This window comes from Peromyscus maniculatus, chromosome 10, assembly GCF_049852395.1.
Source record: "Peromyscus maniculatus bairdii isolate BWxNUB_F1_BW_parent chromosome 10, HU_Pman_BW_mat_3.1, whole genome shotgun sequence".
Taxonomy (NCBI): domain Eukaryota; kingdom Metazoa; phylum Chordata; class Mammalia; order Rodentia; family Cricetidae; genus Peromyscus; species Peromyscus maniculatus.
The window spans coordinates 43392255-43464343 of NC_134861.1; the positions used below are offsets into that span (position 1 = coordinate 43392255).

At 37.8% G+C, this 72089-nt stretch overlaps 1 pseudogene; it reads right to left on the reverse strand.

The window, feature by feature from the left end:
* Positions 1–36860: 36860 nt before the first annotated feature.
* Positions 36861–37568, reverse strand: LOC107401128 (ferritin light chain 1-like; annotated as a pseudogene).
* Positions 37569–72089: the final 34521 nt, after the last annotated feature.

A 72089-nucleotide genomic window follows, 5' to 3' on the forward strand; every position in this document is an offset into this window, starting at 1 on the left:
ATACACTCCTCTGAAACTAGGCCACATGGCTCTCAACAGTTATCCTTTACTTTATGGCTTATAAGTGAGTACATAACATGTTTATCTTTCTGGGTCTGGGTTGCCTCACTTATGACATTTTCTAGTTCCATTTATTTGCCAGCACATTTTATAATTCTTTTTTTTTAAACAGCTGAGTAATACCCATCTGTGTAAATGTATCACATTTTCTTTATCCATTCTTCAGCTGAGGGACATCTAGGTTGTTTCCAGTTTCTAACTATTACAGATAAAGTTGCTATTAACATAAGTTGAACAAGTGTCCTGGTGGTGTGGTGGAATGTCCTTTAGGCATATGCCCAGAAGTAGTATTGCTGGGTCTTGAGGCAGATAGATTGACAATTTTCTGAGAAACCACCATATTGATTTCTAGAGTGGCTGTACAGTTTGTACTCCTACCACCAACAGAGGAGTGTTCCCTTTGCTCTACATCCTCTCCAGCTTGAGCTGTCACTTAAGTTTTTTATCTTAGCCATTCTGACAGGTATAAGATAGAGTCCCAGATTCATTTTGATTTACATTTCCCTGATGGTTAAGTATGTTGAATATTAAATGTTTCTTATCCACTTGAGATTCCTCTGTTGAGATCTGTACCCCATTATTTAATAGAATTGTGTGGGTTTTTTTTTTTTGATGTCTAGTTTCTTGATTTCTTTATATATTTTGGATTATTAGTCCTCTGTCAGATGTAAGATGTGGGAGTTGGTCAAGATCTTTTTCCATTCTGTAGGTTGTCACTTGGTGTTCTGCTCAGGAAGTTATCTCCTGTGACAATGTGTTCAAGGCTATTCCTCATTTTCTCTTCTGTCAGGTTCAGGGAAACTGGTATTTGTTGAGGTCTTTGATTCACTTGGACTTGAGTTTTGTGCAGGGTTAGAGATATGGATGTATTTGCAGTCTTCTACATGCAGACATCCTGTTAGACCAGCACCATTTATTGAAGTTGCTTTCTTTTTTCCATTGAATAATTTTGGCTTCTTTGTAAAAAATCAAGTGTCTATAGGTATATGAATTTACATTTGTGTCTCTTATTTGATTCTATTGATCAACCTGTCTGTTTTTATGACAATACCATGCTGTTTTTATTACTATAGCTCTGTAGTAGAGCTTGAAATCAGGGATAGTGATACATCAGGAAGTTCTTTTATTATACAGGATTGTTTTAGCTATCTTGGGTTTTTTGTTTTTCAATATGAAGTTGAATATTGTTCTTTCCAGTTTTGTAAAGAATTGTGTTGGAATCTTGATGGGGATTGTGTTTAATCTGTAGACTGCTTTTGGTAGGATGGCCATTTTTACTATGTTAACCCTACAGCTCCATCAGTATGGGAGATCTTTCCATCTTCTGATATTTCCCCCAATTTCTTCAAAGACTTGAAGTTCCTGTCATACAAGTCTTTCACTTCCTTAGATAGAGTTGCACCAAGATTTTTCATATTATTTGTGGCTGTTGTGAAGTGTGTTGTTTCCCTAATTTCTTTCTCAGGCTGTTTGTTGTTTACATAGGAGGGCTACTGATTTTTTGAGTTAATTTTGTATTCAACCACTTCACTGTTTATCAGTTGTAGAAATTCCCTGGTAGAATTTTTGGGGTCACTTATGTATACTACCATATTATCTGTAAATAGTGAGAGTTTGATTTCTTCCTTTTCAGTTTATATCCCCTTAATCTTTTTTTGTTGTCTTATTGCTCTAGCTAGAAGAGTACTATATTGAATACATATGGAGAGAGTGGGCAGCCTTGTCTTGTCCTTGATTTTAGCAGAATTGCTTTAAATTTCTCTCTATTTAATTTGATATTGACTATCAGCTTGCTGTAAATTGCCTTTACTATGTTTAGTATATCCTTCGTACTCCTGCTATCTCCAAGACTTTTTATCATGAAGGGATGTTGGATTTTGTCAAAGGCTTTTTCAGCATCGAAGAAGATAATCTTGTTTTTTTTTCTTTTAGTTTGTTTATATAGTGGTAATACATTGACAGATTTTTTTGTTGTGTGTATTGAACCATCTCTCCATCTCTGGGATGAAGCCTACTTGATCATAGTGTTGTGTTCTTGGATTAGGTTTGTGAGTATTTCATTGAATATTTTTGCACCAATGTTCATGAGAGATATTGGTCTGTAATTCTCTTTCTTTGTTCAGTCTTTGTTTGGTTTGAATATTGTGCTGACTGTGGCCTCATAAAAAAGAATTTGGTAACGTTCCTTCTGCTTCTATTTTGTGGAATATTTTGAGGAGTATTGGTGTTAGCTCTTCTTTGAAAGTCTTGTAGATTTTTGTCCTAAAACCATCTGGTCTTGGGCTTTTTTTGGTTGTGAGATTTTAATGACTGTTTCTATTTCCTTATTGATTATAGGTCTATTTAAATTGTTTATCTGATCTTGATCTAACTTTCCTGACTGGTATCTATTGAGAATATTGTCTATTTCTTTGGATTTTCTAATTTTGTGGAATCCAAGTTTTTGAAATATGACCAAATGGTTGTCTGGATTTCCTCACTGTCTTTTGTTATGTCCCTTTTATAGTTTCTGATTTTGTTAATTTGGTTATTCTCTTTCTGACTTTCTGTTAGTTTTGGTAAAGGTCTGTGTATCTTGTTGATTTTCTCAAAGAACTAACTCTTTGTTTCATTGATCCTTTGTATTGTTCTCTTCATTTCTATTTTATCGATTTCAGGCCTGTTTGATTATTTCTTGCTGTCTACTCCTCTTTGGTATGTTTGCTTCTTTTTGTTCTAGAGCTTTCAGGTGTTCTGTTAAGTTGCTAGTGTGAGATCTCTTCTTCTTCTTCTTCTTCTTCTTCTTCTTCTTCTTCTTCTTCTTCTTCTTCTTCTTCTGCAGTGCTATGAATCTTTTTTTTTGGCACTGAATGTATAACATAAGTTTGGGTATGTTATACATTCATTTTCATTGAATTCTAGAAAGTCTTTAATTTCTTTTCTCATTGCTCCCTTGACCCAGTGGTAGTTCAGCAGAGAATTGTTTAGTTTCCATAACTTTGTAGGCTTTCTGTTATTTCTGTTTTTGAGATCCAGCTTAATCCATGGTAGTCTGATAGGATACAGGGGTTTATTTCAATTTTCTTTTATCTGTTGAGACTTGCTTTATGGCCTAGAATGTGGTCAATTTGGAGAAGATTCCATCAGATGCTGAGAAGAAGGTATATTATTTTGTGTTTGGGTAAAATGTTATATAGATATCTGCAAGGTCCATTTGAGTAACGATGTCTGTTAGTTCCCTTATTTCTATGTTTAATTTCTGTCTGAATAATACATCTATTGGTGAGCATGGGATTTTGAAGTTTCTCCACTATTACTGTGTAGGGTTTGATGTGTGACTTAAACTCTAGTAATGTTTCTTTTACAAATGTGCATGCCCTTGCATTTGGGGCACAGATGTTCATAACTGAGATGTCACCTTGGTTGATTTTTCCTTTGATGAGTATAAAGTGCCCTTTACCATCTCTTTTGATTAATATTCATTGAAAGTCTATTTTATTAGATATTAGAATGGCTACACCAGCTTTCTTCTTGAGTCCATTTGATTGGAAATTCTCTTTCCAACCCTTTATTCTGAGGTAATGTCTTTGATTGGTGTTGAGATGTGTTTTTATATGCAACAGAATGATGAATTCTATTTTCAAATCCATTCTGTTGACCTGTGACTCTTTACTAGGGAAATGAGTCCATTGACATTGAGAGATATTAATGAACAATGATTATTAATCCCTGTTATTTTAATGTTGTTGTTGATAGTGTGTGTGTGTGTGTGTGTGTGTGTGTGTGTGTGTGTGTGTGCTTGTACTTCCCTTCTTTTGGTTTTGCTGGTGTGAAATTATTTATTTTCTGTGTTTTCTTGGGTGTAGATAACCTCCTTGGGTTGGATTTTTCCTTCTAGTATCTCCTGTAAGGCTGGATTTGTAGATAGATATTATTTAAATGTGGTTTTGTCACAAAATATCTTATTTTCTCCATCTATGGTGATTGAAAGTTTTGCTGGGTATAGTAGTCTGAACTGGCATCTTTGGTCTCTTCAAACCTTCAAGACATCTGTCTAGGCCCTTCTGGCTTTTAGAGTCTCCATTGAGAATTAGGGTGTAATTCTAATAGGTCTACTTTTATTTGTTACTTGGCCCTTTTCCCTTGCTGCTTTTAATATTCTTTCTTTGTTCTGTACATTTCATGTTTTGATTATTATGTGGTAATGGGGACTTCCTTTCCTGGTCCAATCTATTTGGTATTCTCTAAGTTTATTGTATATTTATAAGCACCACTTTTATTAGGCTATGGAAATTTCCTCCTATGATTTTGTTGAAAATATTTTCTGGGTCTTTGAAATGGGAATCTTCTTCTTCTATTCCTATTAGTCTTAGGTTTGGTCTTTTCATAGTGTCCCAGATTTCCTGGATGTTTTGTGTTAGGAGCTTCTTATATTTAACTTTCTTTTTGAACCTTGTATCAATTTTTTTCTATTGTATCTTCTGTGCCTGTGATTCTCTCTTCCATCTCTTGTATTTGATTAGTGATGCTTCTGTTTGTAGTTCCTGTTTCCTTACCTAGATATTCCATCCCCAGGATTCCCTTAGTTTGTGTTTACTTGAAGTGCTTCTATTTCCACATTTTCAAGTCTTGAATAGATTGCTTCATTTTCCACTTTGGAGGTTCAAAGTCTTAGCATTGATAAATGCTATTTTGAAAAAAACGATAGAGTACTGACAACAAACAGTTTTCAGGAGTCCTTACATTTCTATGAATTTTTAACCCAAAGCCATAGCATTTTGCTATGACACCAAAATATAAATGTATTCCATTTGTTTTATAGATACTTGCAGACTTGTGCCAAGGCCAACCTGCAGAGCCCCTGCCCCAACCAAGGACACCAACTGTGTGAGTGCAATGAAGGCATGTATTTAGACTACCTGCTTCCCTGGCTGTAGTGGCTTGAATGTTCCCACAGAATGCTTGCTGGTGTTGGAGGCTGGGATGAGTGTGGAGGAAGGATCATGGGAAGAGAAGGTCTACATGTTCCATTGGATGTAAGGGCCAGAGAAAATGGGGAGACCACAGTAGGTATTCTGCTACCAAGCCTGAGTGGTCTAAGTGTTCCCAGGGAAATGGCTGATGGAGTCGGGGGTGGGGTGGTGGGTGCTGGGATAAAGCTATGGGGAAGAGAGGCAGCAGTAGGTATTATTCTGCAGCAGAGCTAGGGAGGAGACCAGGGTGTTAGATTTGGAGGGAGAATTGAATATTTGCAGTTAGTCTACCAGTATCCCTGGTGGGAGTGACTCACAGGCTCCCAGGAATGTCTGCTGGAGTTACAGGCTGGGATAAAGTAATGAGTGGAGAAAAGGAAATTTGGAGGGGAAGATCTGGGTGACCCACTGGAGGTGAGGGCCATTTGGAAGGGTGGCAGCAGCAGGTCATCTGTTCCAGAACTGGGGATGAGAGTAATGATAGAATTTGGAGGAATGGAATGAGAGGTAAATATCTGCAATTAGCCTTCCTGCTGCCATGGTCAGAGTGCAAAATCGATAGTTATTTTTGCTACAAAATTTCACTATGTTGTCTAGGCTATCCTGGAACTCATAATTTCCCAGTCTCTGCTTGCAAGATGCTGTACTTTCAGGTGTACTTTACTATATCAGGCTTTTTTTCCTGCTTTGAAACATTTAATAGACGTTACTGCCTCCATTTTTACGCATGAAGAAATCAGAGTTTTAAACTTAAATAATTTAAGGAAGGTCTGCACACTTTCAATAGAAAACGGAAATTTTCTAAGCTGGTTTCATTTGACCTGTGGTGACTTCAGCTTTAATGCTGTAATGCTTCAACACTATAGATTCATGTATGTTTTCTTCTGGTGTAATTTTATCAAAACAGGAACCTAGTTTTATTCATTTTTTCATTATTACAAGTTAGTACCCCTTTCCTGAGATTGCTACAAAACAAATTATATACTGAATAAATAAAAGCAAACATGAACTACGCGGTACCCTAGGTGTCCAAGAGGGGTTGATTCCAGTACCTCCAGGGATACCCAAATCTGCAAGTGTATAAGCTCTTGTATAAAATGCTGCATTTTTTTTTTAATTTTAGCTCTATCTGTCCTCCGTGTACTTTAAATAATCTGCAGATTACTTCTAATACCTATCCAGCTGTAAATGCTGTGGAAATACTTTTTATGTTGCATTGCTTAGGGGATAATCCTAAGGAAACAGAATCATTTTTGCAATAATATTTTTGAACTCAGGTGAGTTCAATCAACCTATGTGGAGTCCATAGATACAGAGAAAAGGTGGTCAATATACACACATATATACACACATTGCATACATGCACACACATTTGTTTTTTAATACATGGATGTATATAGATACATGTGTAAGAAATGGGTTGCTATGATCCATTTCAATATGATGTATGCTTAGAATTACAGGAGCTGCTAGGTCCCTCATTGAATAGCTGGCAGCGGGCACTTGTTTGTCCTAAGACTCTGAGAGTTAGGCAGTTGCCAGTTGTCTGCTACGGAACTGAGTCCAGGCTTAGAAAGAGGCAGGGACTGGGCGGTGGTGGCGCACGCTTTTAATCCCAGCACTCGGGAGGCAGAGCCAGGTGGATCTCTGTGAGTTCGAGGCCAGCCTGGGCTACCAAATGAGTTCCAGGAAAGGCACAAAGCTACACAGAGAAACCCTGTCTTGAAAAACAAAAAACAAAAAACAACAACAACAAAAAAAAGAGGCAGGGAAGTCTGAAACTCTGAATTGTTCACTGGATAAGGCTTTGAGTCCTGGGTCAATAGGATGAGGACTTTGAGAGGGATGCATGTTGTGGGGTATTTGTACACTGTGATGATACATTGCTGTGATTGTTGTAATAAGCAGCTGAATGGCCAATAGCTAGGCAGGAGAGATAGGCAGGACTTCCGGGCAGAGAAAGAATGCTAGGAAGAAGAAAGGTGGAGTCACCATCCAGAAGGGAGGAAACAGGATGGGCAGTACAGAGAAATGAAGTAAGGAGTCACGTGACAGAATGTAGATTTAAAAATATGAGTTAAAAGACTGCTGGCAATGGTCGAGAGACAGCCAGGACTGACCTACTTTGGTGATGGAATGGCCAAACACCCTAATAGTTGTTCCAGAAACCCCATCCAAGTACTGAGGAATCTGGATGCAGACATCCACAGCTAGGCCCCCGGGTGGAGCGCTGGGAGTCTAATTAGCGAGAAAGAGGAGGGTTTATATGAGCGAGAATTGTTGAAACCAAGGTTGGATAAAGCACAGGGACAAATAGCCAAACGAATGGAAACACATGAACTATGAACCAAAGGCTGAGGGGCCCCCAACTGGATCAGGCCCTCTGAATAGGTGAGACAGTTGATTGGCTTGATCTGTTTGGGAGGCATCTAGGCCGTGGTACCAGGTCTTGGGCTCGCTGCATGAGATAGCTGTTTGAAACCTGGGACTTATACAGGGACACTTGGCTCAATCTGGGAGGAGGGGACTGGACCTGCCTGGACTGAGTCTATCAGGTCGATCTCAGTCCTCAGGGGTGGCCTTGATCTGGAGGTGGTGGGAATGGGGGGTGGGCTGAGGGGAAGGGGAGGGGGGCAGGAAGGGAGAGAACAAGGGAATCTGTGGCTGTTATGTAGAACTGAATAGTATTGTAAAATAGAAGAAAAAAAATGTGGGTTATGTTAGAAGAACTAGTTAGGAACAAGCCTAAACTAAGGCTGAGCTTTCATAATTAATAAGTCTCTGTGTTGTTACTTGTGAGCTGGCAGCCCAAAGATCAGTACTACTACAGATATAAGTCCCAATTTATAGAATAGGACAGCGGTTTCTCACAATGGGAAGACTAAAAAGCCCTACATTGTCTTGCTCAGATCAGCATGCCAGAGGCCGTTTTTATGTTTTTGTGTTTCTCTGTTCTGGAGACCCTTTCTCAGAATTATGTATTAAAAATGCCTTGTTTTCATTAGTCTTTTGAATTTGTTATTTCTTATTAACAACATATGTATGTGTGTGCAAACACACATATAGACAGGGGAATATAATAGGCACACACACACACACACACACACACACACACACACACACTTACTTCTCACTCATACACACAGTGGGTCAACTGATAGTCCCTTGTAAAATAGCTTGGAGCTTGATAAAAACAAAACTAGAAACAGAAACAAACCAACAGACACATAGGCAAAGAAAAAAAAAATCCTGGAATTAAGAAGCCCAGGATTGGGAGACACACCAGATGGGGTTAAATTAGAAGTCTATTCCTGATGTATCTGGAAACATTACCTTGTGTGTCAGAATTCATGCCCTCTAGGGTTTCCTGCAGGCTAACCCTATACATGTTATTTCATTTTCTTCCTGTTGTAAAAATGAGAGAAAGTGTTTACTTTTTGCCTTTTGAATAATTTCCTGGGGAAAACTGGTCTCTGTTTATGGGGGAGGGATGGAAAACTCCAAAATTGGCATTACCATGCAGAACATTTTGCAAGGGCTGTAAATACATCATAAAATGCCTTTCTTCAGTGGTCGTGGTTCTAAGTCCAGCATGATAATTACTAACATAACCCACCCCCCAGGCACTCTTGTCATCTACACCTGAGTATTCTCTCTTGTTTTATCTGTGATTTCTCTTCAGCTTTATTAGTTTAAAGGGCCCATGGCTACCCTCTAATGAGATACAACTAGGCTTCTGGAGCCTAGGTCACCCTCTACGGCTTGACTGTAGATAGAAGAAAGTTTGCTAGGAGGTAACAAGACAAAGAAAACAGAAAACTACCACCAACAATAAGCCAGTATACAGAAATCACAACTTTTGTAACTGCCACAAAAATCTACATTAATACTGAATTTTATGTTTCTTTTTCCCTTGACCAATATTTTAAAAAAAATATCAAAAAAAAAAATACAGCCATGCAATATTTCCCCTCAGGGCATTAGCCTCCCCTTAGTGTGCTCCATCTCCCCTGTGATCTCTAAACGCTAACAAATCTGCTGAACAACAGACCCTGGTGTTAGCTTCTGAACGCCCAGCTTCTCTGCTCAGAGCAGTTGGCCTGGGGCGAGGTTTCTCAATCAGTGTCAGCTTCAAGCCAGCGGTTTGCATCCTACTGCAAAATTTATGGAGCATGCTGATGAGAACAGTGTGGCTCCCTGGGAGGACAACTGGGCTTTGGCAGAGCAGTTCTGTAGGTCTGAGCTCTCAGCTGGGCCACTGATTATTCCTTCGTCTGGTTGGGACTTCAAAAGCTTGCATGCCTTGTTATCCATTTTGCACCCCTCATGCCCCTTCTTATAATACTTTAGAGTATTTCCCACAAGCCATCTCCTCTTTACAGACACTAATCTGCATCCAAGCTTCAAGTGTCTAGGGTGATAAAAGAGGGAAGTAATGTGTTGGAGTTCTAAATCACCTGGTGTGGCTCAAATATATAAATAGCCAGAGGGTGAAAGGGAGAATAAGTTGGTGGATGGTAGGGATCACATTTGGCACAGTACTTTCTAGGGCACACCTCACGATGGGTAATCTTAGATGTCAACCTGAGTGGCTCTAGGATAAACTAAGTGATGCGCCTCTGTGAAGGTCCCTAAGGGTGTTTCCTAGAAGGATGAACTGAAGGGGAAGACCTCCCTCAGAGTGAGCAGGGCCTTCTGGCTGCAGCCCAGAAGTACAGAGATGGCAGGGAAAGGCAGGCCTGCTGCCAGTTTGCCCTGGTTTGTAAATCCATATATTCTCTGCTGTCATCTTTTGCAAACATCAGGACTATCGCTCTCTGCTTTCTCTCTTATTTTCAAGCCTGCTTATGATGTTGCTGATACATTTGAACTCAGTAGTAAGTTTGCAGAAGAGAGAATGCTTTATTTGAAGTGTGACTATGGAGACTTTATTTTGTTGAACTTCCTATTCACTGGGGGCAAAGTAGTCTCACAGAAGCACTTTCTTAGCTACTGCTCCAGCATGAAGGTGGAAACAGTCAGCACTTGAATATAAGATGGAAGGCTGGAATTGTCAGGTCCTCTAAAAACCTGGGGAAAATGGCTAACTGTGCTGCCTGTTGGCATACCAAGGTGCATGCTGGCCTCTAGGCTCTCTCGTCATTTGCAATGATGAGAGACTAACTCTTTCAGTATTCCTTACCATGAGTCCCTAAACCTTTCCAGCCCAGAGGCTTCCCTTCCCCCAGCATCTCATTCCTGTATAACTCAGCTATTTCAGCCTTGTGCCCTTTTGGATCTCTCTCTCTTTCCTCTCTGTCTCTCTGTCTCTCTGTCTCTCTCTGTGTGTCTGTCTCTCTCTTACTCTATACACTCTTGGTTCCCTTGGCTCTCTCAGTGCCCTGTTAAACCCTGAAGAATTTCAGGGAGAAAGACCAAATCCACAATTCTCCAACTGAAGCAAACTTTATCTTGGGGTGCACCAAGGACTGGCCAATCTGCCTGCCTCTCCTCACGTCTGGATTTTAGAGAGGAGCCCCTGACAGCCTCTTGAGGTCCCTTTTGTAGGAGAGAGAAGGTGTTCACAGGGATGAGAGCGGTGGCTGTATACATTGTTAGAAAAATATGATGAAAGGGAAGAAACACGAGAAGGAATCTGCATCCTGTGAATGGGTGTTCCAAGTTTAGTGTAGGTGGTAAAACATGTTTTACAGTTTTTGTCAGATCTAAGAAAAAGGAACTTGTTCTTAATTACAAATAGAAAACTTAGCTTGCAAGGACTTAACACAGGACAAACTGGAATGTATTATTTAATCATAGACTCTTAACCTGCACAGGACAGACTGGGACTATTCTGAGCTGTCTTAATGGAAAACAGAAATCTTAACTTGCAAGGTATATTGCTCCTGTTTTGGTCTCACACCCCTCCTCTGCTTCATCTCTCTTCCACACTCACTCTCTCCCACCCTCCTCACAGGACCCAGTTCAATTTGGGCTCTTCCAGATGTAGTCTGGATGTACTCTCCCTCACATCTGCAATAAAAATGTTTTCCTCATTTCATTCAGTAATGTTGAAGCACTTTAATATGTACCTTTGTGGCTCATGGTATCTCTTGATGTGTGGTGGAAACAGGAGGCTGTAAGGGCCAGTTTGTGTTTAAAGGACATGGCACTGGTAAGGATGTTCTGTACAAATCAGCAGAAAAGTGCTGACATTGCATGTCCAGGAAGCCCCAAAGCAAACAGTGACGTCATCTCTCATCTAACTAGTTCCTGCAGAATTCCACTTTTGTGTGTGCTCTGTACATATATAGCCTTGAGTCAGGGACCTAAGTCCTTCATGCCACCTTTGCTAGACTACTTGTATATGTTTGTGTATAGGCTTGTAGGCTGGTCTACATGTGTGTCTCTGTCTGCTGTGTGTCAGCAGGTGCTTATATGCTTGTCAGCCAATGTACTTATACATAGTCTCCCATATCTGCCCAAAGTTTCATGATCTCTTCAACATCTGAGCATCCTGTGATCCAAACTCCATTCCTGGCCTTGGAGGGCCGACCTCACAGTGTGCACCTGTGGCACCATTTTGGATTAGAATGAAAAATAAGTTTCTTATAAAGAAGGGGATGAAAAGTTTCAGATGTATTACATCCTACAAAAAGAGCTCAAGGAATCCTAGATGTGTTTAGATTCAGTCACTTGTAATTAGGGACAGCATTTGACTGTATTGATTGTAGGTATGGTGGAGAAAGAGGGTTTAGAATCCAATCGCATTGGGTTTAATTCTTCCATGAAGGGTCTACACTCCTGGCAATGTTGTGGGTGAAAATTGCTAACCCTGGACATGGTGGTGTAAGGAATCGGAGGTTTTGAGAGGTGAGTAGATTATAAGAGCAAAACATCTTTATATATTCTGGATATCAGTCCTCTGTCTGATGTGAGGCTACCTGGAAAACAGGACTCCAAGAAAGACACAAGGATCGCCCAATGACGGAGAAATGACTGAGATCTACATGAACAGCCTGGACATGAGAGGAGCAGTGAAGGGTGAGGGTCGAGGGAAAGAGAGCGGGAGATCTTAGCTAGATCAAGAAAAGAGAGGGAGAACAAGGAATAGGAGACCATGGTAAATGAAGACCACATGAGAAAAAGGAAGAAACAAAGTGTTAAAGAGGCCCACAGAAATCCACAAAGATACCCCCACAAAAGACTGCTGGCAATGGTCGAGAGACAGCCAGGACTGACCTACTCTGGTGATGGGATGGCCAAACACCCTAAATAGTCATTCCAGAAACCCCATCCAAGGACTGAGGAATCTGGATGCAGAGATCCACAGCTAGGCCTCGGGCGGAGCTCCGGGAGTCTAATTAGCGAGAAAGAGGAGGGTTTATATGAGCGAGAATTGTTGAAACCAAGGTTGGATAAAGCACAGGGACAAATAGCCAAATGAATGGAAACACATGAACTATGAACCAAAGGCTGAGGGGCCGCCAACTGTATCAGGCCCTCTGAATAGGTGAGACAGTTGATTGGCTTGATCTGTTTGGGAGGCATCTAGGTAGTGGTACCAGGTCCTGTGCTCATTGCATGAGTTAGCTGTTTGAAACCTGGGACTTATGCAGGGACACTTGGCTCAATCTGGGAGGAGGGGACTGGACCTGCCTGGACTGAGTCTATCAGGTCGATCTCAGTCCTCGGGGGAGGCTTTGCCCTGGAGGAGGTGGGAATGGGGGGTGGACTCGGGGGGAAGGGGAGGGGGGCAGGAAGGGAGAGAACAAGGGAATCTGTGGCTGTTATGTAGAACTGAATGGTATTGTAAAATAAAATAAAAAAATTGCAAAAAAAATATACAAAACGCTCTCATTTTCTCATTTCCCCTTTGGTAATCAGAGTATAATATGTTAGGGTTTACTGAAAGCAGCAAAAATTTTGGGCTATGTCTTGTATGGCTCTGAGACATCTACTTTTTTTTCCTCCTGCCTAGGATTTTATTTTTTTCCCTTCTATCTAGATAACTTCTATTTTTCATACAGGCCCAACTTGAATATTACATTTCTAGATTATCCATATCTCTTATTAATATAATAATTTAAGGACCAGTATTTCTTAAGCTATAATAAACCACATCTTATTTCAGCCATTTGAATGAACTTTTTTTTTTTTTTTAATACTTATACAACCCTGTGGTTTTATTACCTCCATAAGACTGGAAAAGATTATACCACTCAGGCTTGAGATAGTTCAGGGATAAAGGTGTAGAAGGAATCTTAAAAGTTCTTATTAATCAAATCAAACCGGAGGCCAGTTATTGGGGTGAATACTGGAAGGTCAGAGAACAAGCCACAGCTAACCTCACCTGGTCAACTTCTCAGCTGGTCTTATTTCCTCAGACTGGAAGCCTCTGAGTCCTCATCCAGAATGAATCTCAGCTGAACTGTTGCTAGAAGCCTGAAAGCTTAACCAGCCAAATGCTTAACCAGCCACATGCTTAACCAGGCAAATGCCTCTAGTTTCTGGTCCTCACACCTTATATACCTTTCTGCTTTCTACCATCACTCCCTTGGATTAAAGGCTTGCTTTCTGAAATTAAAGGCATGAGTCACCATGCCTGGCTGTTTCCAATGTGGCCTTGAACTCACAGAGATCCCAGATGGATTTCTGCCTCTGGAATGCTAGGATTAAAGGCATGTGCTATCACTGCCTAACTAGTGGCTTTTCTGTTCTCTGACCCCAGATAAGTTTATTAAGGTACACAATATTTTGGGGAACACAATACCACCACATTAAGTTATGGAATCTACTTTTAAAAAGGAACTACTTGTTTTAAATAAGATAAGTAATGAAAAATTTTTGGTCTGAGTTTATCACATGTTACTGGACTGGACATTGTTAATATATATAATGGAGTTTTTATCTGAATCTGTCAAATGTTAATGGACTAGACATCATTAATGTAATTTTTGGCTGTATATATTGTATATACTTATTGGATAGTTTTTCTTGTATTAGTTATAAGCGTTCTTTAATTTTAGGCAAAAAGAGAGGAAATGTGGTGGTATTGTGTACCTTAATAAACTTATCCAGGGTCAGAGAACAGAAAAGCCACTAGTTGGGCAGTGATAGCACACGCCTTTAATCCTAGCATTCCAGAGGCAGAAATCCATCTGGATCTCTGTGAGTTCAAGGCCACATTGGAAACAGCCAGGCATGGTGACTCACGCCTTTAATCCCAGGAAGCAAGCCTTTAATCCTAGGGAGTGATGGTAGAAAGCAGAAAGGTATATAAGGTGTGAGGACCAGAAACTAGAGGCATTTGGCTGGTTAAGCATTTGGCTGGTTAAGCTTTCAGACTTTGGAGCAGCAGTTCAGCTGAGACCCATTCTGGATGAGGACTCAGAGGCCTCCAGTCTGAGGAGACAAGACCAGCTGAGGATCCGGTGAGGTGAGGTAGCTAAGGCTTTTTCTGTCTCTCTGACCTTCCAGTATTCACCCCAATAACTGGCCTCGGGTTTGATTTTATTAATAAGAACTTTTAAGATTCCTTCTACATAAAGGCATTTGCCATACAAGTTTAGGGAACTTAAGATTGATCCTGAGAACCCTGTAAAGGTGGAAGAAGAGAATCAATTCCACCACATTGCCCTGTGGCTTCCAAACAAAGGCCATGGTGTACAGGGTTATTTAAACACATCATATACACAAACTCTGTAATAAGTAAGTTTTTTTTTTTTTTTTAAAGATCCTAATGCTCTGGTGTTGGAGACCTAGTGGATCTGAGATTCTGTGCTCTATTTACATATCCTTGGATTCTCATGACAACTTGTTTCCTTGCTTCTCTCAGAGGACCATGCACCCTCTTTCTTTCAAGAGTTATACAACATCAGTTGATCACATCTGGCCTTATAAACTTTCCTGCTCTATGCTGTTTCAAAGCCAGGGCCTTTTGGTTGAACCTCCAATTCCCAATACCACCCTGTCCAGGGTTAGCAATTTTTACCCACAACATTGCCAGGAGTGTAGAAGGCTACATATATAGAAGACTTAAACCCAATTCGATTGGATTCTAAACCCTCTTTCTCCACCATACCTGCAATCAATACAGTCAAATGCTGTCCCTAATTACAAGTGACTAAATCTAGACACATCTAGGATCCCTTGAGCTCTTTTTGTAGGACATAATACATCTGAAACTTTTCATCCCCTTTATTGGGAAGTGTTAAGGCAACTCCACATAGTTAAAAGGGAGGTGCATTTTGTGGAGTAACTTACAAGTAAAGGGATAGGTTACAGGGTCTTGGAGAGGTGAAGTGTGGTCTATCCTGGTTCACTGGAGAACTCTGCTTGGTCTACATTCAGCATCCAGGATCCAGAAACCAAGAGTGCTGGCACATCTGGATCTTGGGTCTTAAGGGCTCCTGTCTCAGCCTTGCCAGTGACAGTTACCGGAAGTCTCAATGGGGGTAGTACTTCCAGGTCAAAGATGGAACAACTACCCACTACACTCCTTCTTTATAAGAAACTTATTTTTCATTCTAACCCAAAACTGAGTCACAAGTGCACACTGTGAGGTCGGCCCTCTGAGGCTAGGAATGGAGCTGAGTTACAGGATGCGTGGATGTTGAAGAGATCATGGAGCTTTGGGCGGATAAGGTAGACTTTATTTACAAGTATATATTATGAGTACATCTTACAGTACTCTCTGAAAGATAAGGGGACAATTTAGTTGGTTCTGGGGTTGACATATTCACCAAACATTGACATCTATTTTTCAAACAATCAGTTTGTCATTTAAGAGTTTATTAGCAAAATCTTGCTTAGCATCATGCTTTCTTTGCCTCATCAGTCAGAAGATTCCACAGGACAAAGCTATGCTTCCAGAGAAACTCGCTATAAATATCAGTTATATTCAACAATCAGTGAACATCAAGTCACATTTGCCTGAAGCAGTGCCTTTGTCTGTGTGTTTTCCATTTGCTGTCAAGTAATAGTCACATTTCCTGACAGCTGTTGGTGTTTAGACTGTGCCTGGACCACACCGATTTAACACATTATTCATGAGTTTTCCCAACACAGTATTTATAGAGACATTTAAAAGGGGCACCATTTGGGGGATTTACATAGATAAACCAAAGTTAAAAAGACTCTCCGTATTCTAGTATCTTACTGTTCCAGAGAAAATTAATGAAGTGAAATTAATAAGGGAGCCAGATTTTTGCCCCATTAATGTGAGGGATTTAAAACTTTAAAAATAGCATATCTCTAACCATATATAGAAGCAAAATTCACTGACCTTCTTTGATTGGTTATCTATTTTTGTATGTCCCCAAAGTAGCAAACAATTACTCTTGTCGGTTTTTGTTACAATGTTCGTAAGATCTAGGGCAACTCTTTTTCATTTTTTTCTTCTTCATCATGTATAAATGCAGACAACAAGGGCATTTCACAGGCTTATGTCAGAGACATCAATCGTTTTTTAATGAGGCCATAACCCTGAGTAGGTCATGGAATATTAAAAATAAATGAACATATTGCTGTCGCTGGGGATTGCACTTTCTCGGCTGAAGGGTATCGATGAGGAAACACAATACCGGGACACAATACCTCAAACTGCCTTATTTCAAAAGGCAGTTAATTAGCAGACGCTGTTTGAACGGCCCTTGCCCATGTCCTTGGAGCACTCGAGTTATGTCTGTGTCAGTGAGAGAACCATGCTCTGCTTTTCTCAATAGAGGCCAATTGGCTGAGACACATGACCAGGCTTTATCTACACAGTCAATTGGGAGAATTAAAAGGTCAGTCATTCAATAGGAAAGATTTCCCTTTAGTGGCCCTGTCTAGCAGGGAGATTATCCTCATGAATGAGCAAGAATGAGAACAATAGTTTGTGAGGACCTGGACCCAGTCAATGAGAGTAAGAGGGAAGTAGGGAGAGGGAGAAGGCACAGGGGGTTACCACCGTGGCATTTAAGTTCTTCATCTTCTTCCCCTTATCGCCCCTGCTAACTTCCTTCTCCATCACTGTCACACACTTGCTGCAGAGGTGAGATGGAACGTTTTTTCCCTCATGTTTATACCTGCTCTCTTTAACCTTTGGGTTATTGCACACATTGTTCACTTTACTCGTGACTCCTTCTTGCTTCTCCTCCTGGCTAATGCCTGGTTATGAATGAAGTATCATCATTTCTTCCCCTGCTTCTGTGAAACCTCTCCTCACTCTTCCTGCCACGTGGAGTTGGCCTGCTGGGGACACCTGTGGCCAAACCAGTTACCAGTGTGTTCTGCATTTCCATAGTTCCCCAGACAGAGAGTACAATTTAAATGTTGTATGCTATTTAGGTCAAGTCCTTTTACCAGCTTGTTGCTGGGGCCTGTGGACAAAAATGAGGCTTATTACTTTAAGGTTAGGGTGCTTTATAGTAGCTGTATGCTGCATTATCCCCATATCCTCCAACTGAGTACAGAGACAGAAAGAGCCCAGAGGAAGTCTGAGGAAGCAGATGGCTGAATAATACATAGAAGGAAACCATCTTTCTGCTATCTGGGAACACCTGCACTCAAAGCTATTGAAATTTTGAATTCATTAGCTTTACCAAATAAGGTTTCCCCTAATAATGCAATATCCATGACTTAATTTAATGCATTGACTCAGTGCCATAGAACCTGCACTTTAAAATTAATTATAGTGTGATAAAAATCAGTGTTTGGTTGTACACATGCTTTTCTAGCATTCTTAGAAAAAATGATTCACCTTTGTAGCTAAGGTGCCTTGCAAATCAGTTACACCACAATGGGAACAAAATTCAAAATTGATCTATAATTATTTTTTCACAAGTTCCTTCTCTGCATGGTAAACATACCTTGAATCTGCAAGCTGTATACAGTAAGTACTGGTATCTGTAATTTTCAAAAGTTACAATCATTTATTCATTAGAGTATAGGTTGTTCCTTATTATATACCAGGTATTTCACAAAGGCTGTAGATAAAGCTGTGAAAGAGACAGTGTTTCCCTTCAAAGACAGTACTGGGAATTCAGTTTTGAATGTTCTCTGGAGTGTTACTGGGGAAGTTTGCAAAATGTATACCTTCATTGTCTTCAGGTCCAGAGTCATACAGTTATACATCATAATACTGCTGCCACATTAATCAAACCTTCCTACATGTAAGACGTTGTTATTACTGAATCATTAAATTATCAGGTTCACTATGGTCTGTGAAAAACATAGATACTTATACCAGTATATTTGGCTACTTTGCCATCAAAATTTGGTTTTATTAGTTTCTGTTCTAAAAAAAAATGTCTGAAGTTGTTGTTGTATATTGATATTTTGAGAAGAGAATTTAATGCATTTGTTCTGGCATTTGATGGACCAGTTTATTATCTAAATTCTAATTGCAGCATGATGATGTAAATGAAATTTTACAGATGACCTTCATGGCTATAAAACTAATGAATGTTAAAACGCCCAGTTTCCTCGGAGTCTGCATCTGTGCAAGCTCACAATGCCAGTCCTACTCTCACGAACACTTTCTGTTAGTTGGAATCTTCAATTGTAAGTGCTCAACACTTACAATTCACAGTGCAAGGTCAATTATTATGGATGGTACTGCTCGAAGCTATGCATACTCTTTGTCTTTGTTTGCATGTCAGCTGAATTTCCGTGAACATAAATCTCATCAATAACTATCCAAGGAAACTGGCTTGAAGAATAATGAAAAATGCATTTGGGCAATGATTAAACAAAGCTTTTTGTACATCCAGAATAAATTTCAAGGAATGCATAGCCAATATCTCATTTCAGCAGCTACATGTAAACATTTATACAGCAGGGAAGACTACATATATAGACTTTTTGTCAAAAGGCAGTGAAGGTTGCTTGGGAGGGGTTATTCCCTAGGAACAGGAATATAGAATAGTTGTCATGAACACAGGAGGTGCAATGGCTTCTCTCACTGTGAAAATTATGAGAGACATCTCTGATCATTATGAGACTTAATTATGATAATGGATAATTCTCAGCTACAGTGCCTACTGTTTGTTGAGTTCTCAGTAAATGTTGCCTTTAAATATTATTCTATGGCATATTGTAAAACATAATTTTTGAATTGATCTCAAATCTGTCAGTACCATGAAACAGTATTGAAAAATCTTGTTGCTGAGCACCAGTTTCCAAATCATCTGACACATTCTATTGTTAGAGTTCTGGAGTTTTACTAGTTACACACAGTAGCCATAGACACAAGTTTCACTGCATGTGCTAAGTCTGGGGTAATACTTGACCATTCACTAAACCCAGCAAAGAAAGGGATGATGTTTCCTCCAGATCTTTTTATCACTAATTATCATTTCTACCTCATTGTGGTAGATTTTCCATCAAGCAATTCTTTGAACTTGCAATAAAAATATGTACTACAACCCAATTTGTTCCTATTCTTCCTTAACCTGCCTCAAATACATCAGGCATCAGCCAGCCAGGATTGGGAGGATCTGGGTGTGGAGAAAAGGAAGCTGTGTTCTGAGGCCTCACTGGACAATGAGTGGTCCTCACAAGCGAATATTAGTTGCTTCTTTTTGTTCACTGGAGAGATGAATGCATCACAAAATTTAGCATCCATCTTTAAAATGTGCTTCTAGGTAGACAATTTTGATTAGTTATTAATGGAAGAGAGAAATCTGAGGCTATGAAAGTCAAAGAAGCTTGATCAAGTTTCCATAGGAAAAAAAAGTAGTAAGGCACTATATTTGGCTATTGGAATCTGGATTATTTTCTCAATAACATTATTTATTTTTAAATTACATTTTTATTGGTTTTTATTTTGATGAAGTAATTAATGTTACAATTTCAAACATGTACAGATTCATGTAACCATCATGTAACCAAGATTCAGAATAACTTCATCATTCCTAAGAGCCACTCTGTGTGTGTGTGTGTGTGTGTGTGTGTGTGTGTGTGTGTGTGTGTGTGAATCTCTACTCTTATTCATGGGCTCTGGCAGCAAGAATCATAGAGTACATAATTTAATGAAACCAACTACCTTCTTAGACTAGTTTAATGTCTTTGATGCACAGCTAAGTTATTGTGTATTAGTAATTTCTTTTAGAAATTATTTCTTTAAATTTTTGAGATTATAATATAATTACATAATTTTCTTCTTCCCTTTCCTTTTTCCAACCCTCCCCTCTTTACATACCTCATTCTCTTTCAAATTCATGGTCTCTTTTTTAAAATTAATTATTGTTACATAATATAATCCTAAATACTTAAGTACAACCTTCTTTTTATGTATAATAGTAATTGCATGTACATTTTCAAGGCTATTTGGTCCAGAATAACAAACTGGTGTGCTCTTTCCTGGAGAAGTCCTTCTCCTCTCTCACCATTCCTTAGTTCACTATATTTCTTTTTGTAGGGATAAGGCTTCCTGGTTTTCCCTCATCCACATTAGAATGTCTATTGTTGTTGTCCTTGTTCAGCTCATGTTTAGGCATTCATGTTCGTGAGATTTTATGAGTGTAGTTTCTGAGATTCCTAGGAGACACAATACCACAGCAATGTCCATGCTCCTATCACTTTACAATCTTTCCACCCTCTCTTCTGCAATGATCCCTGAGCCTTAGGTTTTGGAGTTTTATTATAGATACATCCTTTGGGAGTGGGCTCCACAACTCTGCATTTTGATTGGTTGTTGTTTCCTAAAGCGGTCTCTTTCTGTTGAAAAGATAGGTTTCCTCAATGAGAAGTAAAAACTTCCGTTATCTGTGAGTGGCAGAACACAATTAGAGATCATATTGTCTTAGTACAGTGGGGTTGTAGATTCTTCTCCAAGATGGATGATTTTACTAGCCCAGCATTGTTGGCTAGGTTTCCTGTATCAGGCATGTGTTCCTTCTTGTCAAGAAAGTCTTAATTCCAATTAGAGAGCTCTTGTTACCAAGAAGATTATATATATAAAATTCTTCCTTAGGTTTATTCTGCTATGGTTGTCATTGTGGTTTATAAGTATCATTACTGGGTGGGACTATGTGTTGCTCTTCTCCTTTGGAATCTTGCATGATGCCTTCTGATACCAGGAAATCTAGTTTCAGGGAGGAGGGATTCTGGAAAATTCCAATTCAGGGTCCTCTGTGACCTGTGTCTGAAATGCATGATGTCTTCAGATATATGGACTTAACCTTCTACTCCTGGGGAGTGGACAACCAAAGACAATAGGAATATCCTGTACTATTTGAGGGGACTCTTGGACAAACCTGAATTTGTTCTCTTTTTGTTACTGAATAATGTTCTATGCTATGAATGTACTGCATATTAATTACATTTTTTCTTACTTAATAGAAAGAATTTAGATTCATTTAATATTTCCTATCAATCAGAAAGAGGGCTTTTCTACCAGCCCTAGTGAAATTTTTATGTCCCTGAAAATTTAGAATGTCTAATTTTTTAGTCTTACTTCTTCTATCACCACATATCTTATTTCTCATCCTATGCATGTAAATAAGCAATGTAGTCTAGCGGTGGAGGGGTAGGTTCTACAGACAGCTGTCAGGCTTAACTTTTACTCTGTAGTTTATTGTGTAATCTTGCTGTGTTCCTTCATGTTTCCAAGTTTGTTTCTCTAGTAATATCAATACCTACCTCCTAGTTTTCTTGTTAAGATTGTTTGTAAGTGGTTGTATCTCATGGTGCAGGCTGGGAATAATATTTCTTCTGGAGGCAGAGAGAGGAGGATCACAAATTCAAGGCCTGGCTGGGCTACTGGTGACTTCAAGGCCAGCCTAGGCTATCCAGGGAGTAGTCTCAGTCTCAAAAAAGTGATAGGAATGTGGCTCAGTGGCATGGCTAGTATATGTGATGTGCTAGGGAATGGGTGAAAAGAAGAATTCATACAGCATTCCTTACAAACCACTTGGCATATAGTTAGCACTGAAAAACCAATAACTACCCTCATGTATCTATTCCTGGACACAGTAAAAATAGTTTGCCAACAAATACGAAGTCACATTTTGATAGGTATGTGTATCTAAAGGATGCGTTTAAGGTAAATGCTCATTGCCAACTGCTGACCTGTAGTTTAAAAGTTAGTTGTAAGTACAATGTATCATGTTTGTGAGACGGTTAGGTAGAGTACAGAAAAATTAATCAATGCCACCTGTGTCTTAGGAAAGTGTGCCAAGACCTGGCAATGAGAAGTGACTCGGGCTCTGAGATGTAAACAGAGACGTATGTTCCCAACTCCAACCAAACTCCAAGCAGCAGAATTGATGTGCTGAACCCTGATGCAGACTGACAAAATGACACTGACTTCACTTCCACTTCTGGTACTGCCCATCAACTCTGTCCCAGAAGCTCAGTAAAAAGACAGGATGACTTAAACTTGAGGAGCATGGGTGACCTCCCGTCCTCATCCTGTTCTTTACTGAAACACTATGTCGGGGGGGGGGCAGGGGCACCTCTTTTAATCATTGAATTTTATAAATGATTATATTTATCTTTTCCTTATTAAGAAGGGCAAAGGTAACTTTTGATATTTAACGAAAGCTTACATAAATCTCTTTGGGTCACTAATAAATGGTGATTATGCTGGCAATCTGGTAAAATGATGTTTTTCCTTGAATGTTCATGAGTCTCTGGGTTACAAATATATCCAAAAATGTTAATCTGATCACTTTTAAATGAGAAAGAAAGTGACAGATTTATCCTTCTCCTCCTGATAACAAACAGAATCTAAATTCTGTCCTGTCATTTCTCAGCAAAGAAAGAAACTAAAAACAAATAAAATATAACACAGTATTGTAAAACGCAATCTGAAAATAATTAGAAGCCCCGAGTATCTTTACTACAAAAGAGCAAAGTCCAAATTCTTTTCTCTTTGATCCATTATTTCTGGACATAGTACTGGGAACTCTCTGTGTACTTTCATGACTTTCTCATTTCTGCTTAAACCCCCATTTATCTAACTTGAATTATGGAAACCTTGACATGGTCTCCCTGTGTTTTTACAAATCACGTGACTGTGTCTTTGGCATTTGACATTGTCATTCAACTCTTTTGAATTTTTTTTTTTTAACTTACACACTTTATTCTTTTTGTCATTCCTTCTGCAACTGCTTGTAAGACACCAGGTCTGCTTTTGAATTTGATTCAGAGGAATCTTTCATTAATCTTCCTGTCCTCTGTGTCTTTCTTTTGCTCTTGCTCCTGGCTCATCCCATATAAATTCCGTCATTTATTTCTCATTTCTCTGCTTAGAAGTCTGCTCCTTTCCCATTCTTGTTCTAGCTACAGACCTCCAAAAAATGTATTAGAAAGCAAATCCTGCTTTTCTAATTAGATTAATCTTTTGTAATCATTCAGGTAGTGTGTGTGTGTGTGTGTGTGTGTGTGTGTGTGTGTGTGCGTGTGTGTGTGTGTTGTATATACATGTGTAAGGGTGGGTACAGTTGTCTGTGTGCACATGTATCCTGTTCTATCAGTTGGCCTTATTCCCTTGAGGCAAGGTCTCTCACTGAATTGGAAGCTAGACTGGTGGCCAGAAAATCCAGTGGCCCTCCTGTCTTGTGCCTCCACATTAGTGAGGTGATAGGTAGAAACAGTCATGCCTACCTTCCTTCCTTCCTTCCTTCCTTCCTTCCTTCCTTCCTTCCTTCCTTCCTTCCTTCCTTCCTCCCTCCCTCCCTCCCTCCCTCCCTCCCTCCCTCCCTCCCTTCCTCTCTCCCTCTCTCTCCCTCTCTCTCCCCCCCTCTCATTTATTTATTTACCTATTTATGTATTTATTTATTTAGGGCTGTTCTGAACTCTCTTTGTAGCCCAGGCTGGCCTCAAACTCAGAGATTCGCCTGTGTCTGCCTCCCGAGAGCTGGCATTAAGGCATGAGCCACCACTGCCCAGCCTCAGGAACCATTTTTAATTCTCTTTCTTCACTTCTATGAGGACATCAATCAGTCAGATGGCCATTTTGTTTCCTGTCAGTTTCACTGAGACACCTGACACAATCTCCTGCTATCTTGCAAAAGCTTCAGTGTTATTTACCTCACCAAGCATATCATATTCTGCAGTCAACACCATTGCTTCTCTGTTTCAGCCACATTGCCTTCCTCATATTCCCCTTAAGCAATCTGAGGATTTCTCTAACCTAGAGCTTTTATACTGGCTATTGCCATTGTCTCAAATACTCTCTACTCCTATCATCCATGATTATATCTTTCATCTCATCTAGTCTTTTGTTTAAATGTCTGCTTCTTTTTTTTCTCTCTTTGTCTTTTTTTGAAATGTGTATTGTGTTTGGTGTGTGTATGTAGGCATGTCTGTGTAATGGGCACTTTTGTGTTTGGGTGTGTGTGTGTGCATGTACATAGGTATGCCTGTGGAGTCCAGAGGTTGATGTCAGGTCTTTTACTTGATTGATAATCATCCGAGGCATGTTCTCTCCATTCAATTTGGAGCTAGTAGATTCAGCTAGTCTAGGTAGCCAGCTTGCTCCAGGGAGACCACGTCTCCTTCAAGCTGTTGAATTACAGGTGGGGTTCCATGCTCACCTGGAATTTGTATGAGTTCTGGAGATCTGAACACTGTTCCTCATATCTGTGCAGCAAGTGAAGGTTCAGTTTAATCACTTGAATTATCTTTTTCCTAGCAAATCTCAGCTTCCCAAGTTCCAACTTGAACATCATATTTGTACTAACAACCCATGTCAGGTTAGGGAGTCCACATAGAAAGTAAAAGCCTTCCTTAGCCCCATTTTAACAGGGATCTTGATGGGCCGAATCACCGGCATAGTCGTTCTCCTTCTTATGGTAGGTACTGTGGACCAATAACTTCAGCTGGGTTTCCTAGAGTGGCATATTACTTGGAATTGCATATAGCTAACTGTGTCCCAAGTCTTCTACACTTTCCTCAGTTTGCTGTCTCCCTGAAGAGCTGTATTCCCAGGTCCAGAACAGAACATCTTTGCTTCCTCTGGCCTCCTCTGAATACACCAATTACCTTCTCTTCTCCGTTGACCTGTACTTTCTCACTTTCCTGTGAGAAACGGCCTCTGTACTTTTTGAAATTTTATGTTCAATTCTCTTCCGAGCTTCTTGTTCCTGCTTCACTGATTCCATTTATTCACACTCAAATCTCTCACTGTCCACATTTCAATGTGTTGGGAGTAATTTTTCAACACACTGGCGCTCAATGTGTTGTATGTATGATTTTAATGTATGTGTTCCCTAGGTATTCCAGAAATTCATTTAAAGGGTTCTTTATATGAAGGAGGTTTTTAAAATTGTACTAAAACCTTACCTTTTTTACTCTTTTTATTAAGTAAAGGTAACGGTATATTCATATCAGTAATAAATTAAGTTCTTCAGTATAGCTGAGAATAAAATACAGTAAACAAAAGAAATATATAATGGTAAAATTGGGCCTTTAAAAACTACCATGAATATTTGGGGTTAAAAAAATTCTGAGAAACTCTGTGAAACATATTATCAAAATGTTCTCTTCAGTCAGAGGAATTCTAGCCATAATTATTGGCACCTAGTCATGGTACCTACAGTGTTGTCTGAGACTCTTGACTGGCCCATTGGTTTATGATATATGAGGTGTTAGACTGAGAACAAAGTTAAGACAAGGTGTCAACTGCTACATCTGGCCTGAATTGAACCTGCCTTCTCAAATCTAATGTTAGCAGCCTCTTATCACCTTACTTTCTATACAACCTAGGCCAGGGAGGGGGTACCTGGAAAGACAGACAAGACAACACAGCTGTAAAGACTTGACTACTGTCTACACATCTCTCTTTGTGGGAAGAGTTATCTATACTATAACAGACTGGAATCCCTTTAATGTAGACAGTTTAGTCTACTTAACTACAACCCTATTCCCTACTCCCCACAGTTCTCCTCCACTTCACATTCAAGGGAAACATTGAGTCCAAGTAAATTCATTGAATAGAGGTTTGATAGACATACAGAGATAGTTTAATGGTCAGCCATGTAGGATGATCAAACATAAACAGACTCAGGCTTTGAAAATCTAAGCCCCAAAGGTCATAAAAATATATTGAACTCATCACATTCTCATTTGAAATGCTCCTTTTAAAACCAAGCATTCTCATTTGTGAGGTGACTTCAGTTACAAGGGAGAACATAACATAAAATAAAAGGACATAATCTAAAATCTGAGCAAGAATCTACTCAAGAGCCCTGGTTGGCTACTAAAATGAATCAGCATTGAAGATATACACGAAAAGCCTGTCTTCTGGGAGTATTGAGAGCCAGGGTGTAGAAATGCTGGTCCTAATTCTCCCCAGCCAAGAGTTCCCCTTCTCTTACACAAGTTCTATTTTCTTTTCCTAAAAAAAAAAAAAATTAGAAGGACTCTTAATTCCCATGCATAACTGCAAATCCCATGACTTTAAATAAATATATACTCTTAAGCCATAGATATATAAATGTCAACTGCAGGCATTTGTTCTCTGAGGCATATCTGTCTGTCTGGAGCTTAACTGTCACTCTGATTTCTCTCAGGTCTTGTCCCTAACATCACTCAAAGGACAAACCACCCAACTGTGCAAAATAAGCCAAAAAAGTGACAGGCAGGCAGTACTCTTGGCCACTATGATATGTTCTCACAGGACACTTCCCATAAGCGTTCGACCTTAGAAGCCATGGGGCAAAAGACCAAGAAAAAGACTCAGGTACATTTATTTCATAAAAGAATGAAATATTTTATTTCATCTCTCACAAGGAGATAGGTAAAGTCTGATTATATTAAATAATGTTAGAACCGATAATGAAAGGAGTACATTTTCCATTCTTTTTAATCTAAGTTGGATGATACATTTTTATTCTTTTGTTATCTGGTGGGCTTGATCAAATGGTTTCTTCAGGGGCAATTTGAGGGGTTGTAGATGTAGTTTAGTTGTAAAACATTTTCTTTCTTAGGATGCCTGAGGCCCTGGGATCAGTATGTAGCACTTAAAAACATCCAATATGACATGAGCTGACCTCAAAGGAACTTTACTGCATGTTGGTCTGGGTTGAAATGTTTGCATGTGCATTTATGGGAGCCAATTTCTAAAATCAGAAACACATTCCTTTGTGTTCACCAAGTCCCCTGCAACCCTCATTAATATGACGTCTTCTGTGTGATACCTCTTGAGGTTCTGCAAACTCACCATTACCTACTACTTGGTCAAGGGGAACTGTTAGCTGCATTTGGAGACTGCAGGTCCCCAAATGTATGTTGTATAAAAGTTGAAACTTAATTCTAAGCTAGATTTGCCACCTGGGCCTTATGGGGCAGATCCTGGGTTGAACAAAATGTTCTGCTAATATCATAGTTCTTTTATAACTCCCACTTACTAAGTTGTCAGTTTTGGCAATAGTTTTTATTAGCATTTTTCTTTTTCCTTTTTTTTCCCATAACAGTCAGTAATAAAACTGTTCTACCCCCAACGCACACGTATAAGTTGATCTTTACTTATATTTCAGATGGGAGAGTTTTGTTTCACTGAGAAGATACAAACATGTTTTCAAAGTGTGATGCTATAAGCTGATTGATTTCTTTGCTTACAGTTTTCTGTATTGCCCAATTTTCTCATCATATACATTATTTATAACTTCCTCTGGAGGAGTTACCTTAGAAATCTTTAAAAATTTAGTCATTCATCACTGAAAAAGCCTCCAAATTGTCAGGAATACTGCTAAGATGTGTCTGATATATATTTTCTTTTTTGTATATGTCTTTCCCTTTTTGTGAGAGTGGAGGACTGCAGTTGCCAACCCGAGGTGAAAGAATGGGCAGTTAAAAGCTGAAGATTTTTTTTTTTTCATTGCCCATGATCAAGAACACTCTCTTTCCTGGACTTCCAACTGATGGCAGGTTAATGACATTCATTCCACAGAGAAGCATGGGCCCGCTGTCTTAACAGCTGAGAGAGTTAGCTTGACTTCCAAGGATAACTGCCCTGAAGTAGCAAGCAATACAGAGTCTGCAAGCTGAGAGCGAGAAACAATTAGAGAGCACTTCATTAATGCTTAATGATGCAGAGCAGGCATAGAGCAGAGCTGATTGTGTGCTCTATCTTAGCTAGTGATCCTCACACGTTGCCAGTGCAGTGTTGTGAAAGCCTTTGCATGCTAGGTTGTGAATCTGAGACGGCAAAGGTGAGATTATCTGGGGAAAGCTAGTGTGACAGGTTGGAAAGAAACCAGAAAATGGCTGCAGCGGATCTCATTGCCAGGCTCAGCTCAAGTTGGGGAAAGTGCTGTATTCTTTTCATATTTGGTTCCCTGAGCCTAATTCCTAATAGACATGGTTAAATCCCACTGAGGATTTCTGTTTTTAATAATGCATTAAGCATCTCTGTTGGAAGGTTCTATTAAGCATCTCCCCCTGTTTTTGACTCTACCATACTGCAGTGAAAAAGGATTAAAAAATACCGCACAGGTGCACATCGCAGCTGTTGAGGCTAAACTGTGTTCTACTATATTAATTCATGTCCCATTAGGGGAGTTACAGAATAGTTTAGTTCCCATAAAAAGGGAAAAAATTGTCTTCATCAAAGAAGGAAGGAGTTTCCTATCTACACTGCAACATTATTTTTGGCCAAAAGGGCTTTGCTAAACCCAGTTTCCCAGCCTAGTCATGCAACCATGAAAACAGAAAGGGGATTTTTTGGCTTAGTTTCAAATTACACATTTAAAATTAAATTTGTGTTTCTATGTATACAGAGATAATATTCATACAAAGTATCTATACACAATCTAGTGTGCTGATACATACACACAAAGCTCCAAGAAGTCACATTTTAATTAAAGTTTAAGCAATCAAGGCTACATAAACCAGACCTATGTCACCAGACTTTTTCATTGTATTTAGCTCCTGGGGCATGAACATAAATCAGTGGTGACGTGTCTGTTTATAGTACACATTTATTTCAGAAAGTCAGTCATATATTGAGATGGCTTTGTTATAAAAACAGCTTCTATTTTTTTTTTGCTTCCTAAGGCTTCATCTACAGCTGTGAATGTTAAATATTAATGTTGAAAACATGACACTAAGTGCAAGACAAATAAATGAGGGTTCATGCATCTATCGTGTGATAAAATAGAAATAGCATTACACAAACAGGAATGAACAGAGGGAGGGGGAGGAGTGAGGGGAAAAAAGAAGAGATTAGGGAAAAGTGGAGGCAGGGATGGATGAAGAGACTGAAGAGATGACCAACGACATAAACACACACACACACTCCTTCCTCCCACCAATAAATAAACAAATTCTGTTCTATTGGTTCTTCAGTCGCTCCATGGTTATTTTAAACTTCAAGAGCCTCAATTTTTTCTAAAAGGCTGATAGTACCTGATTTGCTCTAGAGTCTTCATTGAAGTTTAATAAAATAATTGCAAGAGATGTATTCTAATGTGTAACGAATCATCATTCTGGTTTATATATGAAATGTCTTCTGGAAGCTAATGTATTAAACACTGTTCCTAGTTAGTAGTGGAGTTTGAGGATATTGTTGAATCATTGGGAGGTGGAGCTGGGTGGAGAAGGGGGGTTACTTTTCATTTATCCTGAGTCCTTATATGGTCCCCTCTCTCTGTTTCTTGCACTCCTCTGTTGGGACCTCCTCTATGCAATAGTGTCCTTTCTCCCATGATGTGCTAATGTCTAGCACTGTGAACTAAACAATTTCTCCCTCTCTTGTTCAGGTAATGTTTGGTCAGATGGGTGAGGAAACTCACATACCATGCCCTGTTATTTGACACTTTGATTACTCCCTCTTTCGATATTTTCCTAACTTCATCCTCACTACCCTATCATATCCCCTGCTTGGATTGCTTCTACAGAACGTGCGTAGCATCTACACATCCATGGTCTCTTTGGCTCTGTGTTTTTCATGCTTCTACTGGACTCTCTAACCTATTAGTTTGTATCTAGACATCCCAGGGCCTTTCTCTTCTCTGAACAGACTCCGCAGACCAAATTCCCCAAACTCACGAAGCATTGTTGAGAACCCCAGGTTTGCTCCAGAAGTTGACCTCCAGGGCTCATGTATCATTTTGCTTTTCCTTTCAGGAAGGAATCCACTTTTCATATTTCTTTGATCAGCCTATACTGTTCTCTTTTCTATTTCTCTTTTCTGCTCTCTTATCCACCAACCACCCCCAATATAATGCTCATTTTATAGAGTTGAATGTCTGTCACTGGTTCCTTTTTTATTATATATGGGCATATGAACAAGTTCATGTCTCAATTTTAAGACTCAGAACAGCAAACAGAAAAAAATCTATTATAGAAACAAACATTTATTTTTTTAAAAAAAATTGTATAATGATTTAAATTCATATTTATAAGTCTGGAAATCACAAGCATGTAGACTTTGTAATCCTAAATCACCCTACCTGATTCATGGTCCACATTGCTCTCTACCATGCAAATAAGAAGTTACAATCCTGATTCAGTGTGCCTGGAGCTGGTATAGCAGAGTTGATTGCCAATTTGATGGGAGCTAAATTCACCTTTAAGACAAATCTCTGGGCGTGTCTGAAGGAGTATCTAGATTAGGTTAATTGAAGTAGAAAAGTCCACTTCGGTTTAGGCAGCACCATTCCATGGACCAGGGTTCCAGATAGCTACTAAAAGAGAAAGCCAGCTATCAGCATTGATCTCTCATTCTGCTTCTGAACTGTAGATGCCATAAGCTCCTGCCATCATTCCTTCTTTGCCACGATGGACCACACCCTCCTCTTCTCTTGTCAGTTGCTTTTGTAAAAGGTGAGTGCAGTGAGAAAAGGAACTGGGATATTCTCTGTGTCCTATGGGCTAAGATACAAATGACAGGCATTACACTAATTGTTTCAATAAGCATGTACCAGCATTTGAGTGCTTTGATGATTGTGCAGAGCGTCTATATATCGACTTTCCAAAAGTGGAAGAAAAACACATGTCAGTAACTGAGACAGTTTAACCTGTCACATGATTAAAATATGGCTGAGCACATGTAACTTCTCAGCGTATAGTGCAGATTAGGAAGGACTTGGAGAAGATGAAAACACTTTTGATTTGCCCCAGGGCGAGATGGGTTAGTGTGTGCTAAGTTACAGGTAGGCAGGAAGGAAAGGTTCTGATGTGCTATTGCATATTAGGACAGACGTAGATAGGAATGCAATGTATATTTCAAAAAGTGGCAAATAAAGGTTTAAAAAAATTTCACTAGAAAAATGATAAGCATATGAGACACACATGCTTAACTTGACTTATACATTACATACTACATATATTACATACTACATATATGTATTGAAATATCACTTGGAACCCCATCAATATGTGCACTTTTAATGTTTATGTGTACCAGTTTCTACTTAGTTGAATAGACCTGGATGTTTTATCCTAAGTGAAATATTACTGACCCAAAGAGTCAAACACCATATGATTCTTGTTTAATGTTCATCCTAGATTTTAAGTTTTATATGTGTGTAAATGTATTGTGTGTGTGTGTGTGTGTGTGTGTGTGAATGCGTGTACATATGTGTGACTGTCAGTGTATGTATTAGTAATATATTCTGGTGGAGAAACTATGCAAGAATAGGAATTGATAATTTATTAACATCATTATTTCAGTAAACAGGGGTCCCCAATTTTAAGGCAACAGAATTTACTGTTTTATTTTTTGAGCAGGTTCTCATATCTAGGAAAATGTAATTATAAAGCTACATATATTAAACAGTTTTGTATTCTTTCTCATTTTAATCTTCACTCATTTGGATTAATTAAGTGTAATGATAAAGATGTAGCTATATTTACTTTCATTGAAGAATTAGAGATTTCTCTTGATCTGTCTGGTTTGCATTGCCATCCTCATTACTATTTATTACTATCACTATTTTATTTCTAGCATATCTGATTTATTCACTTGACCATTTTGTAAACATTTTTCTGGAAGCAGCTAGTCTCACATAACAAAGTATACCTTAATATCTGGTAGAGCATGTTTTTGTAATGTTACATTATTTCAGTTAGCTGTTTGGGGCCCTTTTCACTTGCTTTAATGCATGAACCAGTTTGTTAAATTCATAAAGAATGATAGATGTAATATACACTCACTTTCACATGAACTGTGGCATATTTGGTGATTCTTCGCTAAGGGAGCTGTGGCTACTGTTCAAAAACAGAAGTAATTATTTTTTTTCTTGAAGCTTTATGTAAGAATGGAAAGTCATTCAAGAACTCTTCTGTGAGATGATATGGGTTCCCAACAATAGCAAGGCAAACTCTAAAGAAAGGCGGCTGACAAGGGCATACACGGATATACAAAAGCATGTCAGTGGTGAAGAGAAGAACATTCAAAACATATCACTAACCACATTTTCACCTTTTCAGCCATCTTAGATAAGTTATAATAGAAGTGAATAATGCCATATGGACTCTGCAGAAACTTTCAGGTGGGCTACACCTGGGTTCATAGCTTGATAGTTCTGTCAGCTACATTGTTTTTAACCTCACGTTTTCTATAAAGCAAAGTAGCAGGACCTAAATATCAAAGTTATTCTGACAACTAATGATGAAGTAGTTGTGAAGTAGTAATGATGAACTAATGATGAGCTGCTATGGAGCAGTTCCTTGGGAAATGATAGTTGCTATTTACACTGTTTTTATAATTTACACAGTAAATATTCACCAAGGGAAACAGTTGAAATGCATACATTTAAGTTATTTTTTCTTTCCCTAAAATGTTCTCTAAATCAGTCTTACTTCAAAAGTCATTGAACTGTATATGATTATATATTTTCAGCTCAGTTCCAATGCATTTTACTTAAAATAGCTCTTAAATCTGAGATAAAATCAATAAAGTTTAAATGCTCTATTGATTTCAATATAGCAGAAATGGTGGCTAGTCAGAACCTTGTAACTATCCATTACACAGATGGGCTGTTGATAAGACAGTATACTAGGATACTTGGTAAAGTAAAATACTATTTATTTCCTCTTTTTTTTCAGCATCCTCCATCTTATCCTCCTTCTTTCTAGTGCTGAGAATTCAACCTAGGTCCTCATATTCATGCAAGCATTCTATCACTGCTATATCCTCAGCCTTATTTTTCCTTTTGAGACAAGTTCATTTTTGAATTGTTCAAGTTTGCCTTGAGCTTGTTCAGTAGCCTGGACATGTTATGGACTTATATTCCTCCTGCCTCAGCCTACAAAGAAGTAGGGATTATAGGCTTGTACTACCAGACACTGTAGTACAATGATTGGGAAATTATTGAAAATGCTCTGCAAATCTAGCACATCTGAAGCTATTACTTCTTTTTTAATACTTTTCTCCTGAGAATGCATTACTAATTCTTATTTTCATTCCTATGAAACTTGGTTGAATTTGAATGGCTTGAACAAGTTCATTCAAAAGCTAATGGAAAAGAGAAGATTGGGTGTTTGTTTTTGTGAGTTTGTGGTATTCTGGGTACTGAATTTTGTCCCTATCACATACCCCTCATTGTATTAGTTACTTGTCTTATTTCTGTGACCCAATATCTTTCAGGATACAACTTAAGAAGTGAGGTATTGATTTAGGTTGATGACTCTAGGAGATATAGTCCATCATGGCAAAGAAAATACCATGGCAGAAGGAAGTGGTTGGTCACATTGCATTTGTAGTTGAGAAGGACAAAGCCTAAATACTTGTGCTTGCCTCACTTTCCCTTTTCATTTATTCTAGGAACCCAGCTCAGAGAATGGTACCACCCATAGTTGAAGATGGTTTTTGTCCCTTGGTTAACTCAATATAAATAACTTCACAAATCTTCCCAGAGTCTTTTCTCCTAGATGAGTCTCAATTCTCTCAAGTTGATAATATTAGCCATCACATGTCCCCACACAAACACTCTTTTGTGTGACATTCTATTATAGCCATCAGGGTACTAAATTTCAATCACTACAGCAAGCACAAATCCTGGAAAACAAAGGTCAGAAACACATCTTGACATTTCTCACTAAAATCAGAAACACTGAGACTTAAGCCTTATGAAAAATGAAATTTTCAATATTTCAGTGTTCTTTACAACTTTAATGCTGGCAAGGATATCCAGAGGTCATTAAATGAAATCAATTATTTCTAACCAAAAAGTATGTATACTTCAGTGTAGCATGGATGAAGCTTTCTCTTAAAGTCACTATCAAGGTGTTTCTCTTATATCTGGTTATATCATACACAGCCAGTGATCTGTTCTTGTAAGCACAGAAAACATTTCCTCAGCGGACTTTCTTCTGAGTGTTGAGGCTCCAGCACTCAGATTCCTTGTCCAGTGCTCTTTGGCCAGGGGTATCACTATATGAAAGTTCCCACCTGCCCTGCAGACCACATCAAATGCTCCCTAATGCATTTCCCATGTATGTTGATAAGAAAAATGTAAATGTTACACTATCGACCAAGTGTCAGTAATATCATTAACACATGTGGGAGTCATCTTTAGTTCCCAGTTTTCTTCACATTGTTTGATAGGTAAAAGGCATTCAAAATCTGCATACTAAATCAAATAACAGGGAAACACATGCTATTATTACCATAACCTGGCTATGGGTAAGATAGCTGAACAATTCTATCCATTACAGCTCTACTTTTTATGTATTAGAGTACACCTTGGGGAATAAAATTCTCAGACAGAATGCAGAAACCCTTTGGGGTGTGTGTGTGTGTGTGTGTGTGTGTGTGTGTGTGTGTGTGTGTGTGTCTATAAGTAAAAGTCTCTGTTTCAGTTTCATTTCTGTTGCTATAATAAAATATATGTACAAAAAGTAATTTTTGGAAAAAGGGTTTATTTTAGCTCACAATTCCAAGTGTGAAGTTCACCACTCTGAAAGAAGTTGAGGTAGGAACTCCAAATAGCTAATTATATCACATAGCTAATTACATCAAATAGCTAGTTATGTCAAATACCTAGTTACATCAAGTTCATTGTCAAGAACAGTAAGAGATGGTTACTTGAGTATAGACTTGCTTCCTTGCTTATGGTCAAATCAGTTTCTCCATTCCACCTCATTCTCTGTTCTACTGAGGGTATAGTGTTGCCCATGCTGGGTATGATCTTTCTATGCCAAATAATTTAATTCTTCACAGGCATATTCTAATCCAATGTAGACTTTATCTTATTGATACTCTCTTTCCAGGTAATTCTAGGCTTTGTCAAACTGACAATTAAAGCTAACCATTATATTATTTTACTTCTCAGTGATTTTCATTGATCTGGTTCATAATTCTGTTCACTTGAACCTGTGACTATGTTTCAATATATGCCAGATAATATACTAGAAAACAACTATTCTATTTTGACAACCTAATAAAACAGGCTTATAGAATCACTATCAATCACTTGTAATAACTTTATTACATTAAAATATTATGACTGTACACTGAGGTCAGATAAGGAATACAAAACAGGAGTTAAGTTGAAGAAGAAAAATGTCATTTAATCATTCCATCACGAACCATTGACAAGGTCAAAGTAAGACAAAGTCAAAGCAAAATCCAAATTGTGTTATTTCCAAGAGAACATGAGTGATGCTCAAACAAGGCAGACATTAGCTAATCTGACTACTTGTGTATTGATTATAGAAAAGATTATTCATGACTTGAGAAATTTCAAAGACTAAAATGAAACTTCCTTCACTTTTTGATAGTATCTGTATCAAGACTACTACCACTTCCAGCACTCTGCTGAGAATTCTGTAACACAAGACTGACTCATGGAGGAAGTTTATTCCCATTATCCCCTTCTACATTGCGTCCCCTGGGCTATACTTTTCCTTCCTTCTAAAGTAGAATAATCCAAACATTCTCTTGACTGTACATATGTTCTGAAGGGCATTTTGGAGTGGGCTTCCAAAACATGTTTCCAAATAGCAAAATACTCTCTAAAAGTTATAGTGGTTCAGTACTACGGTGTTCTGTTTCTGGCTTAGCTATGAATTAAATCTATGTGCACCCTTCCATGAGATACTCACGACTCACAGCATAAATTTTTGTGATAAGTCTTTCTTTGTCTCTCACCATCCTGCTTCCAAATAACCACACAGAGACTTATTAATTGTGAAAGCTTAGCTGATAGTTTAGGCTTGTTTCTAACTAGCTCTTATAACTTAAATTAACCCATTTCTATTAACTTACTTTTTGCCTTGTGGCTTTATTACCTTTACTGTACTGTCCATGCTGCTTTCCTGTTTCCTTCATGTCTGGCTCACTACTCCTCCCTTTTTCTTCCCAGTGTCCTTTGTGCCTGGTTATCTGTGCTTCAGCTTTTTATTAAATGAATCAGAGTGACATCTTCACAGTGTACAAGATTTTTCCACAACTCACTCTTCTTTGTATCAATTTGGCCTGCTGTACAAAAGCAATATAGACAGAGAAACTTTCAGTCAACATTTCTCCTCAGACCTCCCTAGGCTTGGAAATCTGAAATTAGGGTGTCAGAGTTAGTGTGTTCTGGTGAGGGCTTTCTTGCAAGTGGCAAATGGCTGACTTGTCTTTTCACATGGTGACAGAAGCACAGCCAATTCCCTGGCCACTTCTAATCCCACACACCAAGATTCTATGGTCATGATCTACTTACATCCTAAACAGCCCAAGTAACTTTGGAATTAAAGTTTCAACACATAAAATTTGGGAAAAACTAAAAGCAGCCCATTGTAGCTTCCTCATCAATAAATTGATAAGGAAAAGAAAATGTGATTTTTTTCTTCCTTCCCTTCCTTCCTTCCTTCCTTCCTTCCTTCCTTCCTTCCTTCCTTCCTTCCTTCCTTCCTTCCTTCCTTCCTTTCTTTCTTTCTTTCTTTCTGTCTCTCTCTGTCTCCTCCTCCTTCTTTTTGATATTTCAAAATGCTTTATTTTCACTTGGTCCCAAGTCTTGGGAGGGGCTCCAGAGCGGTTACAAAGCTGCCTAGAGGTTCAGGCGAAGGTCCTGAGGCTGGCTGGTGCAGAACAGAGGAGGGAGGCCCCTTGGAAGGTGAGGCTTCCTGGTCAGGCTTGAGAGTGAGTTTCTCGAAGAGGTACTTGCCCAGAGATAGCGAGGGCACACCAGTCTGTGCTGGCTGTGGCCCAGCCACTCTGTGGAGGTTGGTCAGGTGGTTGCCCATCTTCTTGATGAGCTTCACCTCCTCATCCAAGACGTGGTTTTCCAGTTTTCCAGGAATTCACAGAGGTGAGGATCTGTGCTAGAAGAAGCCAGGGCATGAATATCCAAGAGGGCCTGGTTCAGGCTCTTCTCCAGGGCCAAGGCAGCTTCCATGGCCTTCTGGGATTTACCCCACTCATCTTGAGATGGCTTCTGCACGTCCTGGAATAGGGCGAGGCCTCCAGGTTCGTTCTGCATCTTTTAGCAGCCGCTCGGCACCCTGGTGCTTCTCCTCGGCCAATTCGCAGAAGAAGTAGCATACACCTTCCAGAGCCATGTCATCACCCTCAATAGCCATGTCATCCCAATCAAAATAGTAGCCAAAAGAGAGGTAGGTGTAGGAGGCCCGCAGGTGCAAGCTGACCAGGCGGTTCACTGCAGTCTCCACTTCGGTGGAATAATTCTGAAGAACCCAGGAGCGCATGGCTGATACGCAGTATGGAACTAACCGCCAAGAGATGGTACTGTCTGGTCCTAGGAGCCAGGCTGGGAGTTGATGGTCCCAGAGGCTGTGAATGGAGACACTGAGAGGCGGCTGGAAGCTAACAAAGGGAGTCCCTGGGTCTGCTCCGTCCAAACACTGTTGAAGCAAGACACAGACATGGGATCTCTGGGCGCTGCTTGAGAAAATGTGATTTTCATACTAAAACATCATTCTGTATAAGGACCACTAACTTATTTATACTTGGTTTGCTCTAATTTTCTCTGTCTTACAGTGAAGGACCAGGTGAAGATCTTTAAAAGGGCTGAACTAGTTCTCTTCCCTTCTATTTATTTTTTACCTCAGCTTTTATCATCAGCTAATGATACTAATATGATAGAACTGACAGTGATGTTTGATGATATTACTAAATATCATTAGACCCTTCAGACTGGACTGAAACAGAAAGAGGAGCTTAGGCTGCACCTTAACTTGAATCTGAGCTATGGTTCCTCAATTGGAAGTTGTGTGTGTGTGAGAGAGAGTTGTATTCATAGAGTTGATAATTGATTGGTCAGTAATGAAAGTATTATAAGTTGGGGATGTAAAATTCTGGGGCCAACAGTGGTGATCTTACAACCAGAAGTTGGAATAACAGTCCTCAGAGGAGAGATTCTTGTGTAGCAGCAGTGGTGAGCACTAAGTCTTTCTGTAAAGTGCAATCTGTGTTGATAGATAAATTAGAGATCCATCAAAGGTGAAAAAGGGGGGGGGGGCTTAATTGAGAGTTTTCTGGAGCCATTGCAGTTGAGATCTGGAAAGTGAGTAGAAGCCCATGTGTGAGAAAGTTACTGAGGGAGCACATGGCATAGGTGACTGCCAGGAAGCCAGGGAAATTTTTGAATGCGAGTAAAAAAGAAACTGGCAATGGTCTTGATATTATGCCCCACACAACCCTACAGAGTCATATGTTAGATACCATCACTTTGGAATTAAGGGTTCAACATAGGACATTTTGTAAAACACAAATCTTTATTCATTACAATCTTTGGGTATAATTAATGAATTTTGGGAAAGAAAAATCACTATTCTATCATCTCCCAGAGGTCATATGTTGAAATCTTTATCACAGTTAGATACTAGGTGATAAAATGTTTCAGGGTGATTAGTCTTAGGAGGTAAGCCCAATTTAGAAAGGTTGGCTCTCTTATAAGGAGTCTTAGAAGGGACCATTTGCTCTTTCAATAGATGAGAACACAAGAATGGACCATCTATTTCTATAAAGTGAGTCCCATCCGACATAAAATAGACTCTGAACCTGAACTTTCTAGCCCTAAGAATGGCATTTTTGTTTAAAATCTGCCCCTATATATAGGCTATACATGGCAAGTGGTGTGGAAATAGCCTCATGTAAGAATCAGGGACACTATTACAGGATAAAGCTGATTATGTCATTTAGTTCTTGTTCAAATCTGGTGTTGCCAAATATTGTTTCCCCTGTCCATGTCCCATCTTCCTTCTCTTATTGCTTCTCTCTCTCCTCCTTCTTCCCTCCTGATACCTCCCTCCCTCTCTGCCTTCCCCACTTCGAGTCAGCTTTCAGATGTCTACTTTTATGTGTAGTATTCTTTTTCTTTTAGTCTGGCTTCTACCTGCTCAAGAGCTGGCATACCTAATACTACAGATTTGGTTTCTCCTATAGTACTTCACTATAGTCTCAACTTGCTGGACCACAGGCAGCTCAGAGGCTCATAATAAGCCAGTAAAGCAGCATTCTGTATGCATTTCAGAAGGTGCTCAACTTCTCTATGCAATACTTTAGTGAGTATAACAGTATCACAACATTATTATTAGAGCTATTTATTAGACATAAAGTAGTTGGGATAGCTCCTAGCACACAGTAAGTATTCTACCTCTAGTTATCTGTAGAAATTCCAGTGTTCTATGCCTAATCACCACCTGTTCTGACTTCTAATTACCACATAAAATTATACTTGGGAGCCTAACTTCTGCCTACTTGAAATCATTCGTGTGATCCTATATCTTGACTCCAAGTATGGGCCAATGTAGATGTGTCTAGGAGGAATTTCAATGATTCACTTATTGTAACTGACCCTGTCAATGACACTATCTCTGTTCCCCAGGTTTTTTTTTTTTTAAAACCAAAACCAAAGGAAGAGAGATTTCTTTAACGTTGGTTTTGTTAGACAGAGTGGAGTGTAAGTTCACCAGTATAGTTATTTTTTTTTTCCTCCTGAGAATAAAGTCAAGTTTGAGTAAAGCTGACCTAAAAAATAGATGCCTATAATTTTGCTGATATACTTGGGAACTTTCAAACATTTCATATACATTTTTGTGAAATTGGTAAAAAAAAAATATGCTTCTGAATTTATCATTAGTTTCAGCAAGGTGTTCCCAAACACCTGAAACTACTGGCTTTACCAAGAACATTCAAATCAACAGCTGGGTCACTAGAGACAGATGTGCAGTTCGTCAGAAAATGATCCAGTTGGCTCACTGCTGAGCAGTTATTTTTAATGTGCACATTCTATGCTCCTTCATGGAAAAAATTCTTGTATGTCTTCAAGTCATCTCTGACAGATGGTCCCAATAGCTTAAACCCTTGTAACCTACTAGAGATGGCTGGTCTCTTTTCCCCATGCCCTGTGTCATTCAGTTCTTCTGGGATATATTAGCTTCTGTTAGTTTGTTTGCTTAACTCTTGATAAGATATCTACACCACAGTTAATCCAGAGTCAGTGACAAGAAACCATTATTACAAATGAAACAACACAGATAAGCATGGAGGTCATCCTCTCCTCAAAGATTAAGTGAGAAATTCTCTATGGTTCTCTGTGACAGTAAATTTATTCTTCATTTGTATCAAAGGAGTAGAAAAACTTGAAGATGAGTAAATTTTTATTAATTCTAGAAGCAAATAAATAAGAATCAACTGAATTAGGAGTTACATTTAGGTCAACTCGGCCCACAGATTCATATTTTTTAGAAAGTCTTGCTCAAAAACTGCATGCTATCCCTCATATAAAGACCCTAGATTATAACATACATGTGCATGTGTATAAATGGGAAGAAAAGTAATGAAAGCCTAAGAAACTAGAAAGGAGAGTAAGAGATTGCAAAAAAGATATGCTGCACATGGAGTAGGTGTGGGGTAGGAGATAGCAAGGAACCAGGAAGGGGATACAAGGAGGTCCATTGGGGATGGTGAGGTGGTAATGTTTTGTTTGAAAATGCTATGATGATTCCTAGTAGTTTGTATGCTAATTTTAAAATACCTTGCTTTGTTTATGTAAATGCAGACATGTTATACACTGCCTGGATCTCCCTTTCTTATGAAGTCTGGAGTCATTGTGACATGAGATAAGTTTCCAGTTCTTCTATTTCTTAACTGACTTAATTGGAGAATATTCTAAACCTCTTGTGCCATCTATTTCTGTTGTATAGAAGTGATTGTTGTTATTGTTTGATTCAGAGGACAATTCTCAAAATTAAACATGACCCTGAATTAAAAATACTTTCCAAATAAAGGAGTGTAACAAAAATAATAATTGTAATATGTTAGAGTCATTTTCATGATTGCCATTATTTATTAGAATAAAAACAAGAGTGGAGACTCAATAGTGTCCAGTGAATCTCTCCTGTGTAGATTGTTCCATAACTGACCGTGTCAGTAAGAAGAGATTTTTTTTCAAAATGACAAAAGCAATACATCAGGGGTTTAAATTTTTCTTCTCCCAAGGGAGAGGTACTGAGTTTATGATGATTGATTGTGACCTTGAAAATACAATTATTTCCACAGGACTGAAAATGCAATTTATTCTTTTCTGCATTTAGGACAGGTGGAAAGATCTCACGCTGCCCCGCAGAAGTGGTGGGAGGGCACCCGCAATTCAATAACACCAGGTCTGCAGATGTGCCTTGCAAATAAATTCAAGTGAACATCTTTAAGTTTCCTTAATTTTAATCATAATGTTCATTTATTATTGAACAATGCTAGTAATTAAAGTAATGGAAAACACTAAAGGATGCATCATGTTTAAGCTATTCTAGATAGGTTTGATGTGAACTACAAGGACCTTCAGTATTTCAGACTCTAACAGACAAAGAAAACAGAGAGAAGTTTCTAATATTTATCCTGGTTCCCATGGTTTCAGATACCTGCTGGTAGAAAGATTAACTGCAGCATTTACCAGCTTTGTTTACTGAAATCAAGAATCAATTGCTTTGTGTCTTAATCCTGTATGTATCCATTGGGAATACTGAGGTCTGGACCTTCTTCAGTCTCATTCTCTCTAGTCCCACCCACAGAGTATTTGGACAAACATGCAGCCAGAATTCTTCAACTAGTTACACTATCTGCACTTAGATGGTTTAAGATGATGGCAAGTGTGACTGTTGACTGTTTTGTCTCAGGCATGGCCTGGGTTGATGACAGTGTTTGCTGTCAGAGATAGATGCTTGAGTTTTAAGGTAACAAAAATGGCACACTCTTTCTTGGCTTGTAAACATAGTTACCCTTTCCATACTCAAGATGCTGTTTATCGCTTTGTCTCTTTAGTTAAAGAAAACTAAAGCGTTGTATCCATCCTCTGTTGTAGTTGTTCTGTGAACTATCATCTCCTTTGTGTGAACAATGTTTTTCTACAAATGTACACTTATATCTACAGTTTGGTCAGTGTTTCTAGGTCCATGATAATTCCTGTCATCTAGCTGGAGCAGAAATGAGGCCACAGAGGGCAAAGTCCTTATTTATGAAGGTCTCTGGACTCTTGGTCATTCCACAGTCTCGACTCTAAACATTTTTATGTTAGTAAGAAGTACTCTTACATAATTTTACCTACCCATCTTTTATATTTTCTTTGAAACCACAGCTTTGGAGCTTCAATGTATCTGAGTGTAAGAAAGTCTTACATTTTTAGAGACAGAAAGTAAAATAATGGAATAATGAATTGTTTAGCTTGTAGAATAAGGCTCATTGCAATAGCTAGAATAATGACACTTCAAAGACCTTCACATTTGAAACTATAGAAATTAAGTATTTTATATTAGCTAGCAAAGGGAAGTTAGGCTTACAGATCAGTTAAGTGGATTAATGAGCTAACTTTGGGGTGGGGAATTTTCTGACCCTGCTCATCATTGACAAGGGTATTAAATAGAAGACAGAGGTGTTACTATCACAATGGTAATGAAGGAGGAGCTCAAAAAGTGAGGCATCATGAGAAGGACTTGAGCAGCTATAATGACCCTGAAACATAGAAACCAAAACCCAGGGCAATAGTTTGAGCTGGAAAAGTCAAGGAGACGATTCTGCTTTGAACCCTCCAAAAGCAATGCAACACTTCTGATGGATTGGCTTTAGCACAGTAAGATCCATTTGATATTTCTGAGTTCCATAAATATAAGATAATAAATCTTTATTGTTTAAAGCCATCAAGCACTTGGAAATTTGTTATAGATGTAGCTGAGAACTTACACAGTAAGCAAGTATTTTTGGTTAAAAGCCAGTCAGAAAATGGTGGAGACTTTGATGGTCATACTCTCTTTTCTTACAATTTAAAAATATTGCCACTCTAGTGTAATAGAAGACACAGAGAACACTAAAATAAATAGACATGGCTGTTGTCCAATAATATTTGAACTAGAAAAAAGTGGCAGCCCAAGTTTAATTGTGGGTCATGTTTTGCTGAGTGATAGCTAGATTCTGTTAAGACCCCCACCCCTAGTTCATACCCTTGGATCTTTGGGGAAATTATTAAATAACTGTGAACTGTATGTATATGTATGTATGTATTATGTATGTATGTATTATGTATGTATGTATATATGTATATAAGTGTATTCATTTATTCATTAACTGTGAAGACACTTACTCTCACATACCAGAGATAGATGGCTATCTTCAAACACTCATCTTCTGGATTTTGTAATGAAAGGTATATCTGAAATGTGGCTGCTCTTCAAGAACACCTTTCCTGAGGGACTAACCCAGGCATTTTGCATATATGTTACAGTTGTGTAGCTCCTCTTATGGGAGTCCTAACAGTGGGAGCAAGAGCTGTCTCTGATTCTTTTACTGGCTTTTGGGACCCTACTCTTCATACTGGGTTGCCTTGCTCAGCCTTAATAGTTGGAGAGGTGTTTAGTCTTACTACAACTTAATATACCTTGCTTTGTTGATACCCATGGAAGACCTACCCTTTCATGAACAGAAGAGGATGAGTGGATTGGGGAGTGGGAACAGAGGGGAGTAGCATAGAGGGACTGGGAGGAGAGGATAGAAGGGAAAATGTGGCTGGGATATTGTTGTTTGTTTTTTTGGATCTTTTTGGGGGCCTACAACCCAGCTCCCACATAAATCACACATGAAGGCTTATTCTTAATTATAAATGCTTGGCCTTAGTTTGGCTTATTTCTAGCCAGCTATACTTAACTTAAATTATCCCATTTACCTTTTGCCTGTGGGCTTTTCAGTAAATCTTACTCTTACTCCATAACTTGCTGTATAGCTGGGTGGCTGGCCCCTGGAGTCCTCCTCCTTCTCTGGTTACTTTCTTTTCTTTAATCCTTCATCTATTTTTCCTCCTCCCTTTCCAGATTTCTCCTTCTATATATTCTTTTTGCCTACCAGCCCTGCCTCTCTCTCTCTCCTGCCTTGCTATTGGCCATTCAGCTCTTTATTAGATCATCAGGTGTTTTACACAGGTACAGTAACACAGCTTCACAGATTTAAACAAATGCAACATAAACAAAAGTAACACACCTTCAAATAATATTCCCAAATAGTATATAAATTAATTAATTGATTAATTAAAAAAGAATACCTTTGCTGCCTTCCTTTCACTTAGGTAGAGTTATGACTTTATGGGTATGGGAACATGAGACCATGTGATTGATACTATGTCCTTGATCAATCATATGATCATTTTCTGTAATTTCTTAGAGTAATATCTAGAAAATATCTAGAGGATATTTTAAACAATGGAAGTAACATCAAGGCATCTTTCTCTGAAACACTTTGTGGAAAAATACATTTCTACTCTATTTTCAGATCCAATAATATGCAGTGAATAGGAAGTAAACCAATATTTTTGATGTTATAACATCTAGAATTTGTTATTGTAAACATTTATATGCTTTAAGTATAACCCCATGTTTATAAATGCTGGTGAAGATGAAATATTATATTAAACACTACATATATAAACTAGTACTAGAGAAATATTAATCATACAGCCTCATTTTCTAAGTCCTTCATCATTCTCCTTGGACGTAATTGTAAGTTGACTATGGGTTGTTAGGCTCTCATTCTGTCTGTGTATCTGTCTTTTTCTCCCTCTCCCTTTCTCCTACATACACACACACACACACACACACACACACACACATATACACAGTATACGTGGTAGTGCTTTAAAAGACAGAGAGAGCTCAAGGACTTACCATGTGATAAGCTAATTCCACCACTTAGCTGTTGCTTCTATTCCTTCTGGCTCTTGCCTCTATACTTCATAGAGAACGATTCCTTCTACTTTTTGAGGCCCTGTGGTAAAAATCTAAAACAATGAACTTCAAACTTATCCTTATGAGGATATATTTCCCTGTATTACCTATATTTCTAAAATATAGTTCAGCTTTAATTTTACTTGACATCATTTATATAAAATGATATTTGCTAGATAACAGACATATATTATGTTTAATTTCTATGTGTGCATTGATTGTATGTCAAGGTAATAAAAAGTAATAATTGAGACATTTGTTCACTTATAAATTAAGCAACATTTAAAAAGTTCTAATGGCTATTTCTTCTGGTCTACTCTTCCAGGATTTTGAACTTTACTCTTTCAAAGCCTTTAGGTACATCATTAAATTATTAGTTTGAGATCTTTCAATTTTTGATGTAGGCATTTTTCTCTTAGATCTACTCTCTTTGTGTATTTTATTATGCTCTAGTTTCATTTTTGTTTAATTCTAAGATTTTTTAACTCCCTTTTTAGTTTCTTTCTTGCTTCAATTATAATTTATAGTAGGTTGGTTAGTTTATTTACTTCTTCTAGTTTTGATTGCTGTTGATATCCAGCTTTGTTCTAGTGAACTCAGGATTCATCACAACTTTCCTGTATTTGTTGAGACTTCTTTTGACTTCCAATATACCATCTGCTTTAGAGAAAGGTCCATAAACTACTGAAAAAGAATGCATATTCGTGTTTTGGTGGAATTTTCATAGATGTCTATTAGGTACATTTAATTTATGACATCATTTATTCCCAATGTTTCTGTATTTACAAAAAGTATGGGTGACCTATTTGTTGGTGAATATTAAGTCACCCATTCTTACTATGTTGAAGTCATTGTGTGGTTTAGAACTAGGGATGTAGTCTGTGATTGGTGTGTATATGTTTAGAGTTGTGATATCCTGTTGGTGGGTTGTCCCTTCTATGAGTATGAATTGAACTTCTATAATTATCTAATCTGACTAGTTTTGGTTTGGTATCTATTTTGTCAGATATTATAATAACTACATATACTTATTTCTTATTTACATTTTCATAGAATACTCTTTTTTTATCCTTTCACCCTAAGTCAGTGTCCATCACTGATGGTGAGGCATGCTTTCATAGAGACAGCAAAGTATGGATTCTGTTTTCTAATTTAATCTCCTATGCTGTATCTTTTTCCTGGGGTAAAATGAGACTGCTAACATTAAGAATTATTGTTGAAAGTTGTGTTCATTATGCGTGTTGTGTCATTATGTTGCTTTGTGGTATTTCTTTAGACATCTTTGGATTAACTGCTCTGGAAATATTTATTCCCTGTGACATCTTGGGTATGTTTATCCTTTTCTTCAGCGCTGAGTGTTACTTTCAGTATCTTTCCTAGAGCTATCTTAGTTGTCAGAAATTCACTTAAATTTTTTTTTAATTGCAAGTTTTTGTTTCTCCTTCAACTGTAATAGATAATATTGCTGGGTATAATAGTTTAGGTTGATGATTGTGGTTTTTCAGATCTTGCATAGCACCTTTCCAGGACTTCTGGCTTTAAACATTTCTGTCAAATAAGTTATTGTTATTTTCATGGCCCTACTGCTAAAAGCTATTCAGCCTTTCTTTTATCAAGCTTTCAAAATCATTGATTATTCTGTGTTTATAATATTTTAAGTATAGAGCTGGAGAGATGGTTCAGCTTTAAAAGGCAAGGCTCACAACCAAAAATAATATTTCAAGTATAATATAAAGAGTTTCTTCCTTTGGTCCTCTCTATTTGGTACTCTATAGGACTCTTGTGTATGGACAGACATGACAGGTCCTTCACACACATGGACTCACAGGGCAGCATCAAAGGGCTGTTCATGCTCTAGTAGGTGATCTTCCATCAATGAACATACTGGCAGCTCTAAGTAGAATCAGGGTGTGGGGGTATGAATAGAAATGCCCCCCATAGGCTCATATATTTGAATGCTTGGTCATCAGGGAGTGGCACTACTGGAGAGGGATTAGGAGATGTGGCTTTGGTAGAGTAAGTGTGGGGTTGTTTGAGAAATTGTATCATTACGAGTGATCTTTGAGGTTTCAAAAGCCCAAGCCAGTCCCATTGTCTCTCTCTTCCTGATGCCTGCAGATAAGGATGTAGAACTCTTAGCTTCTTCTTTAGCACCATGTCTGCTGATGTGCTGCCATTCTCCACACCATGATGATAATGGACTAAACTTCTGAAAGTGTAAGCAAGCCCAAATTAAGTGCTTTATTTTATAAGAGTTGCTATGGTTACAGATGATGTCTCTTCACAGTAATTGAATGATGGCTAGACAGTAGGATGGGAAGAAACTGGAGAGGAGAAGATAGAAGGTGGAATTAATCAAAACATATTATATACACATAAGAATTTTTCAAAAACAGAAACAATTGTAAAATACACAAAATTTCTATATGTATATGTACACTTATATGTTAATTTATCAGATGAACTCAATTTGAAAATCTTCTTTAAGGATAGGGTGTTTAAAAATAAAAATAAGCCCATATAGTTCCCCCAAAGTTCTATGTAGTATCTTCATAATGGCATATTTGCCTAAGTTCTTTGTGATATACAATACCAACAAATAGGACTAAACTTAAATATAGCAAAGAATGGTATAACTTGTTAAATATAATAACTCTGAAGAAGGAGACTTTAGTTAGAATTTATGCTCCTGTGCATACCAACCATATGGTCCCTTCCTATGGTTACTGTTATACAGTCTCCCAACTTCAATTTTTGTAGGTGTAAAGTAGAACATTCTGGATGAGTTTTAGAAAAAAAATCAGTGAGGTTATATCAAAACTTGTGACAGAATCCAGTACACTTTATGTACACAAGAATTTATCATCAGAAAGATGCGGTACAAATACTCAGAGTTGATCATAATTATCACCAAGTGTTTCACTGTGTTTCTAATGTTTTCTTCCTGGTGAGCTCAAAGTCCTTGTTGTAGAAGTGGCTGTAATACCACTTCAACATGCTGGACTTTGCAAGAGTAGCAGACTTGACTTGGACATGTATTGGCTAACTCCTGAAGATGATGAATGATTTTCATTAAAATTCAATCCCCTCTACGTAAACCCAAATACTGTACACAATTAAATCTTCTGATAAATCAAAAGAGTCTGTGTGCAGGCAGAATACAAACAGAGGTCATCTGGGAAGTGAGACTGGTTAATCAATTCATTTGCATAGATGTGAAGACATTCTGTTTAGTTACCCTTCAAGCACTCATGACAACATAAATCACTGTTTCAGGCAGGTTTTATAATATCAGACACTAAGTAGCCCTGGCCCCAAAGAAGCAAAAGATTATCCACAACAATGCTAACTGCTCAGTCACAGCTTGACAGGGAAGAAGCCACTGCAAGAACAGTGTCAAACATCTTAAAAAAGTCATTTCCTTCTCTCCAGATAAATAAACCTGATGGTTTTAACCTCCATGCCTGAAGAGATATATGCCTGAGAAATCCACAGTCCTAGTTTTTGACTCATTTCATACTACATCTTTGAACATTCCTTGGATTTTCAGTTCTTGGGATTATTCCTCCAATTCCCCAAGTTCCAGTTTAACGAATGTATCTGACTCCAGTTTTCTTTTATCTTTCATAAAAACTGACTGGTAACTACTCCAGCTTTCACCTGGAAGTACTACCCCTAGTGAGGCTTCTGGTAACTGCTGCACCTACCTATGATGCACCCTTGGGGTGGGGCCAAGACAGGAACCATTAAGACCTGAGATTGGATGGATGTGCCAGCCCTCTTGGTTCCTGGTGATTCTGGATGCTGGATGGTTGATGGAGCAGAGTTCTTCAGAGAACACCACTGGATTGCACGGATCCTGTAACCAACCCCTTTACTGGCTGTAAGTTACCCTAAAATAAACCTCCTTTTTAACTACATGGAGTTGCCTTAATAAATTCCTCAGTAACTGACCAAACGTGTCAGCTAGGTAGTTAACAACACTTGCCGCACCTCAGAGTACACTAGTTTGCAGTACTCATAGAGTTTGGCTCACAACTGCCTATAACTCTAGCTAAAGGAGATCTAACACCTCTTCGGACTTCTACAGGCACTCACATATATTCGTCCATACAAACAAACACACTGAAATACATGTAAGTCCAAATAAAATTCAAACAGTAACAATTCATCTTTACGATTCCCAGTTTGTTCCTAAACACCAGCCATGTAGTTTCTTTATTATTTACTGTAGTACTTCTGAAATTGTCATCTACTCTTCAGGAGTGACATTCTAGTTCCAGGAAATATGGACAGAGAAAGCACATTCATATGCTTCTAAAACCCATAAAATTATACAAAAGTTGAAGCCAGTTGTCTATACAAGTATATGCTGCAAAATATATGGAATATAATTTATTGCAAACGTATTCATAGGCTCTCCTGGCTTCCTTTAAAACCACCTATTCTTTCTCTGTTCTTATCACTTGACAATTTAATATTTGCTTTTATTAATTAGCGTATCATTTTTATCAACTAGTATATTTTACAAAGGTAAATTGTAATGAAAGTGTCATAGAAAAAATGCTCTCTATTTTTATATCTCTCTATATTTATCACTCATTGTTTTGAGAGAAAAAAGTACACACACACACACACACACACACACACACACACACACATCAACACACCTTTAGTAAATTCTTCCATTATCCATTATAGGTTCACTTTCATATTTCTGAAGAATCCTCTTATATTACTGTTTTGCATTTTCTGTTTTTCATTAATATTCTATTTGGAATAGAATATTCCAATATTCTATTTCCCAAATTTTCAAATAATCTATTTGGAAAAGGACTGTTTATCTTTCACAATTGCCTTCATGACCTATAATCATATCCTGAAGAGACAATCACAGTAAGGGCTTTCATATATTAGCATGCATCAGGATGAGCTCATAGGCTGAGGGAGTACAGATCCAGGGATACTTTTCCTCAGTGATCAGTAGTTCTGAAATGAGAGACAATAATTTGTATTCCACATCAGAGAAGGTCATAGCCACAACTCTTCAAGTGGTCCAATGCTGCTGTTCTGTGACATATTTTGGGGGGGGACACTGAATTTTTATAGCATTATTATTTGTAAAATCAATACTTGATGTTGTTACTTTAATGACCTGAATATAACTCCTATCTTTTCCACATGGTGAATGGCTGTTATAATTCCATTATTGTACTATTTTGTTTTTCCTAGAGGTGATGATTTCTTTCATTTTATGTTTAGCCTTTTTAAGAGAACTAATACATCTCAACTGTTGGAAGACATTCAATCATACACTAATTAATTTCCCTTTTAAAAAGCATCTCTTCTGGGATCACACTAAACTCATATAGAAACATGTATGTTTAACAAATATAAATGTGTGTGTGTGTGTGTGCTTGTTGTCAGAAATTTTCCTTGACTCAGATTGCAATTCTCCAGTTTCAGCCTCTTGAGTAGCTCTGCTTACAGACTACACTGTCATCTTTGAAACTGTATTGGCTATTCTGATGCCTGGATTTTATTCCTTGTATTTTCATTTTCATTTAATTAAAGTGATTTTTCCAAAGGTGATCCCTTAAATCTATTCATATATTCTTATTATATCTACATATTTGATTGCCATTGGCTAGTTACACTCTTGTAGGTTTTGAAGATTATTTTCTCTCTGTATTTTTTTTTTTTTTAACAGAGCTGAGGACCGAACCCAGGGCCTCGCGCTTGCTAGGCAAGCACTCTACCACTGAGCTAAATCCCCAACCCCTTCTCTCTGTATTTTTAAAGCATCACTTTAAATGATGTTATTAAGGATTCCAGCATTAATATTCTGGAAGGTCTGTATGTTCTGTACATACATACACACACACACACACACATGCACACACACACACACACACACACACACACACACACACAATATTATACCATTGAAAAGCAATGGTACTCCAAGTAAGGGTATGGCAGGGATTTATTAAAACCATTAGATGACAGTGCACAAAATTACATAAAATGGAATATATTTCCCTGAGAGAAATTATTTCTTTCTACAGCAGCTGAATTAGTCAGAGTTCTATAAAGAAACAGAATTTACAGAATGAATTTCTTTCTATATCTGTTATATCTCTATCATCTATCTATGTATCTACCTATCTATGTATCTATCTATCATCTATCAATCAATCTATATATCGAATTTGAGTTTATATATGTATATATACATATATATGTATATACACATGCATGTATGTACACACAGCCATGGAGAGGGAGGGAGAGAGAGAGAGAGAGAGAGAAACAGAGAGAGAGACAGAGACAGAGACAGAGACAGAGAAAGAGACAGAGAGAAGAAAGGGAATTTATTAGAATGACTTACAGGCTGTGATCCAGCTAATCCAACAATGGCTAGCTATGAACAGAAAGTTTAAGAACCCAGTAGTGGCTCAGAACACAAGGCTGGATGTCTTAGCTGGTCTTTGTTTGAAAATGGAATCCCAAAGAATTATGCTATAATACCTGCAAAGGAATTGACTTGCTAGCAAAGTGAGAGCAATCAGGCAAAGAGGAATTATGTTTTCTTCCATGTCCTTTTATGGGCTCAGCAGAAGCTATGGCACAGATTATAGACATACGTCTTCCTGTCTCAAGATCCAGATTACAAATAGATCTTCCTACTTCAAATTAAATGATAATCCCAAACAGGTGTTTTCTCCATTTTTGGATTTAGTTAATTCCAGGTGTAGTCAGTTTGACATCCAAGAATAATCATCACAGCAGCACATACTTGGAAATGTGTGTGTGTGTGTGTGTGTGTGTGTGTGTGTGTGTGTGTGTGTGTGTTGCATGTTTCCATATAAGAAAGAAAGACCTTTCTTCCATGGGATAGCTATGATGATAAATACCATCCCTTTTTTGGAAAATTGAATGACCCAGGATTTGCAATAAAGCAATATTTCTATGTGCAGTTTGTAAATATTGGTACATGACCCTAAATGACTAATATTGTCAATGTCTTCACATTAGATTAAAATTAACTTTTATTTCTTGTGTTTAGTGGCAAATACACTTATCAAGAGTTAAAAGCCTCTCTGGGAAGAAAGCCTAAAGGCAGAGAGTAACTTGGCTTTGAAAGACAAGTTTGAGACCCAGAAGCCATTCCCTTATACCTTGATATATTAAATAGTTCATTTATTTTAATTTTTTGACAATTGGAATAAAGAAATAGTAAAATTGGACTCTTTCAACTCTCCATAGACAAGTCATTTATGGCATTGAACATGCTATTTAATGTGTGTGACACAATGCTTATAGGCATCTATGTTGTAATCAAAGACAATCTGAACAGATCTTCTCAAATATCCATCTGTAAATCAGAAAACCTTCCCCAAATAAAAGAATAAGCTAAAATCCAGAGTGATAATAAAGTGATAGAATATGTGTTTGGTAAACTACAAGTGCTATCAACAGTGGTTACTCCTCTTATTTAGATTTTATTGTATTTTTATCAATATCGCTAACACTACAAGGCCAGATGCTTATTACACTGAACATTCTTCAGTATAGAGCTTGTGGCATAATTATCATTCCATCTACTGTAATGTTACCTTTATTGTGTCATTATTTATTAAGATGAATAATATCATCATTTAGGACAAATAAGATAACATGCTATGACAATTCTGAAAAACTTTATCATAACCTATCACAATGCCACATGCTCCTTCTTGGTGCAATGATTCTGAATCTTTTTAGTACTTCTCTTTTGTATGCCTTGCCTCTTATCCCCTTCAATCATAATCTCCCTTTAATTGCCTCTTCTCTGGCAAATACAAACATTATCTTCCTTACTCATGGAATTAATAACTTTTCTGATGGCTTATCATCATTTTTGTTCTCCAGTGTGCCATTTCCAATTAAAATGGAAATTAAATGGAACTGAATCTGAACACCAAAGTTATGTGTGTAGCTTTTGGTGGATTTGGATTACACTGAATGATAAATAGAACTCTATAAATGAATCTCTTTCCTATCCTGGACACACACACACACACACACACACACACACACACACACACACACACACAACATGGGGTGGGAAGCTTATGATTGTATTGTTTATTGATATTTTCATTTTCAGACAGGACTTTCTAAATCCACTTAAATTAAAATTTTTGTTTTTCACCTTCTATTGACTTGTATTTCTTTTCAATAATTCTCATTTGAAAATAGTCCCTAGTTCTTAAATCATTTCCATAATAACTTGACTTCATGGTGAGAGCTTGACTTGGCAGCTACTTGGGAAATGGTATTCAATTTGAGCTGCCCCCATGCTCCTCTTATTTGAGTCATCCCACTCCTAAATACAAAATCACATTCCTTGACCTTGCAGTATCACCCTCTGTGATTTCAGAGTGCTTTTATCCATGGGACAAGTTGGGTAAAGGCAGGATGGACTCAAACCATTCAATATGGGTTCATTGTATTCAGAGGACAAGATTCATGATCATCTGGTGTACTTGGAAGTCACAGAAATCCAAATTCAACTCCATAAATTTCCTTTTTCATCCTGATAAGAGGCTACAAACCCAGAGCTTATGAAAGCATCTCATTGTTTCCAGCAACATTTTTCATAGATCAGCACTGGGACATCCTTGGTTTACATTTCAAAATAACCTTTACTCTAACCCTATTTACTTCTAATTGGCTGTTAATTTTTATTGATTTTTATTTGATAGAAAAGTAATTCCTGTTCATCACTAATAAAATGAAAATTTAGAAATGAGAAAGTAAACATAAATTAAAGTTGCTAATGATTTGTACACTTGAAAAGCATTATTTAATGTTTTGGAAAATATATTCTCAGTTTTCACAAAAAAGTAGATATGTACAACAGAGGAATACTTACCTTTAAAACATATTATTCTTAGTTAATTGATTCTGTTATAAAAATGTACCATGAAATTCTTTTTGGATTTGAAGAATAATCTCTGAACTAGTGAACATAGTGTGTTGAAATCAATACCACAGACTAAGTGTCTACACTAAACAAAGTCTATTTTGCTCCTAGTTACTGGGACTAAAAGTCTGAATTCCCAGCACCATTGGCACCATTGCTCTTATTACTAGTAAGATCTTGTTCCCACTTTTCTAATGGCTTCCCCTTTATTACGTTTTTCCATGACCTTTCCTCTGTTTAGAGAAAGAAAGAGTTAGGGAGAGAGAAAAGAGATAAGATAAAAGGGAAAAAGGGGTGAACAAGAAAGAACAGAATAAAAGAGCTAAGAGAGGGGGTGAAGATCAATTTCTAAAGGCTCCATGTTACACTACATGGACTACAAGACTCATCTTGGAAGTTAGGGCTTCAAGATCAACTATAGAGTGACACAGTTTAGTAAATAAGAATCTCTTTCATATAATTTAATAGCTGTTAAAATCTAATTATATAGATATTCTATAGCATGCTTCACATAATCTATATGCTTATGGATGTCTAATCCTCTGTATTTTTAAACAATAAATGCTGACACAGTGAACATTCTTGTGGAACAGATTACATTAACTCTCAGTTGTTTCATTTGGAAAAATACTCATAGGAATAAAAATTACTTGGTCAAAGTAGTTTTAAGTTTACCATATTTTGTGTCATTATGTATAAAAAAACCACTTTAACATCAATTTATGATGCCCAAAATATGCTTGAATAATGTGGGGTCTTCCACTGGCACATGGTCAACTTGCTATGGTAAAACCCTCTTAGAGAAAATTGATCCTTCCATTCCCAGAAGCTAACAATTGCCATTTGCTCCATGGCTAGAGCTGGGATTGTGCATCCAACTGCTCTCTCCATGCTGGGGTTTGGTCTAGCTTGGACTTGTAAAGGTTTTGTGAATGCTGTCATAACCATTATTTATGTAGTTGTACAGTTGTATCTAGAAGATATTTTTATTCAGTTATCCCCCTGTAGATGTAACCAACCGTCTTATTAAATAAGAAACACAGAAACAATGTAAAAGAGAAAGCCAAGAGGTCAGAGCTCAGAGCTAAAATCTCACCCTTCCTCCTGCTGTGTCCCAGCTTCCTGAAAGAGCACTATTTCCTTGTGTGTCAGTCGTTTCCATAGTCATTCTGCCTTCTCATTGGTTGTAAACCCAAACACGTGACTGCCTCGTCACTGTCTGAATGTACAGCCCCCTAGGTCTTAAAGGCATATGTCTCCAATGCTGGCTGTATCCCTGAATACACAGAGATCTATGGGATTAAAGGCGTGTGCCAACACCACCACACTCTGTCTATGGCTCTAATAGCTCTGACCCCTGGGCAACTTTATTTATTAACATACAATTAAAATCACATTTCAGTACAATTAGAATACCACCACAGCCCCCTCTGGCTCATACAGCCTTCCTAACACCTTATGGAAGAGGGGATGCAATATATCTTATCCTATCTATCTATCTATCTATCTATCTATCTATCTATCTATCTACCTACCTACCTACCTATCGGGATAAGCATTCTGCAGTTTCTTAGTCTCTGAACCTTGACCAGTTTCTGTTTCAATGTAAATCAACATCTACTGCAAATATAAATTTCTCAAGGGATGCTTGAGAGATGCATTGTTCTGTTGGTTACATACAAAAGGCTCATGCTGTGGGATATTTGTACATTGTGTAAAGATGTTTTTGTGATTGGTTTAATAAAGAGATAAATGGCCAATAGCTAGGCAGGATTTCCAGAAGAAATAGGAAGAGGCATGAGGATGACACCTGGTGTAATATCTGCCAGGAGACACAGAACCAGTCTGGTGTACAGAAATGGAGAATAAGTGGGGGGGAAAAGCCACATGATAGAACATAGATTAATAGAAACAGATTGAGTTATAAGAGCTAGTGGGACAAGCCTAAGCTAAAAGCCAAGCTTTTATAATTAATAAGTCTCTACATCATTGTCTGTGAGCAGGCATCCTGAAGAAATATCCAAGTACATATAGTATCCAATATAGAGGCTCAAATATCCTAACACAGGGCCCGAGAAAGCTAAGAAAGGCTTTGGATAGGGAGCTGGATGTGGCTTCCTAGTCCTACAGTCTCTCATACAGGCCAGTGCTCAGTGGCATACAGAGGAATGGCTACCAGCTGTAGCCTGCAGGCTGGAGACAGATGCCAGTACCATGTGCCAGTGCCTCGGGCTAAGGTCAGTCATGTGGTGGCTCACATGGTAGTTTAAGATTTGTCTCAGTGGTCAGAAAATGTTCCTGGTAATTAGTAAAGCTGGGTCCTGCTGTGGGATGGTCTGTATGGCAAGTTGCTCTGGTTGGTCAATAAATAAAACACTGATTGGCCAGTGGCTAGGCAGGAAGTAGGTGGGACAAGGAGAGAGGAGAATTCTGGGAAGCCGAAGGCTGAGGCAGAGAGACACCGCCAGCTGCCGCCATGACCAGCAGCATGTGAAGACACCAGTAAGCCACCAGCCGCGTGGCAAGGTATAGATTTATGGAAATGGATTAATTTAAGCTATAAGAACAGTTAGCAAGAAGCCTGCCACAGCCATACAGTTTGTATGCAATATAAGTCTCTGTGTTTACTTGGTTGGGTCTGAGCGGCTGTGGGACTGGCAGGTGACAAAGATTTGTCCTGACTGTGGGCAAGGCAGGAAAACTCTAGCTACAGGGTCCAGACACAGAAAACCTCTAAACAGGTACAATATGTTTTAAAATGTGCTCATATGCAGAAGCAAGATAAGAAAATGTATATTGATAGTCATTGAAAAAATAGTTGAAAAATAATAAAGTCTTTAAAGAGTAAAGTAATATAAAAAATAAGTCACTTAAAGATGGGAAATACACAGGATGTCTGGATCCTGTATGGTGCTTTGTTGACTTTGAATTTTTTTAATGCTCATGTATAAAACACAATAGCTCCTAAGAGACATTAGATTTGGAAAACTGCTTTATATCAACCTATATATTTTAAGGAAGTCTTAACTTCAAAGTGGAAATCAGAATGTTTGCTATGTTGGGGAAAAGGTTATGCCTTTGTTTCCAAAGGAAACAAAGAGTTATGGTTCTCTTCAAAGTTAGTGAGGATCAGATTTAATTGGAGAAGACCTCCTGAAAATCTTGGCTGCAGATATGAAGAAAGAATTCAAGGAAAACAGCAAGACTGGTGATGTATACGCTAATCCCTCTACATGGGAACAGCTCTGAGACCGGATAAGACATGATAATTTTGTTGGCTACAAAGTTCTCCTGACTTATTATTAAGTGTCATCCTTTCATATGGCATAGATAGAGATTTATATTACCATTTGGTTATTCAGTCCAAACAAAATTATTAAGTTGACAGATGTCTTTTATCTGCTCAGACATAGAACAGAGAATCATCTTTAGCTAATTTGTGCATACTGTACATTTCATACTTATGTTAATGAAGTTAATGTATGTTACCTTTAAAAGTTTGTATGGTTTCAGAAAAAAAAATGAACCAGATACCAATGAAAACAAGTAACCCAGGTGATTCAGCCTCTGTTACAGTTTCCTAAAAAAATCTACAAAACAACTTCAAAGCTGCTAGCTGAGATAGTCTACCCTCATAGACTACTCTGGTTAGGATTTCAAATTAGCCCTGCACTTTCCCATCACACCAAGATTGGACAACAAGTAGCTCTCCCCAGACTTGACCATTATCTCCATTTTTTTAGGTATCCCTAAAGATTCCATCACTCACAAACAAGAGGAAGCAGTCTAGAGAACACAACATCCACATTCTCATGAGGTATGGTGGATGGATTTTGGTCATTTGGTGGATTATAGAAGTTTGTCGTTGTTTGGGAGGTTAGTTGCAAGTTGTTACTGGTCATGGTCAAGAGAAAAACTAAACAAAGCAGCTGATATTCAGGGATCTTTTTCCGAAAAAGGCAGAGGGGGTGACATAGGAATAAAGGAATAAAATAGTACATTATCAAATTTACTTTTCTTTGAGACAGGGTTTCTCTGTGTTGTTTTGGCGCCTGTCCTGGATCTTACTCTGTAGACCAGGCTGGCCTTGAACTCACAGAGATCCTCCTGGCTCTGCCTCCCAAGTGCTGGAATTAAAGGCATGCACTACCACTGCCTGGCTGTCAAATCTACTTTTAAACAATAAAAAAGCAACTACTAATCTCAAATATTTTACATTGATATGGGATTTTGTGTATTGATACAAAATTAAGATTATTTTTTATATATTCTGTGTATATATATATATATATTTGTATTATTGTTTAAGGTATGATACCTATGCAGCTCATTTTAAAATTAACGTTTTAGTCCTTAAAAGCTATTTAGGATAATAAAGAAAGACAGGTTAGTAGTTAGTCATCACTAACAATCAAACTTGTAGTCACATTAGGTATGTTTTCAAAGTTAAACAAACATATTTTAGATAGATAGTTAGTCTTCAAACACTTCAGAGACCTACAGGATATGGCATGTAAGATGTTTGAATAACATAAAACTTTTCATGACAGTGAGACACATCTGCTCCTGGTAGCACCAATTTACTTCAAAAAAGGATGATGGGCATTGAAGAACTTCCATATGGAGTTTGCTTTCATTGTAAAAAAAATTAGCCACTGGGCTAAGATACTTTCCTGGCCTTGACTACTGACAATATGCTGTCTAAATTGGACAAGCAGGACACTAAAGAAGGTGACTTACCACGAAAGGTAGGGTATTCCTTCAAAATTCCTGCTTCAAAAAAAAAGTATGTCAGATATTTTAGGCCTATAGATCAAAGATGAATGCCCCAATGTTGAAGAGTAAACTTGGATGACTGTCCAGGAAGTCAAATGTCTCTGTCATTTCTATAGTTTTGCAAGTTGTTTGCTCTGCATTTCCTGATAACTCAGGTTATATCCTTCTCTGATCTCTGATGGGGTTGAAGACTAGATAGTTATAGTTTTTCTTGCTATCAAATTCAGAAAACAAACTCACAAAAGAGGTATAAAGTGTTTAGGGTTGAAAGACATAAAAGCTTAAATTGTCTATCTAAGAAAATGTTTTGAGGTCTAAAAAGATAGCTTTGTGTTAGTAATAGAAGTTAAAATAGAAAGTGAATTACGTACAAAACTGTGGACTCTACAAGATAGGATAGATAATGGATTATTTTCCTTGAATTTACCAAACACAAATGGACTGGACTGTGTGATTCTTAACTGATAATTGTTCTTATTGTGTATAGTTTTACTGTGTTTGAGTTTAAACCTTACACTTTTATTTAGACAAAAGGGAGAAATGCTGTGGGATATTTGTACACTGTATAAAGATGTGTCACTGTGATTTGTTTAATAAAGAGCTAATAGCTAGGCAGGAGAGGATAAGTAGGACTTCTGGGCAGAGACAAAGGAAGAGGAGGAGGAATATTAACATTCAGATTACTCCAGGGAGACACCAGGAGACTTGGAACAAGTCAGACATACAGTAATGGAGATGATGTAAAAAAGCCATATTATAGAACATAGATTAATAAAAATAGGTTAATTTAAGTTATAAGAGCTAGTAGGACAAACCTAAGCTAAAAGCAAAGTTTTCATAATTAATAAGTCTCCATGTGATTACTTGTGAGCTAGTAGCCCAAAGAAAAATCTGACTACAGGCTCATTCAATTTTTAAAAACATTAAGTAATTTATTTTATGTGCACAAGTGTTTTGTAGGTATATCACATGTATTCCTGCTGCCAAGGAGGCAATAAGAGAACATCAAATGTACTCACACTGTAGTTACAAATGGTTGTGATCCATAATGTGGGTTCTGGGAACAAAACCCGAATCATTTGAGAAAGCAGCAAGTGCTCTGAACCAATGAGTCATCTCTTCAACTTCCTATTTCACCTTTATATTAACATTAGTATACATCGTATTTCACTACTTCTTCATTCCTCCAATTCTTGACACTATTTACTTACTCTTGTGAGCATATATTTAACATATGTTCCTCAGAAAGTTCATGTGCTGAAAAGTATGTGATGGTGCTGAATTGGTTGCACCTTTAACCAGATTGATCCTATTGAGTTAACTAGGTCATGGGGATAATCACTAATTGAAGGACAAAAAAGGGGTCTTATTTGGTTTACAATTTTACAGGTATAAGGATAAAGTGCAGACATGAGAACAGTTTTGATGAAGACCCAATTGTGGGTGGTGATTAATGGACAGCAATGGTAGTAGTTTGTGTTGGAGTATGTGGAAGAAGTAGCAAGGGAAACTGGGGTACTGCACTCCATTATTAGTGCACGTAGCCATTAACCTAAGGACTTAACCTGTGAACCTCACCTCTCGATGTGTCCCAACAGAGAAACACTGGACCAAGTTCAATCATGATATTTCTTTGGAGGACATTTACATCAAACTACTCCATAGCAACTCTGAATCCACATTTTAGAGAACTGAGTTTGTATTTGATTTATGCTGTGGCTGTGTTATTGTGTATATGTATGTGCATATGTGTGTGTGACAGATCTAGATATAATCACATTCTTATATTTTTCTGAAGTTTTAAACAGACTTTTCAAAACTTAGTGTTTACATATCTAGAAAAATGACAATGTATGTCTTCATCAAATTTCCTCTGTTTAATATTTCATATTCTGGGGATTAATTTGACATTATTAGGAATCAACAATAGTATATTGCTGTTATCCACACATCACTAGGATATTGCATTTATCCCTCAGTATCGCTTTATATTTAGAATTTTGTTCTAGAATATTTAGTTATCAATTATTGTTGCTATTTTTTTACACTTGATCTTAGCCAAAAGGCCGAGAAGCGATGACTATTTTTTTTTAACTTGCAGTGCTATGTCAGACTTTCTTTGGTTTTGATGATGTTGACAGAATTAAAGAACATTGGTATGGTGTTGGGCAGAGTGTTCTCAGTTTGCATCTTGGCAATGTTTTTCTTATAGTTGGAATTGGTATCTCAGTCTATTCAATGTGTTATCATTTGCCATCCTAAGTTGATAGCCAGTAAACAACTTTATTTCCCACAAGCCATGAGCATGAGAAAGTCCAAAATGAAAATGTTGGGTAGACTTGGTGTCTGAAGAGAGCAAACTTTCTAGTTCACATGTTGTGCCATTTTGCTATGGCCTTGCATATTAGAAGGGTAAAGAGTCTTTTGTGTCTTTCAAAAATGGTGAATCATCTCATTTATTAATGTTTCACCCTCATCTTCTAATTATCTTTTAAAATCACCTGAGGGTTAAAGTTTTTCAATATTTGTGCCTAGAGAAAAAAACTTTAGCCCTGGTCAATCTAGTATTGGTAGATCTTTCTAGTTTTGATTTGCTTTTTATCTGATTTATATCAGCTGCTAAGTATTACTCTAGACTATGATCTAACAGTACATTGTTTATTAGTTTTCAAAATGTTCCAGATTTGAACATTGGGATCCATTTATACCAGTGCCTATAATCAGTTCACTATGTTTCACCGTACAGAAATGCCTAAGCTGGGTTACTTCCTATTCAGAATTAATTTTCAGTGTGTCAGGATTCAGGAGACCTCAAGTCATACCCCAACCATAGCAATTCTCAGACCCCATTGATCTGTTCTTATCCCTTTGTCTCTCTGAGCACTTCCTTATTTTCTAACATCATACAATGGATTTAGTATATTTTCCTTTACAGATCATGGTTTCCTCATTTCTTCAAAGAAATCTGTTTCCTTTTCTTGAAGAATAGTCTAGGAAATCAAGGTATAAATATAATGTATTCTATATTTGACAGATTGCCTGAGTTGAATGTCAAGCCATGTTATTACTACTTCTAACATTTGTCCACTGAATGCATTTCAGTCTTCTATATGAAATCCCATCTGTGTTCTTTTCTTCAGATGGGACTTGATGGTTCTAGTGTAGTCCATGGTGGTTCCCTACCTTTGGTCCTAGGGAAGAGCCCTGCTTATCCCTCCTTACTAATCTAGACTGACTCTGTTTTAGTCTGCATGTCAATCCTCACCTCAATTCCCTTTCTTGCTAGTCCACATCATGACCCTCTACAGTTTCATGTTAATGTGTCCTTTTACAGTTTCCGGGGGACCTAAGTATGATGTAGAGACTTGGGAAGAGATCAACAAGCAATTTTACTCTGAAAATAAATACCGCCACTCAAAGAACCCTTGTTGATTTATGTCACTAGGTTTACAGGAGTTATAGATGTGGTTACTTGTTTTTCTTTAGGCCGGAAATGGTTTCTGAATAATGTTGCTTTCTGAGGTTTGGAGAACAAAACTTGCAGCAATAAGGTGAAATAATAGGTTGGCTAATAGTACTCTTAAATTTTGGTGGCTTCTCTTCTTATAGTTTATCTGAGTTATGGCCAGTATACTAAGAGAAGAGCTGAAAGTGGCGGTACTGGAATCAAACAAGCTTGTTTATGTTTAGGCTTTCAGTGATCCCTCATAGGGCCTCTCTGAAATTTCTTTCAAGTTTGGATTAAAGTGCCTGTCAAGTTTTTTTTTTTTAATTTTTTTTTCTGTTTTTCGCACACACAACCACACACACACACACACACACACACACACACACACACACTGTTTTAATCAAATACATACCCCTCTTTGCCTCTAATTTCTCCCCTATTCTCCTGTCATGTTTTCCCTCTAAACTTTGTGAATTACCTCCCTCCCCACAACTCTAATAATCTACTGAGTCAATTTAGTGTTGTCTGTATGCACACGGGTGTAGAGCCATCCCATGGAGATTGGGTATCTTTTTCACGGGAGGCATCCTTGAACAAAACTAACCCCTCTCCCCCTCAGAGGATTTGCCAATGACTGTGAGAATTGGGTTATATATTTTGATCACACTATGAAAAAATAAATTCCATATAACCCCTTAGCTCATGATTTACCCGGAATTCTCTGTACTTTGAAAGGCTACATGTTATGCTTGTATGAAAATAACTTAAAATATTTCAAAACTACTTGCCTCTCACCTTGAAAATGTTTACTGATTGTACTTTTGTCCTGAAATGCTATAAACTTTGTTTCCTAAATGAACATTATTGAGGCTGGTGAGTTAGCTCACTGGTTAAGAGGACTGGATGGTCTTTTAGAGGATTTGGATTCAGTTCTCAGCATCCATATGGTGACTCACAAACCTCTCACACCAGTTCCATAGTATCTGACATCCTCTCCTGGTGACTTGACATACTTCCATGCAAAAAAAACCTATATACATAAAAAAAGTTAAAACTTAAAGTAACTTTATTGGGTTTACCAAAGTTAGTCAACTTGAACTAGAAACTTAAGTATTATAAAGCACATGTCACTGCTTTCATATGTGTATGCTCAGTTCAATGCCTGTGAGTTAAACATTTTTACACTAAACTCTTTAATTAAGAAAATATATTTTAAAAATAATCATAAATAAATATCAAGAGGGATTATCTATTTTTATCTGTTTGGACATTAATATTTATCTCCTTGGCAATTGAAATAATGAATAGAAGCTACAAAAATATGGTTATAAAACAAATAGCTTTATCACATCATGTAGAATTTTCTCATAGATTGTTGAGAGAGAGAGATAGAGACAGAGACAGAGACAGAGACAGAGACAGAAATAGAAAAATAGCAAGGAAACCAATACTGAGGTCAGGGTCCAGGCTCCACCCCAGGATCCCAATTCAGTGTCCTGTACTTAACAATTCTGTGATCTGAAGCAAGTTATATGACCTGTCATCTGAAGAATGGGTCTAGTGTAATACTGGCAGCACTAGAGTGCTGTGATGATCTTGTAGGAGCCTGTGTGTGACATGTTAGCACAGGATCTGATGTATGGGAAGAGTTCAGTCATTGTTCAACTATAGTGTTTATTCATAAAAAAATTCAGTTGAGAGTTGCTGCAGTTAATTTCATATGTTCACTGGACTGTGCCATGTGATGCCCATTGAACATTATTTTGTGAGTTTCTGCAGTAATGTTTTGAAGGAGTTTAATATGGAACTTGACAGGAAAAGCAGACTTCTGATCTTAGGATGGGTCTCATCTAATCAGTAAAGGTCTAACTAGAATAAATTGTTTACCTTCTTGTACATGAGAAATCATCTTTCCTGCCTAACTTCACTTTAACTTAACCTTTCCCCCTTCTCTTCTAAAATTGAACCACTGAATTCTGGGACTCATTGTGGGTAGTTTGTGGACAAGAGTGACACCAGGCATGGACTCTCATGGGCCTCCAGTTAGTTAACTTGTACTTTACATTGGGGAATGCCCTTGTTTTCTTCTAATGGCAGAATCCAACTGCCTATTTCTGTCCCTGTTTCTGTATATCTCTAGCCCCTCCCATCGTGTGTGTGTGTGTGTGTGTGTGTGTGTGTGTGTGTGTGCGCGCGCGTGCGCGCACGCAAAATCTATTGCCTCTATTTCTCCAGAGAATCCTGCAGAATATAATGATAAGATGGAGACTACAAGATAAGGTATTAAAAAGTTCAAGCGTCCTAATTTCTAACATCTCTGACATTCCCTTTAGTTGTAATTTCTCCACCGTATGCTCGCCTGTCAGTGTCACACAGTCATTACAGTACAGCATCAGTGGTGTACATTTATAATTGGTGTAATCCTTATTGCTGACATGTCAATATTTAACTTGCATTAACCTTTCCTCTGAGGCTGACAAATTGTGCATCTGTGGCTTCTTCAGTCTAATTTCTCATGTCACTGCCTTGCAAAGCATACAGATTTATAATGTCACTGTGTGATGGATGCTGACTCCTCCTTTGCCTTGGGGAAGTGTTTCAACCCACTTAGATTATCTCTCAGTTTATTTATTTATTTCCAGTACCACCTAGCACCTACTTTTAAATGTCTTCAGTGAATTTCTTTCCCTTAGGCTCATATTCTGAGGATGAATGGAAGGGTACCCCTGTCATGAATCATTACCATGCTTCTGTAGAGGAACTTATGCTCTTCTCTGGCCTATCATACACAGACATGTCTTCATCTGCATGCTCACTTTGTCACTAACAATTTGATGTCTGAAAGAAAGACTTGTACAGAAAAATTAGGTCAGAAGAGTGTATGGGAAGCAAACCGACAGTTTTCGTCACTTTTACCTAACACTAGCAGCAGACCTCCCAGAGTTACAGTTTCCACAGGATGTGAACAGATGAAACAGAAACTCAATTATTCCCGCCTCTCTCCCTCTCTTTCTTTCCTTCTTTCTTTCTCTCTCTTAAAAAATAGAATCTGCCTTTATTCCCTAAAAACTTGAATGAAAAAAGAAACTAAGCAGTTGTCCAAGAATACTCATTTGTACCTCTTAGACTTGAAAGTTGTGGAGGTAAAGGAAACTTAGGGAACTGCATCTTCCTATGGGTATCCACCCTGTATGTACCCAGGATTTGTTTCTAAGATGGGTTTATACACTTATCAACAAATGATTTTACTTGAAATCAATTGCTCCAAGTTGCCCAGTACTGTACAAATTTCAGGGCCACTCTGCTGGGGACCAGCCTCAGCAGTTTCGAGGGTGTTGAAGGGCAGGGATGTCTGGTAGGCACAAGAAAAGACAGACTAGGACACACGAGTTGGTGCATGCTGACAAGTCTTGTCAGATCTGGAGATGTGTGTCTTCTCCACCTTCTCTTGATCTGACTCAACCCCAGTCTTTTATTATAATAATACAAGGAAATAGGGGATAAGAAAATTCAACAGGTGATTGAGTTCTTCACAATAGCTTCAAAAGTTCTTATTGTAAATCAGCAAAGTATACCTTGTACCTTTTGATTGCACATAGAAGTTCCCAGGAAGAAAGTCAAAGCATATCAGCTTATTCTTTAGCAGGTTAATAATAATCAAAACATCTGAGGTTATCACCCCAGAGGCCATCTACTAACGGTTTCTCAGAAAGCACAGAAATACAAGCAATGGTTTAAGGTCCAAGACTGCCAGCTTCCTCTCAGTTTAAGTCCTTCATCAATCCGTTGTTCATCAAGTTGTCTTCTAACTAGTTCTGGACAACTCTTGTCTTTTATCCTATCGATATGTCACTCCATCTACAGTTTTCTGCCACCAGTCTTCTGGGTTTTTCCCATGACCTGCATAACAGCTTTAACTCCTGCCATTGTCACAATCTCTGTATCATTTCTAATTTTATGGAAACCACCGCAGGAGAGAAAAAAAGATCATAAAGAACAAATAGAGTAGGAGGATTACAAGAACCAGTAACAGTTGGGTGGGTGAGAATATGGCATGCATACACCATAAAGTCTGCCCTCAGGACACAAGGGTTATTTTCTCACTGGCCCACAGAAGGCGGGCTTAGTAGTATATACAATGGGGCAGGCCTGGAGGGATTGATGTCCTCATTCTCAGGTACCTCCAGCACAGATTCCACTGGCAACATGTCAGGCTTTTCATATGCCATCTCTGGCACCACTCTCTTTAAGGATTGGTGTACTATTTAATACAGTATAGTTATTCAGCCTCTGCAGCATGTTAGTGAGTTTATTTTTTTAAAAAAAGATAACCAAGATTGTAGATGTAACCAACCATCTTATTAAATAAGAAACACAGAACCAATGTAAAAGAGAAAGCCAAGAGGACAGAGCTCAGAGCTAAAATCTCACCCTTCCTCCTGAGGTGGTCCTAGCTTTCCGAAAGAGAACTACTTCCTGTGTGTATGTCTTTTCATAGTCTTTTTGTTCTGCCTTCTCATTGGTTGTAAACCCAAACACGTGACTGCCTTGTCACTGTGTGTATGTACAGCCCCCCAGGTCTTAAAGGCATATGTCTCCAATGCTGGCTGTATCCCAGAACACACAGAGATCTACCTAGCTCTTCTACCAAGTGCTGCGACTAAAGGCATGTGCCACCACCGCCACACTCTTCCTATGGCTCTAATAGCTCTGACTCCTGGGCAACTTTATTTATTAACATACAATCAAAATCACATTTCAGTACAATTAGAATACCACCACACAAGATAGAGAATGAAAGATAACCAGGCAATATATTTAGGGGGGTGATGATTATTTTAATTTATACATTTAAAAGTGTTTGAAAAATTCTAAAGGAACTTACACTGAAATGCCCACTATATTTTTGTAAACTATTATTCATATATGTGTTATTAAAATGTAGCAGCCATTGGTTGATTACCTTACCTTAATCCTACACTAAATGTTAGCATATTTTGGGTGATTTATGAAACTTGAAGATGTACATATGTTTGATGACCACTTCATTTAGTTGTTCATTTAAATTTGTCCCTGTCCTGGTCTGAAGAAGTTCTTCAAAAGTTGCATATCATATCTTCAATTACTTGTTCCCAAGTACTTAATGTTTTTCTAATTCTCATTTTTCCTACAAAGTATAAACAAAGTTAACGTATATCAAGATAAAAATTACAAAGTGAGATTAATCTGTGCTAATGCTAAGGCTGTGTTGACAATCATACTTCAGTTAGTTGTCACTTTATCAATGAAGTATAGTCAATTAGTTGAGCAAATAGGAATAGCTGTTCCAAACAAACAAGCTAGGATATCAACTAGATTGTTTCTTTGTATTTTATTTCACCCTGCAATTTGCTCTTTAAACAATAACATTACAGTCTGTACATCCCATTGACAGTGAAGGGTGGGAATAAAAGTTTGGCTAAAGTAAAGATTGTATTTTAAAGCAAAAGAAACAAATATCCCCTTTGTCAATGTTCCTGCACAGAGTCTGTGTTCCGTTCAGTGCTTAGACACTGCCGATTCCTCCCAATGCTTGATTTGCAAAAAAGAAAACCAAAGCCAAAAACCACCAAATGAGCAACTCAACATCATATGTTAGTAAGCCCAGAATAAAAGAGAAGAATCTTAACTGTATTTAAAGTCCAGGTTCCTTTTGACTATAATAGATCAGGAGGCTTCAAGATGTTGTGAGTGTTGGGGTAAAAAATGATGAACTGAATAATTTGTTCAAAATTTTAGAAGGTGACAAGGACTTAAATAGTCCAAGAGTATTATCACCTGAAGCTGAGAAAGAATTGGCCTTGGTAGAAAAGAAAGTACATGAAGGGCACGTGGATCCTATTGATCCAAAGCTGGATTGCATTTTGGTTATTTTACCTTCTAGGCATTCTCCTACTGGAATATTAATGCAGAGGGAAGATATATTGGAATGGATATTTTTGCCAAATAAACCAAATAAAAAATTTAAGACTTATGGGAAAAAAATCTCTGACTTGATTTGGAAAGGAAAAATTGAGACTTCGTCAATTAGCAGGAATAGACCCAGCAGAAACTGTCATACCTTTAACTATGGAGGACATTGAAAAATTATGGACAGAAAGTGAACCTTGGCAAAGAGCTTGCAGTAATTTTTTGGGAGAAATTAACAGCAAATATCCCAAAAGCGATAGAATTGATCTTATAAAGAGAGCTGATTGGATCTTGCCTCGAATTGTATGGGAAAAACCCATATCTGGAGTTCATACATTTCATACAGATGCCAACAAACAAGGAAAGGCAGGTTACAAATCAGAAAATTTAAGTAAAGTGGTTCAAAGTCCTTATAATTCAGTTCAAAAATCAGAATTGTATGCTATTCTGTTGGTATTAATGGATTTTTCAGAACCTCTCAACATAGTAACTGACTCTCAGTATGCTGAAAGAGTGGTGTTACATATTGAGACTGCAGAATTTATCCCTGATGCTTCAGAATTAGCTTCACTATTTATTCAATTACAAGATACAATCAGGAAAAGGAGTCATCCTTTATATATACCTCACATTCGATCCCATACTGGTCTGCCAGGCCCTCTAGCAAAAGGCAATGATGAGATTGATATATTATTGATAGGAAATGTGCTGGAGGCCTCAGAATTTCATAAAAAACATCATGTCAATAGTAAAGGTTTAAAAAAGGATTTTTCCATAACCTGGCAACAAGCCAAAGAAATAGTAAAGAAATGTCCTACTTGTTCCTTCTACAATCAAACGCCATTACCAGCAGGATGTAACCCAAAGGGTACTCAGAGGAATGAAATCTGGCAGATGGACATGTTTCATTTTTCAGAATTTGGAAAATTGAAGTATGTACACCATATCATCGATACTTATTTAGGATTTCAATGGGCAACTGCTTTGAGTTCTGAAAAAGCTGATTCTGTAATCACTCATTTGCTAGAAGTTATAGCCATCATGGGTATACCTGCACAAATCAAAACTGACAATTCTCTATCATATGTCTCTGTTAAAATGAAACAGTTTTTTTTTATTATAATATAAAGCATATTACAGGTATACCACATAATCCTACAGGTCAAGCAGTTATAGAAAGATCAAACAGAACTCTAAAGGATATGCTAAATAAACAGAAAGGGGTAACAAAAACCCCCAGAAATAGACTGCATAATGCTCTATTAACTTTGAATTTTCTTAATGCCAATGAGAAAGGAACAACAGCTGCAGAGAGACATTGGATAATAGAAAAAACTACAGATTTAAATCAGCCTATATACTTTAAGGATGTGCTGACCTCAGAATGGAAACCAGGGTATGTGTTAGGTTGGGGACAAGGTTTTGCTTTTGTTTCTACAGGAGAAGATAAGCTGTGGGTACCATCAAAATTGATAAAGGTTCGATTTGAACAAGAGAAACCTCTTAGAGGTGATAGTTTATCAACCAGCATGAACATTTAATTTAAACTAACTTGTACCAGTAACACATGCCTTTTCATTTAATCAGATAATGACTTGCCAAAAAGGAACATCCCCAAAATTAGTCTTGGGGAAAGGTTTTGTTTTTGTCTTTTAGGAGAATGGAGGTTAAGGAATCTGAAGAACACTGGACAAATGAGACAACTGAAGAGAAGGGATAACTCATCTATCCCAGGAAACAGAGTGAAACGACGTATGGGTATATATTATCTAAAAAAAATTATGTCTTCCTAAATGTTTGTTTCTGCTTTTCTCTAAAGATTTAACACTATTGGTCTTCTAATAGTCCTAGTTCAATTAAAATTTAAAGCGGACTTGGAGTTGGAGAATGGCTCTCTCCTTCTTTAAACTCAAGCAGATTGTTAAAAGGAAAATGCAAACTCCCTGTATCATGCCAGAATAAAAGAGCCATCTTCTGCTATGGGACAGGACAAAAGCCAAATTAGTTAAGGGACTATTCTATTACTAATCTCAACTCTTTGATTCTATTCTGATTCTTTAAACTTTTCTTAAAATGTGAATTTTATATCAAAATTTATAAGATTAATATATATATATATATATATATATATGCATTTTAAACTTTGTTAAGATATGAATGGTCATATAGAGTACTAACTAATTTTAGAAAAAAGGCTTCAATTAGCTGCATATATATGTCTTTGTGTTCGAGTCTCTTATCAGTTTTCTGCAGGAAATCACTGCCAGGCCTAACATCAACTGAAGTCTCCGGGAAGAAGATGGGGCCCCACAACAATAACAATTCCACATGTACAATAATAATATCATTAAGCTGACAAACATCATCTACAGATCAGCTTTGAACTACAAGGTGCTCAGAGCAATTTTGAGATGACTAGCTGAGATGATCCAGTCTCAAAGACTACTTGAATCAGGACTTGAAATAAACCCTGAACTTTGGCATTACACACAGACTGGACAACGAAGGATATAGTTACCTTTCATAGAATTTGACAATTAACCTAAAAATTTTCTTTCAGGATAAAGATAACTTCGCCCATACCCAGCAGAAAGCAATTTTAAGAGTACGACGCCCACATTCCCAAAGAGGTGGTGTGGGGCATGTGGTTTTTTGGTCTTTTTAATGGGTTTTGGGTCTGGGATAATTTTCATTGTTTAGGGGGGTTGGTTACAAGTTGTTGTCAAGGGTTAGGAAAAAGGCTAAGCAAAGGAGATTAGATTTAAGGTTCTTGTTTAAAAGAAAGAAAGGAAGGAAGGAAGGAAGGAGGGAAGAAAGAAAGAAAGAAAGAAAGAAAGAAAGAAAGAAAGAAAGAAAGAAAGAAAGAAAGAAAGAAAGAAAGAAAGAAAGGAAAAGGAAAAGACAATTACTAGTTTTAAATACTTTACATTGGATTGGATTGTTTTATATTGTAAAAAATTTGAAATTGATATTGTTAGAAAATGCTATATGTATATTTCTAATTGTATTTATACCATTCATTTTACAATGTAATGCAATTTTCTGATCCTTGAATGTTATTATTACCAACTGTTAGGATATAAAGAAATGAAAGTTAGTAGTTAGACATTACAATAGAACTTATAATCATATTAGATATGTTTTAAAAATTGAGCAGATATATTTTAGATAGGCAGGTCATCTTCAAACCCTTCAGAGATCTACAGAATATGGCCTTTAAAATGTTTTAATAACTTATAAATTTTTCTTTTTTGAGACATGTCGGCTCCTGGCAGTACCAATCTACTTCAGAGAAAATATGGGCATTGAAGAAACTGCCTATGGAGTTAACTTTCGTTGTTGCAAAAGTTAGCCACTGGACAACAAAGTGTCCTCGAAGCAACAGGACAAAATGGACAGACAGAACATGAAACAAAGGACGACTGATTCTTGCCAAAACAAGTGTGGATATGGCTTTATCAAAAGGCATCTTCTGAGGCCAGGACAATATGGCACCATCCCTGAAGTGGCCTTCGCAATCTGGAAAAGGTACAGCACCCTTTTCTTTGAAGGCAGTGGAACAGGCAGTGGGCTGATGGCTTCTGATGTGCAATGGAACAGCAGCTGAAACAGTTATTTTTGAAGAGTAACTAAGCTCGCGCCTCTCAATAGTAGACTGGCATTTAATAGAGGGATGTGGAGAAGAAGGGGATGCTAAGATGAAGCCATATATACACAGCCAAGAAGAATGGACAGCTGAATTAAAAAACCGTCAACAATTTCCAGAATTTAAAATTCTGAATTATGACATGTCACTAGTGGAATTCAGGTGTTTCTGGTACATGGACTGCTCTCATCCAATATGAGGTTGAACTGTTGA